General features: G+C 45.8%; 2 long non-coding RNA genes across 4 annotated transcripts; one reads left to right on the plus strand and one right to left on the minus strand.

Moving 5' to 3' along the window:
- Positions 1-25,079: 25,079 nt before the first annotated feature.
- LOC140631773 (uncharacterized) lies at positions 25,080-37,032 on the minus strand. The gene is made up of 3 exons (XR_012029290.1): positions 36,680-37,032; positions 32,794-32,888; positions 25,080-25,641 (listed from the first exon to the last, which is right to left on the minus strand). It is a non-coding gene; the product is annotated as an uncharacterized lncRNA (long non-coding RNA).
- On the plus strand, positions 26,376-53,746 carry LOC140631771 (uncharacterized). 3 transcript variants are annotated; one of them, XR_012029288.1, is made up of 4 exons: positions 26,376-29,162; positions 29,392-29,875; positions 30,400-30,570; positions 31,353-31,668. It is a non-coding gene; the product is annotated as an uncharacterized lncRNA (long non-coding RNA). The 3 variants fall into 3 exon arrangements; XR_012029287.1 differs by lacking the exon at positions 31,353-31,668 and adding an exon at positions 51,663-53,746 and having other exon boundaries at positions 26,376-29,875; XR_012029286.1 differs by having other exon boundaries at positions 26,376-29,875.
- The last annotated feature ends 7,202 nt before the right edge of the window (positions 53,747-60,948 follow it).

Below are 60,948 nucleotides of genomic sequence, written 5' to 3' on the forward strand. Positions count from 1 at the left end.
TGATGCCTACTAACAAAATAAGGGGCAGCACAAGCTCTTGACCTCACCCAGAGAGGCCTTGACTTGTTCAGTGGTGTCAGGGCTGCCCTTGTTGCTCAGGATAGAGGTGGTGGCATGTGGGGAACAGTGGCAAATGAGAAACCCAGGTGCTAGCTCAGAAGAACAGAGCCCTCTTCTTTTAGAGGATTCAGATACATGGTTTGAGACAACTGACATCTACAACTCCCGTCACCCAGGGACAACTGGGGAGGGACAGCTGTGTCTTGCTATCTCTGGAATGTTGGCAACACCAGCCTCCAGAGGCAAGATAAGCTCCCACTCTTTCACTCTCTGCCCGCCCCCTCTGCCCTGTGAACCCACCAGGTCTGTGATCCTCTCTAGCAAGAGACGTCCATGTGTGGCACCGCTCTCCTTGACGTTAATGGCGCTTCTTCTGGTCAGACCTACACAGTGAGTTACAGTGAAAGATGGGTTCTGGTGTCTTTCGTGGAAGAAAGCTAGTTTTCCCTTCATTTATCTCATTGACTGGACATAGCGTGGAGCCTGACTGAAGAGACAGAGAAATACCTGAGAAATGGACCCCAGTTGAGGACCAGGGCTGCAGGAGGACCTTGACCTGTGTGGGAGGAAGAGGGAGAAGGTGGCCCTCCATTTTCCTTGGACTTGCAATCTGATAGATTTAAGGAATCTCACTGGGCTGAGAAATCATAGGGGGAGGTCCACTGTCACTTATGTACTTGCTGGGAAAATGGGGACCTGGGAGATTTAGTGCAGAAGGCTCTGCATTTTGTTCCAAAGCATAAACGTAAAGGGAATGGCCATGCTTTCTCCAGAAGCAGCCCTCACACAGGCCGAGAAGGATCTGGAACTGCTGTAGAGTTGCTTTTTTTGAAGGACTAGGCTGTATTTGGCTCATGTCAGCCAGGGCAGTCTACTTAGACCCCTCTGGAATGGGGTCTCTTTGAGGAGTTGAGTCAGAGGGAATGCCATCTTTCACCTGGAGTGGGGCCAGGATACAAGAGTGGACTTTTCTAAAAATAAGCCATTCATGTTTGGGCACGAGGCTTCTGTCTCCTCAGAGGCCTGGCACTCAGTGCCAAGCCAACTCCTGTGGCATCCTGCTGCAGGCATCGAGGCCAGGGACTGGCTGAGGAGAGAGAAGGCTTCCTGAACTCTCTGTCTGCCCGGTTGGGTGCAATGGAGGTGATACTTGGTGATAAGTTTCACCATCAGAGCCTGGACCTCAGCCAAGTGCTGAGATTATAGTGGGAGGAGGACCCCCAAAGCAGAAGCTGCTTCAGTGAGGTCTTCTCCCCTGGAGCTGTCTCTCCAGGCCTTTTGCTGCCACCCTCTCATAGAAGCCAAGCTGTCCGTCCTCACCCTGACCTGGGCCCTTCAAACCCTGACACTCCTCATTGCCTTTGGGGATAGGAGAATGAGGGATGTGAGCAGCTTAATCCACATGAAAGGAACATATTACTAATTTTTAAACAAAGAGGTGAAGTGTACTCATTATTTTAAAAAAATCAGACATAAAAAGAAAAGTATAAGGAAGAAATTAAGAAATTACCTATTACCTCTCTCCTTCCACAACTTTCTAGAGAAAATAGATGTACTTTTCTACACAAATATGCACACTTAGTTGAATATATTTTCCTGGGGTGCCTGGGTGGCTCAGTCTGTTAAGAATCTGCCTTTGGCTCAGGTCACGATCCCAGGGTCCTGCTCTCTGCTCAGCGGGGAGTTGTTCTCCCTCTCCCTCTGCCTGTGGCTCTGCCTGCTTGTGCTCTCTCTCTGTCAAATAAACAAATAAAACCTTTTTTAAAAAGTGAGTATATTTTCCTTTTATATGAATGGGATTAAGTCAACATTTTCTAACCAAATTTCTTACTTAGTAATATATCATAACAACTTTCTACAGCCAAAATTATAAATTTGCATAATAATTTTAACAGATGCATATAGAGGATTCATAATTTAACCTAGGGGTCGGCAGGCTTTCTGCCAGGACTAGATGATAAATATTTTCAGTTCTGTAGGCCAGATGTCTCTATCGCAACTACTCAATTCTGCAGGTTATAGTTCTAAATGGTCAAAAATAATATGTAAAATATGTAAATGAACAGGTGTGGTTATATTCCAATAAAACTTTATTTACAAAGATAAGTCCTGGACTGGTTTTGACATATGTGTGTGTGAAAATCTTGCCTGTATATGTATATGACTGTGTATGTATATTCACACACATATATAGTCACATAAATACATGCACACAGGATTCTCAACACACACACACAGGATCCAGACACACACATACACGTCCTTGTCTGATGGCACCCGTAGGATGAGTTATAGAATATGTTTTTCTGTAATTTCAGAGGGAGGCTTGCAAACCAACTGTGGATCCTCTTAGCTCTCATGAGCCTCCATCTCTTACTTTTGTATAAATGCATTTTGACCAGGCTTTGACTGAAAAAGTGTGCATTGAAAAAGAGTCTGTTTCAGGTCCCCTGGGCAGGTATTACACTACCATTACAGGACTTCCCTCCAAGAAGGGCTGCCACAGGGAGCTCTGTTTCTGATGGCTGTCAGCGTCTGGGTAACTTCCTAAGAAGAGAAGGAAATGGGGAGAGTTGACTCCCTCCAGGACAGTGCTGTCATGGGGATTTGGGCATGTGCTGGAGCTTGTCCAGGTGTGCACCTGTGTACATGTGCATGCTTATGTGCATGCACGTATGCCTGTGTGCATGTGTATAGCAAAAATGCAGTCCTTTAAATTTATGACCTACTAGCATGGGGCATACATGCCAGTCCTCGGGCATCTTTTGTGCCTGACCCACCTGTGATGACTTGTTACATGGGGACAGGTGCTTGGCAGCCTGGAGCTGAGGCCCAAGAAGTGGGGCGTGGGGCTAATGGGGTCTTTGCACACAGTTCAGTTCTCCCTGGGAGCCACAGGGCCCAGCTTTGAAGGCCTCTGGGGACCATTCCAAATAGAACTCACCGGTTGTTTGCTTTGAAAGTCTGAGAAGCTGCCCTTGAAGGCTTAGATCAGCTTGTGTGATATTTGCCCTTGAGAAGTGGGAAAACAGTGTACTGAGGATCTGGTGATTTACAGTAAATCCTTCACGGAATGAAGGGGGTGGCCAGACCCCAGTGGGACGTGGGGTTCTGCACTCCTGACAATCTCTGCAGGCTTCCTCCTGCACTTGTGTGCTCCTTGTCTCGGAGTTTTGCTGGAAGTGAATGAATTATGTTCCCCCTTGCCAGGCCTTGTCAATTGTTTTGGCTTTCAGCTCTGAAGAGAAAAAATGCCTCCCGAGGCAGTGCATGTTGTCCCTGTTGTGTGGGGACCACCATCTGCATTGCTGCTTGACTAGGTAGTGGGATGCTCTTTGGCAAAGGATACTAGTTTTTAAATGTCACCGAGGACAATTTATTAATGTCCATGTTGTGCCATATTGTAGGACTTCCATCTTTTTAAAGGCTGAATAGCATTGCACTGTATTGTATATGCCATACTTTATCCATTCACCTGTTGGAGAACATTTTGGTTGTTTGCACATCTTGGCAATTGTGAATAATGCTGTAGTGGACATAGGAGTGTGGATGTCTGTTCAGGACCTTAACTTTAGGGCTCCTGGGTGGCTCAGTCAGTTGAGCATCAGGCTCTTGGTTTCAGCTCAGGTCGTAATCTCAGGGTCGTGGAATCAAGCCCTGCATTGGGCTCCACACTCTGCAAGGAGTCTGCTTGAGTTTCTTTCTCTCCCTCTGCCCCTCTACCTACCCCCTCTCTCAAATAAATAAATAAACATTTAAAAAAATATATCTTGATTTCAATTCTTGTATGAATACCCAGAAGTAGAATTGCTGGATTGTATAGTAGTTGTATTTTTTTTAATTTTCTGAGGCAAAGGTGTCCAGGTGTGCACATGTCCATACTGTTTTTCATAATGGCTGCACCAACTTTCCTACCAACAGTGTGGAAGGGTTCCCTTTTCTCTACATCCTGGTTAAATCTTGTCTTTTTAAAATTTTACTTTTTTTATATAATAGTCATCTTGACATATGAAGAAATATCTCATTGTGGTTTTGATTTGCATTTCCCTCATGATGAGTGATGCTGAGCATTTTTTTATGTACCGATGATTAGGTCCATTTTAGATAGAGGGAAACTGAAGTCCACATTAGTTAAGAGGGACCCTTCCCCGGTCTCACTGTCAGTAAGTGATAGATCTGAAATTTGAATGTGACTGGAGAGCCTGGCGACATCACCATCACTCTATACTGTGTGCCCCATCCCAACGCCCCCTGCTGTAGGCTGACGGTTTGTGTCCCCCTCAAATTTGTACATTGAAATCCTAATGCCCTATGTGATGTCATTGGGAGGTGGGGCCTTTGGGAGATGCTTAGGGTGGAGCCCTCGCAAGTGGGGTTAGTGTTCTTGTAAAAGAGATCCCACAGAGCTCCTGAGCCCTTCCATCATGTGAGGATATAGCAAACAGTTGGCAGTCTGCAACCTGGAAGAAGGTTCTCACCAGAACTTGAGCACATTGGCACCCTGGTCTTGGATTTGTAGCCTTCAGAACTGTGAGAAATAAATGTCTGTTGTTTGTAAGCCACCCAGCCTGTATTATTTTTTAATAGCAGCTGGGATGGATTAAAACACCCCTCTGAGTAATTAGGCCAGTCAATTAGCTGGCCCAAGTGGTGGGAGGTGGGAGCCAACACTTAAATTTGGGCTGAGTCTTGAAGAGGGGGTGGGAGTGAGTGGGTGGGAGTGACAAGAGGGGAAGGTGGAGGGAGAGAGGCCGACTGGGATGGCAAGTGGAGTGGGAGATGCTGGTGAGGGTGGTGGGGGATGAGGCTGGAGAGAAGCAGGGCCAATGTTTGGGGGAAGGACACAGTGGGCTTGCGTCCTGGAAAGGCATTAAGTTTGATTGAAGGCACACCTGAGTCCTGGGCTTATGGAGGGGCCATGATGTTGCAGAGACAGGCTGGTGGCACAACACTAAAGGAGCCCTCAGAGTAAGGCAGAAAGACCCAGAGACAGTGGCTCAATCTAGAACCAATCTGAGTCTCCACCAGGCTGCTTGGAGGATCCAGAGGAAGCTGACACAGGGCCAGCTATGTTCTGAAGGGAGGCGGCCCATTGGAGAGCTGGATGCTATGGATACCCTCTTGCTCAGGTCACGGTAGCCATTCACATGATCGGAGGCTGCCGTGTGGGGAGTGAGTACACTGATGTAGTAGAGCTGTTAGGAGGTTCCTTCACTGTTCCAGGGGAGAGATGATGCTGAGGAGGTGGCTGCAATGGTTGCAACAGATGCTGATGATAAAGCCATCCTTGCTGATGTCAGGTGTGAGGAGGCAAGAGGATAGCCAAGAATGACTGGGGTGCTTTGCTCTGAATAAGAGTGTTGTTCACTGAAGTAAGGAATGGGGGCGTATGAGTCTGAAGCTATGGCTGATGTTGAGGCTAGAGACACAAATCTGAGGGTCATCAGGAATAAATGATATTTTAGAGACAGAATGAGAGCACTTGGCCCCAGGGTTTGTCCCCTGGCTCTAGATGACTCTTCTGAGGACTTTTTGCTACAAAGAAAAGCTGAGAAATGAGGAGTGTGCTGGGTTGGATTGTGTCCCCTCAAGGATGTTGAAGTCTTAAACTGCAGAACTCATGGATATAAACTTATTTGGAAATAAAGTCTTTGGAGATGAGATAATTAGGATGGGCCCTAATGCAGTATGACTGGTCTTCTAAAAAGAGGGTTTGGATGTAGAGAGATACCTATGGAGAGAAGATGATGTGAAGAGACACAGGGAGGTGACAGCCATTGACAAACCAAGGAGAGAGTTCTGGAGCAGCTTCTCTCTCCCAATCCTCAGAAGGAACCCACCCTGCTGACACCTTGATCTTGGACTTCTGGCCTCCGGAACTGTGAGACAATAAATTTCTGTGATTCAAGTGGTCCAGTCTGTGGTACTTTGTTACAGCACCCCTAGCAACTACCATGGGAGGTAGCTGAGGCACACATGGAGTTTACTGCAGGCCTTTTAAGAGGGGTGATGGAACAATATGCTTACAGGACAATGGGAGTGATCTGGGGTTGAGGGAAGATGGGGAAGAAGAGGGAAGATGTGGGTGAGCAAAGGGATGGGTCTCTGAAAAGACCAGGTCCTCTGAATCTTGGGCTTTTGCACACATGGCCCCCAGACTGTCCACCTGCCCAGTCCTCACTAGATGGGGCCTGGAACAATCTTTAGGGGGCCTGGAACAATCCCCTCTGCTCCAGACACACGACTTCCCCATCCGTGCACTTGCCACCCACTTCCCAGTACTCTGGGAGGGACCAGGACTCATGATGCTGAGCCTAACAGAGACTCCAGCCATGGGAGGGGCCCTGTGAACACTCTTTCAACGAATGAATGTGTAGTCCTTCTGGAACATTTCAGAACTCATTTTGGAAATTGGTCCTGGTATACTCCTGTCTCTCCAGACCAATGTTGGTTTTGTCCTGTGTTTATTCAATACTTTGGGGGGTTATAAATCTGGAGACAGCTCCACCAGGAACTTTTAACTGGGGCTGACCCTGTGAACTGTGTAACCCAGAGCAAGCTGCTTAACCTCCATGACCCTAGGTTTTTCCATTAGTCAAATGGGGCAAAGAACTACCCTTTCTCTGCCTCACGGATGTGGATGTGGTAGCTCCAGCTAAGTTCTGAAGCAGAAACTTGGTTGTGTGGATTCCTGAGTCTGTATGGGCTCTAAATTAAAGGCACAATCAGTGGGTTTCTCAGAGAAGAGCTGGTATGTATACGTGTAAAGAGGGGGCAGAGTTAGTCACTCAATACTTTTATTTAGAACTCTGAATTCTAAAAGTTTTTAATTAAATAAAATTGAATTGTGGCACAATACACATGACATTGGCCATCCTAACCATTTCTAAGCATACAGTTCAGCGGCTTTAAGTACCTCATATTGTGGTGCCACCATCACCCCCATCCAGAACTTTTTCATCATCCCCAACTGAAACTCTGCCCCCATCAAATAGTAAATCCTCGTTCTTCTACTTCCCCCTCAGCCCCTGGCAACCACCATCCTACTTTCTTTTTTTTTGTTAATATTTTATTTATTTGTTTTAGAGAAAGAGAGAGAGAGAGAGAGAGCAAGCACACAAGCAGGAAGGGAAGAAGGGTGCAGGGAGAGAGAGGGAGAGAGAGGAAGAGGGAAAAAATATCAAGTACATTCCTCGCTGAGTGCAGAGCCCGAAGCCAGGCTCAATCCCAGGACCCCAAGATCATAACCTGAGCCGAAACCAAGAGTCGGATGCTTAACTGACTGAGCCACCCCGGTGCCCCCACCATCCTACTTTCTATCTTTATGAATTTGATTACTCTAGGGATCTTATATGAGTGGACTCATACAGCACTTGTGCTTCTGAGATTGGCTTATTTCACTTAGCATAATGTCTTCAAGGTTCATCTACATTGTAGGCTGGGTCAGAATTTTCCTCCTTTTTAAGGCTGGATAATATTCTATTGTCCATAGCTGGTTTATCCATTCATCCACTGATGGACATTTGGGTGCTTTGATCCCATGGCTAATATGAATAGTGCTGCTTGAATATGAATTAGCCATCAGAAATCTGAATTTTATGTTACAGTTTGACTTACAGGCATCCCTCAAGGATTCTATAATCTAGTAATTTGATTCATCTCAGGGTATGGTAAACCTGCACTCATCTGGGCTGTTACTTCTGCACAGTCTATGCTTTTAACTTTCTTTTTTTTTTGTTTTTTGTTTTTTTTTACATTTCTACGAGGACTTTGAGAGAGTTAAACATTAGATAATTTGAAGTATTATGGTTTTGGAGTTAAGGCCATTTTTGTGTTTGTTTTGTTTTGTTTTGTTTTTGTTTTTGTTTTGGAAGATCATCTGCTTTATCTCGACTTTTTTGAAAAGCTGGAACTGTTCTTTGATTGAACTTGAAGCTTTTTTCTTTGACAGTTATAAAACCAAAGGTGGAAAAGTAAGACCTTTGCTTATTAACAAAATGAATCAATCTCTTTCCCCTATGGGAAATTGAAAACAATGTAGAGAATAGAGTAAACTTCAGATATGAATTTGGTTGACCTTTCCTTGAGGTAAGATTTAAGGGAGACCCAGCTGGGCTTGACAGACAGTGAGGGAGCCAGGTGCCACCAGATTTCTCCCTTGGTTGCCATGCTCTTTCCAACTGAAGGTGCCTAGCTCCCCTCCTTGTCTGCAGAGAGAGCAAAACTGACGCCCAGAGAGGTTCAGTGTATTAGCAAGGGTCACCCAGGGAGCTAGTGACTGAGGGAAAGTCAAGTTCAACCCAGAAGCCCTCGTTAAGTGGCAGTGGACACCTGTTCCCAGTAGTAAATTCTCAGAGGCAGTGGCGGTTTATTGTTTGGTATCTTTCTTCCTTTTTACTTGTATGTGCCAGATGTGTTTGGGGAAATTCCCCATTAGACCAGTGCATAGTTAACACCTCCTTTGTCTGACCGTGTCACATGTTCCCCCTCTGGAGATGGGGGGCCCCGGAGTTTCCAGCCAGCTTGATCTAGAGCCACTGCCTGTGGCTCAGTGTTGGTGGCCAGTGTTGGGGAGCCTGCCGGCCATGCGCCTGTCCGGCATCTGGTACTTGCCTGGGAGTGAGAAGAGAATAAACAAAGCAAAGACACTGTGTTGGAAACAGGACTGCAGAGCTGAGAAGATACTTAGAAGAGTAGCCTTGGGCCAGCTCCTACTCTCTCCAAATATGTCAGGAATTCTGGGCCCAGAGGAAGGGGACAAAGCACTGGAAAGAAGGAAAAAGAACAGTCCATGACTCAGGGCACACTCCTAGCTAGTCTAGTTAACGAAGCAAAAAGACATGCGTTAGCCCAGAATAAAAGTGGATCAGAACTCAAAGGTGATTGTTACTAACATTTGTGTTCCTATTGGACAAACATCTTTAAAAACAAATCTGTTAGTCTTCTCATGGTCTCTGTTTTGGGTGAGGGAGCAACTCAGAGGACCCTTAAGAGAATGAGCTTAAGCTCAAACAGGGAGTGAGCAGGGCTGAGGTGGAAATCTCACTTGTCCCAATTGGGTGCTGAGTGAAACCGTTTGGTGCCAGGAATTAGTTTTCCAGTTTGAGCCCAAGATCAGATTCCAATGGAGGACAGAAGTCAAAGGGTACACCAGAGAGGGAGGAAAACAAAACAAAAACAGGAAGTGGCTGGCTCAGGGGTTTTCCATGAGAAGACTCGGAAACATGTCCGGCTATAAAGAGAAAAAGGAATCGGAATCTTCTGGAATCTCTGGATTCTTCTGAATCTTCTGAAACCTGCTTGAGATGTGGAACCGGGTTCTTAGGAGGAGTCAGCCTCATGGAAGCATTGCTTCTGCTCTCCTTTTAGAAGAAGAGTTTGTCATGTCTTGGGGACCTGGGGGAGGTGTGTTCACCTAATGCTGATGCGTGAAAAGGGGTCTATAACCCAGAAAACCCACTTCTGCGTCAGAGTCCATAAAGGGTATTTCTGATGTATATGGGCATATAGTATTTCCAACTAATGTCACGCAAATGGAAAAACACCTGCCTCTCACTTTTAGGACTCACTGATTCAGTCCTTTTGCTATCAGAATTTGGAAGGGCCAAGGCCAGAGAGGGGGCTGGGCAAAGCCTTGGGAGGCTGTTCTGCTATCTTTCTTCAGCTTCAGTTCTGTCCCTCCCTCCCTGTCCCAATCAAGACAGAGGCAGACTCCCCTAGAGCCCGGCTTTGTCATCTCTTTCCTCCTCTCTACCTTCTCAGGGTGGGTGAGGGTCTGTTGGGCAGGGAGTGATGGTCCCATGTGGAGGTCCAACGGAGGAAAGATTCCTTGTTGTTGTTTGTAAATCTCATCTTTTGTACAAGAGCAGAGGACAAATGCTCCGGATCCTGCGCTCTGCACAGTGGCCACCCCTTGCCTCAGAGGGCCGGACTCGGTGTCTCACTCAACTGTGCTTCTTGATTTGCACTGAGACCTTCTTTGCCAACAGAAGAAGGGGGGAAAAAAATCTCCAGTCCTTTCTGGCCGTGTTCTGTCTTGAGCTCTTGTTTTAGTCCCTAGTGAATCCAGGAATCAGCATTTTATGTAAAAAGAGAAGAATGTGCCAGCACATTTTTCCAACACCCATATATGCAAATGAGCCAGTTAAGTATATCGTAGGCAGCCATCAGAGGTCCAAGGTCACCCTCCCCATTTGACAATTATTTTGCTCAAAATAAACGGTAAGCAGGACTGCAGGAAATGAGTTGCAGCAACCTCAATTCATGTGTGAAAGTTTCCAATTAAGAATTCAAAGAACTTGTTGTTTAATGAAAAAGTGAAACAAATTCCCTTTATGTGTTTCCCCACTTCCTTGGTGGTCCCTGGTTAAGAGCACAGGTCCCTCTTTCAGTTCACCTGACAAAAGGAAGAGCGTGGCAAGTGATTATATGACCCGAAGCCAAACCCGAAGTAAGGGGAAGGTAGTTGATCAGAAGATAGTTTTTGGGTTGGCAAACTACTGCCTGGGCTAAATATGGCCCACAGCCTATTTTTGTCAATAAAGTTTTGTTGGAACACAGCCATGCCCATTTACTCCTGTACAATCTGACTGCTTTCACAGTATAGAGGAGAAGGGAGTTGTATGAGGGAGTCGGAAAAATTGGGACAGAGACTGCATAGCCTGCAAAGTCAAAATATTTGCTTTCTGTACAATTTTCTTACAGGAAGCTTGCCAGCCTGTACTCTATCTAGTTCATTGCTTCTTATTTTTGTTACACAAGGGGATTGTCTGAAAATGTGATGAAAGCTTTATATACGCCTCCACCCCCTTATAGAAAAATATATGATCTCTGGTTAAGAATGCCTACATATAACTCTAACTAGAGCCTTCTACAGAGCCTGGGATCATGGTGGTACATTCTGGACCCCTCAACAGGAGAAGTTTCTGATCTTCTACCCACTGTGCTGGTCCCAGTTGTGATAAAGCAAAAAGAACCCCAGATTGCAGGTCAGCAGACCACAAGTCCTCTTCTGGGCTCTGTTGCCCTTAAGTATGGGACCTTGGGCAAGTCACTTCATATTCTCTGTTCCTTGGTTTCATCATGTGTCACATGAGAGGTCAGAATAGATACTAAAAAAACAAATTTTAAAAAAATTGAGATATAATTGACATACAGCATTGGTTGATATTGGTTGACAACATAATGATTTGATATTTGTATATATTATAAAATCATTACCTCAATAAGTCTAGTTAACAACAGTCACCACCCAAAGCTAATTTTTAGGATTTACTCTCTTGGCAACTTGCAGATGTGCTCTACATTATTGACTAGTGTCACCTTGCTGTACATTGGACCCCATGACTCACACCTTTTTTATAACTAGAAGTTTGTACCTCTTGACCCTCTTCATCAATTCCACCCACGCCTCTGGCAATCACAGTTCCATTCTCTACATTTATGATTTTCATTTTGTGTTGTTTGTTGCCTTGCTTTGTTTGTTTGTTTGTTTTTTGGATTTTACATCCAAGTGGTACCTTACAGTGTGTGTCTTTCTCTGACTTATTTCACTGAATGTAATGCCCTCAAGGTCCATCCATGTTATCACAAATGCTGAAATTTCATTTTTTATGGCTGAGTAATATTCCAGTGTGTATCTATCTATCTATCTATCTATCTATCTATCTATCTATCTATCATCTATCTATCTACCTTATCTATCTTCTTTATCCATCAATGGACACTTAGGTTGTTTCTTTATTTTTTTTTAAATTATTTATTTATTCATGAGAGACACAGAGAGACAGAGACATAGGCAAAGGGAGAAGTAGGCTCCCTGCAGGGATCCTGATACTGGACTCCATCCCAGAACACTGAGATCACAACCTGAGGCAAAGGTAGATGCTTAACCCCTGAGCCACCCAGGTGCCCCCATTTGTACTGTTTCTAGAAGAGATGATCTGCTTAAAAATCCTTCAGCTTTAGATTTCTGCTCTTTAAGGGTCTGGATTTTATTTCAGGAGCTGAGTAGATAGGGCGTTGTGATTCATGTATTTTCAAACCATCTGAAATCTGCTTGGCCACCCAGACAGGTCTGTTAAGTTAGTTAATTTAGTTAATTCTGTGCACTGAAATCTAGGATTTGAATTTGATGACCACACATAACCCTTCATGTGTCCAAGCTTCCACCCAACCCTGGTCAGCCATCCCGATAAATTGAATTGCCACACAGGGGCTGCTTAAAAGAGCACAGATGGGTCCAGTTCAACCCATCAAAACTTAGGAGAAACAATGTAGAACCCAAGGCCTCCTGGTAGAATGGCCTATAATAACACCTTCTAAAGGCATTTGTTTGTTTATTTATGAGAGAGAGAGAGAGCATGCACAAGTGGGGGGAAGGGCAGAGGGAGAGGGAGAGGAAGAGAATCTCAAGCAGACCCCATGCTCAGTGTAAAGTCTGACTCAGGGCTCAATCTCATGACCCTGAGATCATGACCTGAGTGGCTCAAGAGATGAGTGCTCAACTGACTGAGCCACCCAGGCACCCGTCACAATAATACCTTCTACCAGAATGAATACCTGCGACTAATCTTGGACAGATATGGCCTGCCAGGAAAATAGGCTTTGCATTTGTGTTGCTTTTGGTTTTCAAATGAAAATAAATGTATATTTTCATTGATCATAAAAGTACTTCACATTTCTTATAGATACTTTGAAGAAATACAGAAAATATGAGGAAGAAGTTACAAATTACCCTGAAATCTAACTCTACAGAGATGAGTGCTGTTAATAATTAGATAGATAAACCGTCCACGTATCTCTTTTATACACACACACCATCAACACACAGTTATCTAACAGGCATATGCAAGTTTTGTCTCCTACATTTCATTTGTCAAAGTGACCCACACTACTACTATTCTATGGCTTTGGCTGTAGATTTCCAACACTTTTTAATGGTTGCACAGCATTTTACCAAATGTATTTAATTCACTGGCTCAATCATGTCTAGATTGGTTCACTTTTGGTGTGTGTGTATCTATTTACCACACTGTGGTGACTACCTTGTACTTACATTTTGTGCATTTTGTGGCTCATTCGGCTGAGGAGAAATTTTTAGTCTTAAAATTAAGGAGTCAAAGGTTACTTGTTAATAATTGTAATGCACAAGGTCAAACTGCCCCCAGAGAACCTGTAACACTTTACGTCCACCAACGGTATAGGAGAGCGCCCATTCCCACTCTCTGGTCAACCCTGGCTGTTGTCATTGTCCATATTTAGAGTTTTGGTCCATCTGATAGGTTAGAAGTGACGTAATATTGTGGTGTTGATTTGCATTTCCTACATTGTTCTGCTTCTGAATCAATCACTGTCTGTGATTGAGCTGGGGAAAAAAATGACTTCATATCAGGTTCTCAGTACTACGAGAGAACCTAAGCCTGGCATGGAGCTTAGACGATTATCATTCAGAGGAGCCAGAAGCCCAGCATGGAAGAGTTGGACCATCCTTGAGGACCATCATCTTTCACTGATTTATTTACTCAGAGGCTCACTTGCAGCTACTTTTGGGCACTTGTTGAATGGCGTCTAGAAGGCCACATGGTTCCAGTTATACAGGGCTTGAATGACAGAGAGGACATGTGGGCCATTATCTTGAGGCTACGTGCAGGCAGAGATCTGCCTCCCCGTGTTCCTAATGGTGGCTTTGCTCCATGCCACGTCCCCTGATCACATCTCCCTTGGCTTGAACGGTTCTTCCTGTTTCTCTTCTCCTAGGCTTTGAAGCCATCAGCTTCACTTTAGCTAATGCATCCAAGAAATCTGCTGGAAAGCTCCAAAATGCCCAAATGACCCAGTGGATCAGAGAGTGGGGAGCGCAGCCAGCGGGGACGACTGTGGAGAGAAGTTGAGTGCCTGGAGTGGCCACTCTGTCCGGCCGCCTTCCGCTGTGGCCTCAGGCCAGATGACCGGCTGGAGCAGGAGAGGGCTGTGGCAGAGAGTCATTCCTTCTAGGTCTGGCGCTCAGTGGTTTCCTGCCTTGCTGAGGGGCCGTTGCTGGGCGGTGATGATTCATGGCATTTGGACAGTGTGGCTGTGTTCTGAACAGGGAAGTGAAAAATAGCACAGCCAGGGGCAGTGCAGGACAGGACAGGGGCTGTCACAAGATGTGAAGCTTTACTTTGGAAAATGCAGGGGGCGGGGGAGTCACGATGAAGTTGGTCGTGGTTCGGGCCACGTGAGTGTTGGCCCCGCTCACTCTTCTTCGGGGCATCAACTTTTCCAAGTGCTGGTCACTAGGCTGCCCCTTGGAAGTGGCTGCTGGTTTTGGCCCAGCTGCTGGGGGTAGGAGGAAGTGGACAGGTGATTCAGTGAGTGTCAGCTTCCTCTCTGACTCAGGATTGGATCCGTTTCTTAGGGTGGTGCCACCGGGCCCATGTGGCTTTAGCTGGATTCTTTGAAACTGAAGTAAAAATGAAGGCTCTGCCTCTGGTGGTTGCTGGCCCTCCTCTGACCTTTGCAGATGAGTAAGGGGATTAAGCTGGATTCTGTGGCCTCCCCCGAAATTGGGTGAGCTCCTGTGACCCGAGGCCTTCCTGTGGTTCCAGCCCATGAAGACCAGTGAGGTGCAGAGCTGAGGCATCTCCTGGGTCTCTACCCATTTCGGGGGCTGCCTCATATTTGAGGGAGTGGTAGGGTTCTATGGGCCCAGCTCTGGCAGGTATTAGACTGATGGAGGAGGCAGTTGAGTGCCTGGGGATGCCAGCTCTCCCGGGGTCCATTTGTCCGCTTAGCCAGTGGTAGATGGAGAGGGCCAGATGTGCAGCTGCTACCTCCCCCTGAGAATAGTCATGACTGGCCTTTTATTCCGGAGTGCTGAGCTTTCCAAGGATCTGTCATTAGTGTGCTGCCTAAGCGGTCATCCCTGCTCTCACCTGAAACCTGTTCTAAGAAGCACTTCAATTATCCAGATAATTGCCTCTGCCTAAGAGTTCATAATGATAAAAGCACTGACTCGGTAAAGACTTAAAAATTCTCTCAGAGTCGCCACAGGGGTTCTGTATTCCAATGCCCTAAATCACCCTGGGTAATAATCTCTCCTTCCAGTCAGTTCTATCCACTTCTTTCCCCTCCATCCCCTCGTTTCCGTGGTGGGAGCAGAGGTCAGCTGGTCTCACTCAGGCACGATGGCCAGCATCCAATCACAGTGGATCTAATGAGGACTCTATTATTAGTCACACGCAAGAGAAGTGCAACTAAACCCTGTTGGGGCTTCTAAAAAGGAGCTCTGTGTGACAACTGTAGAAGCGGAGGGCGGGGGGGGGGGGGCTCTGAGGACACCTGCAGCTGCGACCTGACCCTGCCAGGCGCTCTCTCTTTTCTCTCACATCATCTTCCAGCAAATATTGATTCTCATCTCTTTGATAAGCTTTCTCCTCGTGGTAGGGAATGTACACGATGGCAGGTTTGCTTATCACACCTCACAGCATCACTGCCGCAGAGGGGCTGAGAATTCCAAAGTCCCAGAGAGAGGCCTCGATGGCCTTCACTGGAGTCAGGTGACCGTCACCCGCTCAATCTCCATAGCCAGGGAAAGATCTCTGAGCAGAATGCTGTTCACATTTGGACCCCATGATGAGTGCAGGGGAAGGAGTATTTTCCAGAGGGGGCTCCTGCCCTAGGCAGACGAACAGTGGGCCCGCTACTTCTGGTTGCTGAAGGCTCTTTCTGATGACCGGGCTGAGCACTAGGCCCTCTCTGCCTCCCCTCTGCCTCTTCTGGGCCAGGGAGTGAGGGACACAGCCCAGGGGAGGTGCCTTCTCTGTTCTCAGAGCTCACTGTTTTATTGTTTGAAAGTCTGCAATAGCTGGGTTTTTTTTCAGCTATGTTTCTGGGGGGGATACATGTCTAGGGCAGCAGCTGTATGACTTTCTGAGGAGATTGCCTTGAAGGATCTAAGCAATGAGTGAAGGCAGAACAAAGGAACCATTCTCAGAAGCCTGGCAAAAATGAAACCAAATAAAAACCCCATAAAAATCCCTACTGGGGCAGAGGAAATACCAACTTGATGCTTTTGAGCTGCATAGTCAGTAATAAAGGAAAGATTCAAGGATAGACCATTCTGACGTGATTCTGTTTAGGCTTGAGGGAGAATGTGCTGGAAGACAATGAAAGGGAGTCATCCAAGCAAGGGAGGTCTGTTGGTGGTGTGTTGTTGCAAAGCAGGAACTGACCGATGACCAGGGTCATGGGGAGTCTGAAAGAGACACCCGTCAGACACAGGTTCAAAGTTTGTACCCAGCCCAGGAGATCAGATGACAGGCAGCTGGCCTGCCCCCTGCTGGCTCCCATTGATGTGAGAGGGGCTCTGACCCCTATCTGGTCACTGAAATACCCGTTTGGAAATCTCTTTGAAGATTGATTAAGTAAATGCTCACAGCACAGGCCATAATAATTGAGTGACGTAGTCGAAGTATTTGTAGTAAGTGGAAGAATGGCTGATTCTAGAGCTGACAGGCATCTTGCCTTTCTGTTCCTCTAATTTGGCTTCCTTGCTTCTGGTCGCAGTTTCGGGCAGAGAGTGTCTGAAGAGGATAGAGTTGAGGATGTGGGGACTCTCACTCTCGTTTCATGGGTGTGACAGTATCCTAGGGACAGAGCATCATCCTGTCACCACACTGCAGCTGGCTGCGGCCAGGGGCGGGCAGTCCTCCTGGCACAGCTAACCTTTGATGTTGCCCATGGGGTCTTTCCATCTGGTTTGTGGCCTCGGCCTGCTGTGACCCCCAGCAGGGGTGTCTCTCCAGGTCTCCAGGGCGCGGCAGGGTGAGCGTGAAGGAAAAGTCTGGTTTTCATCTGGGAGCGCTGAGCCTCTCTGCATGATGGCTCTGCTCTCCGTTCTGCCAACTGGACAAGAGCTGCTGGCTCCTCTGGGCAGGGAGCAGGGTGGATTGGGGGGCTGTGGCCACTTTACTTCACTCATTATTTCTGGGACCCCACTGTCGATGGAGGTGGGGGTAGGCTCAGCTCTGGACTCTGGCTCTGTCCACTTCTGTCCTCAGCAGCTTGACGTTTGCTCGCTGCATTCATTCCTCATTGATCCATCCACTTACCCATTCCCTGGGGCCATCATCCAGTCCCTCAGCCACTATGAGACCAGGTCTTCTTATCATTCATCTTTACTGCCTGGCACAGTGCCAAGCTCGTAGGGATTCTGCACATGCCTGCTGACTTCTCTTCCTGCTTCACTTTTGTTATGGTTGAAGTTCTGTGTCAAAGTCCGTATTGTTGAAGCCCGAAACTGCCAGGACCTCAGAAAGGGACTGGGTTTGGGGATAGGGTCTTTAAAGGGGTAATTAAGTCAACATGAGGTCATTTTAGGTTGAAATGAGGCTCTACACCAATCCTTATAAGAAGAGGAGTTTAAGACACAGGCACACACAAGGGGCAGATGATGTGAAGGCACAGGGAGAAGACTGCCATCCACAAGCTGAGGAGAGAGGCCTGGGACAGATCCTTCACTCAAAAAGGAGCCAACCCTGCCGACACCTTGATCTTGGACTTCTGGCCTCCAGGGCCAGGAGGAACTGCATTTCTGGTGTTGAAGCCGTCCAGCCTGTGGTGCTCTTTGCTGTGGCTGCCCTGACAGACCAATAGGGCCTTTCAACGGTTTTGCTGAGCACGTAGCCAAGGGCAAGATGCTGTAGGAGGTCCAGAGACAAAGTTGAGAAGTATGGGAAAGAGGCACAGTGAGTGGCCCATCTCTATTCACCTTTTCTCCCCACAAACCCCTCTCTCCTCAGCCTCTCCTTACCTCTGCCCCACTAGAAGGGGAAATAGGATGAAATGAAACAGAGGGCTCCATCAGAGGCCACCCTATAGAAGGTCTGGAATAGAATGAAAACTCTTTCATATAGAGTCAGAAACACCGTTTTTTTTAACTTGCCCCCCTCCCCCCCGGCTGCCTCTCTTCTTCCCACAAGTTCTTATTAAGCACATGTGTGTGTGTGCACATGGCCAGAATCCACACATGGTCCAACAGATCAGCTGTGTGTGCACTGAGGAAGACTGGAAAGATTATCCACAGCTTTTGGGGACACGTGTGATTGTAGGGCTGGCAGCACATTCACCCGGGTTTCCTAGTGCTGGCTTTATGGTACATGGTAGCTGGGAAGGGCCACGATTAACTCTCTCTCTGGACCATGACCTATATCCTTTGCTATCCTTTGGGACTAAAGATGATGCCAATGTTGTGTTTCCATACAACTGTTACTGGGAGATTGTCCTATGAATGATGTCCTTTGAATTATGGCCCCTGGACAGTGGCCATGGGCTGTGATCTCTGCAGGAATTACGAGGTCATTTCCTCTTGGAGGAATCTTGGGATCTCTGGGAACACCTCTGAGCCTTCCAATCTGTGGGGTTTTAGGTCTTCTTAATAAAGAAGCCAGGTCCCTTTGAAAATTTGCCCAGTGTGCAAGCCTCGATATTTTTTGTGTTTCTATGGAGTCCACCAATTTTACGTCAAAGATACTTTCCACCACACAGTTCAGGAGTAATCCTGTCCCCTTTTGGGGTCCTTGTGCAATCCTCACTTAGCTCACTGATTTTAAGGAGAACTTGGATTCCAGGAGCTTACATTGGCCAACTGGTCCCAGTTTGCACAGTACTGGGTCCCTGAAGGACTCTGGTAAAGCTATCACTGCCAGCGTGGTTGCAATCAGCTTCTGTGTACATACTGGGGAATGAAGTTTGCACATCCACATGGCATATTTTCATTGAATGTTGGCATTAAAACAAGTTTCCAACTTTGCTACATACAGACAAGTGAACGTGTTCTGGGGATGGTCTGAGGTCTGGCCCAGCAAGAAAGTTACAAAGCCACCGTGTGCTGGGCCACTCCCTGCCCCATTTCCTCCTGCAACACCTTCCTTGGGTGGCCCTTTATTCCTTTCCTCATCCCTACTAGATAAGACTGGAGGTGTGCCCATCGCTGGAGGTTATCTGCATTTTAAATGAATGACTCCTGAACAAAGAAGCTTTCCAAAACCAAGGAAATTGCCTTCCAATGCTTGAATGAAACCGAGAGTTTCTACCTGGACTGGGTCTACTTTGCTTACTCACATGACCGAGACAGCTCTAAGTCCGGCAAGTATTCCCCCTCCCTTGATGCATTTGGCTTATCCATGTGGCGTCAAGGTCACAGTGTGACTCAAGGGGGGTTACTATGTGCCTGCAAGTGGAGACTGAGTTGGGCTCTTGGTACTATCTCTTGGCCACTTCCCCCTAGTCCTAGAGCTATATTTACTATCTGGCAGATAAAAATAAAAGACAGCTCTATATGCTTTCAAACCCATGCCCTCTCCTCCGAGGCTTCAATTTCATAAATGTTGGTTCCTCCAGAGAAATGACTAGAGCCTGCAATCCTGCATGGGCTTTTCAATAACCTGATGACTTCCAGAGTGCTCCAGCCAATGAGGATGGAGCAGTGACCTTAGATAAAAGGCTTCATTTGGCATGACTCATCATTGGAGACATCCAGCCTGCTTGGCCTGTGTTGTTAAGGGCCTGGTTCTGTAAATATTGACAGTTAGAAACCATCCCAGCCAGGAACTACCAAGCAGTGATCTGGAAGGTGATGTATATGAGTATGACCAGTGATTAGGCAATGCTTGTCATTTGCTAAGCTTCAGCCCACTGATAAATATCACCCCATTACCTCTCTTCCTAATAGTGGCTCATTTGCTGTGGGTGACTCATAGGTGATAAGACTTATAGGGTTTGATTCAGCAAGGAAAGTCTGGTCTGCCACAACAGAGAATGACATCCAAGGCCACCTCAGTTTTTAGGATACTGGCTTCTTAACAAGCGTTGACTTTGCCAAGAAGGAAAGGTTCCAAAGGAGTCCCCATCACTAAAAAACTGAAGGGAGTAAGGAGAAACAAGGAGTAAAGCACCGCTTTTCACTGTTCAGAGCTGATGTGATTCAAACCTACTTACCCATGTAGGCACACTTCCACATTCACCCGTGGATGCCCATGGCTCTGTGAGAAGCAGTCTCTCTCTATTCAACACTTTCAGGCTTGTTGGGACTGCTCTCAGAGGAGGGACAGGGCTAAGGCTTTGCTCACGCAAAAACTGGTTTTATCTCATGCCCTCCCTTTCTCACTCCTTGAGATATATTTAACATCCCCTGAATGTCTATCAATGGTTTCTGATGGGCTTGGCCGTTTGGTGTATTGAACTTTGTCACCTTGCAGGAGCTCCCAATTTGAAGCACAGTCCTCTTGAATGTCCCTTGTTTATTTTCTGTGTTTGCTCCAGGATGAGGGCCCATCCTGCCAAATCAGGGATGAACTTTTCTATAGGTGGGCTTTGAACATGGGCCTTTGGCAGACTGGTATGCCAGCTAAACGTGTGCCTCTTGGCCAAAGGCAGGCATGTGTGCACACAAGTACATGCACACATGGAGCTGTGGCCCTCTGCACAATTGTGTAGTATTTACTGTGCTCTCCTGCAATGAGACCTGAGCTCCACTTGCACTGACTGCATCAAGAGACAGCACAAGGAAGCATGCATCAGGCCAGCAGCCATTGAAGGATGCATTATGTTGCTGTAGGCCATCTCTTGGCCACTATCTGGCTGTATGACTTTGAGCAAGTTACTTAACTGCTCTGAGCCTCAGATCTTGGAAAAATGAGAGTAATAATGCCCACCTTTCAGGGCTAATGGTGGGGGTCAAGATAATGTATTTAGCATCTATGGATGATAAAAATAGTAGCTGTTATGGTCTTTAGTCCCAAGCCACTGTGAAAATTGTTGCTACCAACAATTTTGGGGTGTTAGAGATTCAACTGTTAAAGATCCACTATAGGTCTGATATTTTATATGCATTGTATCAGCCCCTCCAGGAGGGATTGTTGTCATCATTTTACAGAGGAGGAGCCCAAGGCTCAGGAGTCCAGCTGGCCTGGTTCAGAACTGGGCATCTCTCGCTATGGAGAGCATGCACTGGCCATCACGTGTGCTGCCTCTCAGGGACATTAGAGGTCATGATTGGGTGTCTGTTTAGCAGAGGTTGGCAACTTGCTTTGTCAGGAGGACACTAGGGCATCTGTTTCATCTTTGCCCCCATCACACGAGCACACGGTTGTGTGCCGTTGGCCAAACAGCTTCACAAAGCCCTTGCTTAACCACCTGGCAGTGGCTGAGTGTTCTGTCCCTTTGTTCAGGTAGATTACACACCTGCCGAGCTGCAGAGCAGTGTTCCGGAACCTGCTGATAGTCCATACTTTTAATGGAATGTTGATTGGGGGGGGGGGCGGTGATAGCGTTGGTGACAGAGTCCAATCTGCTGGCATGAGGGCGGGGTGCGGGCAGGGGCGGGAGGTCTGGGATGCCGGAATAGCGGGAAGGAAGTTCAGGTTGACAACCAGAGTTCCACTCTGTCCTGGTGATCAGCAGGAAACAAACTGTTCAAGCAGGAGCTACTCCTCCAGCCGCCCCAACCTACTGCTCCCAGGGAAATGTTTTACATGAGGCATGAAGATTTAAAATTATGCCCTTGCAGGACTGCATTATTAAATGCGTATCTGTGGCATCAGGGCGATCTGCTAGAAAGAAACGGAGAGGATCCTTGCCACGACTTTGGAAGGAGAGCATGTTTACATTTAGCAAATGAGAGGGTCCAGGCACAGACACTTCAACTAGGTGAAGACCACGCTCCCTGTTTCTCCCTCAAGGGTGAGAGAGGCCCCTGGAGACCCACTGAGGAAAGGCCCCTTGGCATCACTTTCACTAACTTGAGTTCCTGAATGTCCCAGGAGGTTGGATTGGGCTTCCCTGAGGGCCCAGAGATTACCCGGCAAGGCTGGGACCAGGGGTGTTTCCAGAGGGAGCACAGGCAAGGCCCACCAGGGCTTCCCTGAAGCATCTGGTGTTTCTGAGGCAGAGCAGAGGCAGGTAGATCAGCTTTTGCTCCCTGGAGATGGGACTTTGTTATTCCCTTAGGGGTCTTTGCCCCATAAGTCAGAAGGAGTCCAAGTGTCCCCTCTCCTCTGTGATCAATGGAGGCAGAAGCTACAGTGGAGGCAGGATAGCAAAAGGACCCACTTTGACCAACTTTGAGGAAATGTGTGGGTTGCTCTCAATTGGATACGTCTGCTTTAAGGTGTCCTAAATCCTTCAGATCCAGAATTCTCTTCCCTGGTGCCCCAAAGAATCCATGTACTCTCAAGCTCCTTCCTACCTCCCCAGAGTGGCCATGGACAACGAAATAAGATGGTTTTGTGCAAGACACGTGAGGCATCCAGCACATGGAGTGTGTTTAATACATGTCCCCTAACGTCGTTATTGTCACTTATCATTACGTCAGACTCCTGGTTTGTGTTTGCACTTCGGAGGTCTGTTCTCCTTCAAACCAAATGTTTTTTTCCAGCAGCCAGGCCCCCACCTCATCCTTCCCCTCCCAGAAAGTTTGGTCTCCTTTTCATTTTGTGTTCTGAACAGATTAATTCCTCTTACTCGTTCAGTGGCATATTCGTCCATCCTTCTAACACTTATGCTAAAGATTTAGCTTGAGCTCTTGCCCAAGTGCTGTTATCTGCCTATGGCACTCCCATACACCACACCCCTCGTCGCCGCCCCCCACCCCCCCCCCCCGCCCCCCATACTAATGCAATGCTCTTTTTCAGGTTCCAGGTCGAATTACGGAATAGATTTGTGTGATCTCACTTGCTTTTCTTATATGTGCATTTTTTCATTACCAGTGTGTTGTGTTTTTCAAGGGACCTTCATGCCTGCACAGAGCATTTGGAGGCTCTGGTTTAGAAAATGTGAACTGTTCTAAGGTCCTCCGAGGCCCTTGCTGTCCAGATCAGAGCAGAGAGGAAGGAGGGAGGAGCCACCACGTGCCCAAGGGAGAAAATCAGGCCCATATGTACCCCGGGGCCTGCTCCCTACCCTACACTACTTGGAACCACTTTCCATCATGCAAGGTCTGGGACAGATTTCTCTTTTCAAAGGGATGCCTGTGTAAAATGACAGAGTCGGGTCATTTGGGAAACCAAGTTGTCTTGCTGAAGCTATATGGTAATGAGGAGCCACACAGAGATCTGCCCACTCCACCCAGCACTCCCTACGTGGCCACCCACAGGATTCCTGCCACGGTGCGGCCAGGCTGCCTTTGTGCAAACAATGAGGTGGAGAAAATTTATTTATTTATTTACTTATGACACAGGGAGAGAGGCAGAGACATAGGTAGAGGGAGAAGCAGTCTTCCTGCGGGGAGCCAATGCAGGACTTGATTCCAGGATCCCGGGATCATGACTTGATCCAAAGGCAGACGCTCAACCACTGAGCCATCCAGGTGCCCCCCAAAATTTTTAAAAGGGGAAACAAAGATATTGCAGGGTCAGGCTACAGATGTTAGCCCTGGAACCCTTGTTCTAGATAGTTCTGTGTTGACATGAGGGCAGCTGTTGCTGTCTTTAATGAGTAGAGAAAGAGGTCTAGGGGAGCGAGGAGAAAGCGCACAGCGGCCCAGGCTGAGGCCCCTGGATCTACAGCACATGCTCTCCGGGATTCTATTTCAGGCTGCCTGGAGACAAAATTGTGTTCTTCGCCACAGGAAGAATGCTCCCTGGGACACAATTGCTAATAGGGCAAGATGAGGGCTGTGGAATGCAGAGCCAGTGGTGGTTACTGTTAGCTTTCCAGCAGGCTTTTTCTCTTTTCTTTCACTGAGTCACATGTATTTTGGTCGATAATTTAGAAGGTGGTTGAACGGCCCCCTCCCCCATAGCCTTCATTTTTGAAAATGTGGGAATCACTGGAGCCTGGGAGCTATCTCGCACATCCACTAGTAATTTTCCAGAGCTCCCCTATGTCATCTGTCTCCCTGACATAGAGAGGGAAGGCGGGAGGAAGAAGAGGAGGGTGTGGACAAGGAAAGGAGAGAGGAGGCAAAGAGGAGGGAAGGGGGAGAGAAACATCTTGCTGACGTCAAAGACCACACTGTACAGGATAACATTACTCGGTACCTCAACCACCCACTCCCTCTAATTTACTAGAAACCAAACGGATTGTTTTGAAACCTGTAGCCTGCAGTCTGTTATTTTGTTTTGTTTAGTTTCTTTTTTTCCTTTTTTTTTTTTTTTTTGGTATTCTCTCTGGACCAAAAGGACCATTAATTGTTGGGAGTTGGAAAGCTACCTGATTCCCTGAAACAGAGGGGATTTCCATGAGCAATAATTCAGCCCGTGCTTGTGTTGGGCGCTGCAGCTAGCGTAAATTGATCCAGCTGCTTGCAAGCTGATGGAAAAGGGCCCGGGGGAGAGCGCGGCATCTGCAGCTGGGGCGGCCGCGGGCTCCGTGCCGTCGCCCCGCCCCAGGCCCCGCCCCGCCCCGCCCCAGGCCCCGCTCCCAGCCCCGCCCCGTGCGCGCCCCCGGGTCCCCGCGCCCCCGCGCCCCGCAGCCCCTCCGGCCGCGCTGGCCGCCCTCCCTTCCATCGCAGGCGCCGCGACGTGGTTCTTGGGAACTGCGGGACCCGGAGGGCGGTGGGGGGAGGTGGGGGGCGGCCCTACTGCCTAAGCGCCCTTTCGAGAGTCGCGCATTTGGTGCGTTGGCCGGTTTGCTTGTGCTTCCCAGAAGCCTCCCCTGGTTCTGTTGTCCGGACACCCAGGGCCTATTTACAAATAAAATCGGAGCTGGCAGCGGTGACCTGTACGTAACCGGACGCTAAAGAGATACTGATTCCACTACCCAGATGGTAGAGTTCAATCTGTTTTCTGGCCAAGGCCGCGCAGTTAATTTTTATCCTAGTAAAAAATAATAAACACGGCATTAGCAACTAAATGTTTATCAATTTGCAGTTCATTTCCAGCCAGATCATTTCACTCCTGCCTGTTTTTACTGCTAGCTGATGCACTGGAGTGCTTTTCCTGAAACCATATGTGACTATTTAAGTCTCAGCCTCCGTAGCATTTATATGGTGCTTTTCACCTTAATTGGATAATATTATTTGGCTATTTCAGGCATGGTCCTCAAATATTGCATTTTAATGATGAAGAAACTGCAGTGAAGGTTGAATGAGTGGCTGGAGATCGCCCCACAGTTCTTGTTTTGCTTTTACATCCAGCACAAACCTGCGTGTGCTGGACTGTGTGCCCGAGCAGGGCTGCCTTGGTGGCGTTTCTTTTCCTCGTCTTACAGGGGAGTGAATACCAGAAGAGGTGGCAGAGAAGAATTAACACAGGGGGTTAGGAACTCCGAATAGGATGATGTCCTGTCATGAGAGATGAACAACAATAAGAGTGCACTGAAGCTCGAGTGCACCCAGCTGCCCAGGCAGCCAACCCGGTCTGCAAACGCTTTGGCTCATTTTGTCATCCTAGTGGACTTACACCATTTGGTTGTGTCATCTACTGTTCATCACCAGACTGTTAGAGCCAGAAACGATTCAGTGATCACAAAATGAAGGCATGGCTATACTGTGAATCATGCAGGCGCTCAACCCTCTTCTCGGCTTCCTGGTTCTCCTTCGTTTGAGGGTGTCATAGAAATCTTGACGTCGCTACATGCTTCAGGGTGGATCCGCGGTGACTGCTTGGGCAAAGGGAGAGAGAAAAGAACTTGCAGACTCAGCAGTGTCAATCAGAATAAGTGCCATATCCATTCTGTCTCTATCTCCCCAGGGAAATAACTCATTTTTCTCGAAGCCTCAGATTTTCCCCCTGTAAAACGGAGAGGACAGTAGGTCTTCTCTCTGCGGGCCGGCATACAAATAAGGGGCATATGTACTCAAGGCTTGGCATAGTGCTTGGGATGGAGGAGACACTCAAGAAATGCTGCTGATAAGAAGGGGTAGGCTTGACAGGGGCTGGTGGCAAGGGGTTGAAGTTCCTTTATTTGGAACTCCAAATATGAGGCTGTGTCCCATTTCCCAATGAGCAGGTTACAAGTCTTGTGCGTGTCTGTGTGTTTTCTTGCTTAGATTGAATATATATTCTTTTAATGATGCGAGTGAAATAGTCAAATTTCTAGTTATAAAATTTATTGAATTAATTATGTGCAGATATAAAATGATACTCATAAATATACTTATTTAAAAATGTTGCCTTTAAAAAAAAACTTATTATTCAGACCCTTTGTCATCATCTGTCTTTATCATAGCTGGAGCCCCTTTTAAAGTGATCTCTCTCAGTCTTCCAGAATACACCATCCCGCTGCCACCCATATATCTTTGGGATTTAGTACTATTGAGTGTATGTATTGTGGTCACTGGAAATGTTATCTCAAGTGATCTCCATAAAGGTAACTTCTTGTACTGCTTTTATATTTATTTATTTATTTATTTATTTATTTATTTATTTATTTATTTATTTTTACTGCTTTTAAATGTGATTTTAATGAGGTTGGGGCTACATAAGGAAATGTGCACACATTTTTAACGACGCATACTAACATACGAAGGAATGAAATGACACGAGGTCTGGGATTTTCTTTAAGATAGTTCAGCAAAGAGGGGGTACCTGGCTGGCTCCATTGGTGGACCATATGACTCTTGATCTTGGGGTTGTATGTTCGAGCCCCACACTGGGGGTAGAGATGACTTAAAAATAAAATCGTAAAAAAGAATAGTTCAGCAAAGAGGAAAAGGAAAAAGGCAAAAGAGGAACAAGTGAAGCAAATTTGGAAAAATCTGGGTTGTTATTCATCTATATGAAGGGCATAAGGAACTTCATTTTGCTATATGCTCTTCCGATATGTTTGAAGATTTTCATAATAAAACTTTTTTTTTCCCCAATGAGCTTTAAAAGACGTACTTACAATATCTAATACTTGCAGGAATAACTACAATAACTTTGAAATATTTTTTTTTAAAAACCAAAACCAAAACCAAAACTAAATCAGTCTTCCAGGCAACCTCTGTGATCATACCAGACTAGCACTGGTGGAATTTCTTTCGGGGTATTTTGTTATTTAAAATAATGGAATTGAGTGAGCACTTGACAATATGAAGAACTTTAACAGCCACAAATATATGGTGACATCTCATATTTGCCCACATGTGTTATTTTCCTCTGTGCTTTGTTGGGCTCAATGGATGGGGTTGGTAATGGCCCCAAATGGAGAACTTCTGTAAGGGATGGGAAGACTTGCTGCAGGATCCTTTGTCAAAAGTACTTATTACCTAGTGCCCTTGTTGGCATCTGAGCTGGAAGGCACAGGATCACAGGGAACATGCAGTCCTGGAAGCGGGCCTGGTGGCACAGGCCTGGGGATGGGGTGTCAGTGATGGTGTAAAAGGGGAGAGGCAACATTTTCTTCATTGGGCAATGCTTTTCCTCTGGAGAAAGTGCATAGAACTGTGGTCTACACAGCCAGAATGAGAGAGTGGTTGGGTAACTGTCCAGTAAACTCAGCTGAAGTCAGGCAAGAAAGTTTGGGCCTAAGAGTCCTAAATATTCACAGTCCGAAGGGATCAGAAAACTCTTCAAAATTTAGGTTAGTTTTGGGGGCACCTGGGTGGCTCAGTTGGTTAAGCGTCCGACTCTTGATTTTGGCTCAGGTCATGGTCTCAGGGTTGTGAGTTGGAGCCCCGAGTTGGGCTTGGTGCTAGGCATGGAGGCTGCTTAAGTTTCTCACTCTCCCTCTGCCTCTGCTTCTCCCCCACCTCTAAAAATTATTAGTTTTGTAGTTATGGCTTTTCCAAAGGAGGAAAGAAAATTTATTATTTTTAGACATTTTTGAAGAATAGGATTCTTTCCATACAAGCATAGTAGATTATTTGCCAGCAAGTATTAAAATTAAAAATACCTACCCAGCTGTGTGGGAAGTCTGGAATTCTCTGGAATTCTTTTTTTTTTTTTTTTTTTAATTGCATTGTCCCCCATGAATGCACTATGTTATGCCACAGGCCAGTCACCATCTTTGAGAGAGTTACTTCTAACACTTTGGTGTGTCACCTCATTCACACTTACCATATCATAAGAGAGTCTTTAATATTTTGCAAGAACCTTCCCCCAATCATAAAAATCACAGCATGATGGCCTTATAGTGACTATCTCAACACTGCAGTGCTAGCAGATTGCTCGGAATGCAGAAAAGCAAAACAAGATAAACAAAATACCAGTATCCACAAACAGAAAGCAGGTTCTTTTGGGGCGGTGCATGTCTTTTTGATGAGCTAAGTGTTGATTCTAACCCCAAAAGACAGAAAAGTGTGAGGTTAGATAAGTGTCTGCTAGATTCATGATTGCCATGTGGATTCTGTGAAGTCAGCTTCGAGGTCACCAGCGCTCGTTGCAGAGTAAAGGTCACCAATTGTTCATCCTTGCTCCGATTGGGCAGCTCCTGAAAGCAGAACGTGCACCACCTTCTGGAAGCCCTCTGCTAACTTCAGCTCAGCAACTGTGAAGGTGGATGCTTCTAGCAAGGGAGCTCAGGATGGATTCTGCAGGCATTGCTTGAGCAACGCCAAGTGGCCACTGGCCAGGGTCAAAGTTAAACCAGGAGATGGCTATCAAATGCAGTTGTTGGGTTTGGCACATCTCTCTTGAGCTGCTGCGGAGCAGGAAAGAGAGACGTTTGTTTGTGGCTTCAGTTCATCAGTTCTCCAGTGCACTCTTTAATCTGAGCCTTTTTATTTGCTCAAGGGAAAAACAAGTCTGCCTCCGCCCACCACGGAGGATTTAAATCGGACGGTCCCATAGAGTCCTCAGCCCACGCCTTTTTACATTTATTTTCCAGCAACCTTATTAGTTGGTTTGGGATGCCTTCTGCTTGTGTGAAAACATTTTCCAATAGGTTTGCTGCTGCACATCCTATGATAAATCTAATTGTTTCCCCCTGAATCGTGCTGATCTGGGACACTGCATTTGCACTCGCATGTACGCGCTTGCACAAAGGATAGCGGGGCTGGATTAAGGCACGCAGGTCTGGCTGCACAGCCGCTCCCGTTGGGTTTTCTACGCTGTGGTTATCCTGCCTTCTGGTCGGTGAATAAATACTGTTTGGACGGGGCCTGGCACAGATGCTTTAACCGTAAAGCTTAATGTATAACTAGTGTGTTTTTCTTCTGTGTCAGCAGTTGGCACCACGACACTGTAAATGCGGATTCGGTGAGTCGACGGGCGCGCGTGTCCGGGAGGGGAGGGCTGCCGTAAGCAGTTTTGAAATTCATGCCAGGGGTTGCTCTAAGCGATAAGGTAATTTGAGTAACCTGTACGGACTGTGGACTCGCAGGTTGCAAAAACAGGAAAGTCTCTTGTTTAAAACCCCTCTAAAGCAACATGCGGGCTTCGAAAAGAAGCAGGCTCGCGGTTAGGGATCGTACTTCCTTGTTGATAGGCTGCCGGTGACGCAAGGCCTCCTGGGATTGCAGCGCGGTGACCGCAGGCCCGACAGTTGCCCTGACCGGCCTCTGAAACAGGCCCGGGGCTTTCTGGACGGATGAGAAGTCTAAAAATTTCCCTTTTCATTTCCTCTCTTGTGTGACTTTGTCATTTTTTTTTTCTTTTCTCTAAACCGGTGATTGAAAAGGGAATTTTGCCCGTGCTCTGAAGGAGTTCATCTTGACTTAGTAGCTTCCCTCCCACTCCTCAAAAATCCCACCCTGAAAACCCCAAGCTAAAAAAATAAAAAATAAAAAAATAAAAAAAAAAAAAGCATCCATCCTGGCACATTTTTCAGTGAGCCTGTGTCTGATGAATCTGCTTGTGAAGCTGGATTCATAATGAGAAGCTCTTTAGAAACTGTATGATTTTTTTTTTTTTTTTTTTAAACCCTCTGGAATGTCTCTGTGTCCTCCGCCTTCTGGGAGTGTAAGGCCCAGGTAAATGCTGTGTCCTTCTGGAAACCCAACTGTCTCACGGCCAACTGGGAGGCTTGCTTGGGGTGGTCTCCGGGGAAGCTCCCAGTATACATGCTTCTGTTCGGAAACATGAAAACAGATGCCATTCCGGGGGGACCCTGCTAACTGACCACAGCACAGAAAGCTCCATTGGCTAGATGTGTGGGCTGTCCTAGGCCTTGGAAACACTCTGTGTTACAAGAAACTTCAGAAAGGGGTTCTCCTGTCTGCCCTGGAGGGGATTCAGTGGGGACAGCTTGGTGGGCTGGACATGCTTTTAAGTGGCCGGTGCTCCTGCTCTCTGTCAAGGGGAGACAGAGGCAAACAGGTAGAAGCCATTTCCACACCCAAATTCCTCCCAAAATCCTTGTGGCTGTATTTTTTGTTACACATCATAAGCACATAGGCATATCCATATGTGTGCATGCATCTATGTACGTATGTACGCACACTCACGTGTTATCTATGCTATTTGGCCCAGCCCACGAGTTCCTTTCGTTTTTCAGTGAATTCAAAGAAGATAACATAAGGAAGAAGTGTGTATTTTACTGTTCCAGTAAATTACCAGTGTCACATGCCGAGTCTCACCAAACGAACCCATCTTTACTGATTCCCTTGTCTGGGCCCCGATGATCTACCTGGGATGTTTGCATGTCAGGCTGCTCTCTCTTTCTTTGGTAAGCCCAATATATCTGCCCCAATCATGTCATTGGGGCCACAAGGAAATGTAATCCTGCCAAGTGTGGGAGCTAATAACTGCCCAAATGTTAAGGTGATGCTGAAAGCAAGAGCTACTTCCTGGGTTATGCATAGGTGTTGTGGTGTGTGTGCATGGGTGCTGTGTGTGTGAATGAATGCTGTGTGCATGGGTACTATGTGTTTGCCTGGGTGCTGTATGTGTGCATGTGTACCATGTGTATGTGTATTGTGTGTGTGCATGAGTACTGTGTGTGTGTATGAGCTCTGTGTGTGTGCATGAGTGCTGTGTGTGTGCGTGACTACCGTGTGTGTGCATGAATGCTGTGTGCGTGCATGGGTACTGCACATGTGCATGTCTACTGTATGCTGCATGTACTGTGTGTGTATATGAGTCCCGTGTGTGTAACTGTGTATGTACATGAGCGCTGGGCATGTGTATGTGTGCATGTGTATCATCTGTGTGTGTATGAGTGCACATGTGCATGTCTACTGTGCTTTTGGTGCACGGGATGTCACAGGGCCATGGCGGGCAGTGATGGGGAAGTTGCTGGCATGGGGGTTGGGGGCCTGCTTGGGAACAGGTCCTTCACTTCAGGAGTTTTCTTCTGTTTTTTTTTTTTGGTCTTCTGTTTCTCTGTCTTTTCCCCTTTAATCAATATGCATGGACATTATAGAAACCTTAAAGACAGGTCAAGTGTGTTATTACATTTCTCCTTTCTGCCTGCGTCTCCCATGAGTTCTAAGTATCTTTTTGCTTCAGCCTCAGGACAAAGGAGAGAGCTTTGGGACTGAGATGATGGAGCAAGGATTCAACACCACACTGTTCTTTTCACTCTGCGCGCGTGTGCTTCTTGTGTGTCCAAAAGCCAGAAAGGAGAAGCCGTAAAGGGAAAATAGGCAATCAGATTGGAAGGAGAGTATAAGTTGGTATTTGTAAAATAAAACTTTATTCCTCTCCCCAGGACTCTGCCCCAATTTCCGGTCACTAACCTCAGTATCGGCACTGACCCACTTCTGGCTATTTTTATTTGTTCCTTGAAAATGCCCGCTGTGTGATTAAAGTTTACTCTTGTCAACTTTGTTCCTATCCTCCCTGCCATCTGAGTCCAAAAGTGCAGCCCTTCCCACCTCACTCCCAATAATTACGGGTAAGAGCCAGAGAACAGCAGGGTTTTATTGGCGATGTGACACATAGCGACCCTTTCCCCAGCCATGAGAGACATGAGGACAAGCAGCTGCTGCATGCATGTAGAGCCCTCGGCCTGTGTCTTCACCTTGTGTCTGGGTTCCCCCTCCAAAGCACCACACTCCCCTGGAGATAGCATCTCTGGGTCTCAGTACCTTGGGTGGGAGGGGCAGGTGTCACTGATGCCAGGGCTCTGGCCTCAGCCATGAATGCACAGGTACTTATCTGGGATTACACCCTAAGTCAACAGTGGAACCGGGAAGTGGACTCGGGGTCCGGCATCCTATGGAAAGTTGGATGTATTTGCTTTCCTCTTAAAGCAAACTTTGATTTACTCTTTAATAAGTTACCATGAAGGATATAGTTCTAGAAAATCTAAGTCACATGTTGATAAAAGAGGAGAGGGAAACGGTGAGTCTTTGCATTCTTCCAGCTTTATCATTAACCCCAGGTTTGGAAATTAATTTGCTTTGGAAGGATCGGTTTCCAAGTTTTCAAGAAGGGGATCGTTCCCTATTGACCAGGTGGTTTTGACACCCTTTGCTGAAGGGCATTCCAAACAGGGTAACCCACAGCCAGTAGGACCCCTCGGAGGAGCTCTGTGATCCAGTAAAGAGGGACCTTCGCTTCAGCCGGGTTAATGCCTAGGCTTTCTCACTGCCTGTACCACTTGGGCAAACCTTTTCCTTCTTTGGCCTCAATTTCCTTATCTGTAAAATGGGGATAAAAAGTTATTTCCCTCCCGAAGGTTATTACTTAAGGACGTGTGTGTGAAGGGCCAGAAGGGAGAGTGAAATGTAGTATATGCTTTGTATACAAGCTGTTGGGAGTACGTATGACTTAAGTCATTTTGACTGTTGGAATACCTCTTCTGCGTTTGCTTTCCAGAAGTGTCTCTAGGAAGTCACCTGCCCCAGGTACAAAATGTGATTTCGTCCTCTGTGCTTCTCCTGCTTGTTTCCACAGGAGTGGATGGAGCTGCCCTGGAAGGACTAGAATAAAAGAATGTTCTTACCTCACTGGTGATGGGGACGCAGGGCTGGGGAGTGGTCGGGGCTGAAGGCTTCCTCTCCTTTGTGTGGTCAGCACTTCCTCATTAAACTCTGTGATCTGCAGACAAGGAAAAAAACACACAAGTAGAAAAAGGAGGCGCCCAGGACCCGTCTCATACATCTGTGATGATCTCTGGAGATGAGTGGTTTCTTTGCTTTCCCAAAGGGCCCAAGCATAACTTTGAGGGAGAAGGAAAACACACTTTTATGAGTTCTAACAAGCCTCTCTTCCAACTGCTCCCATAACAAAGAAGTGAACAAGGGTGCAGATCACATCCTGTGATAAAAACATCAGGAGCAAAAGGAGATGGGGGATCACACCAGAGGTGAGGGGTTCAGGGGTGGCTATGCCTTGGTGTGGCCATGAGAAGTGCACTGTCTCTAAAGAGTTTACTTCTTTTTAAATTTCTAATTGCCACACATCAGTAACTCTACAGAATATCAGTGATAAAATCCTCCTTTCATGGGGCAGCCACTCCTCCTGTGCCCTCTTGGTGTACACTGGGTGAGCGGGCTGGAAGGGAGACAGTGTGGCCCAACATTAAAGGAACCTACAGTATTTCTTTCCTCCAAAAGAGGCTGGGGAGCCAAGTGTTCAGGCAGAAATTCCTTGGGGGTCAAAAGAGTGACGAGACAGGGAGAGAGATGTGTCCATAGGTAATGTAGTGAGATGGGCCCGGCTGGCTCTGCTTGTGTCCCCCTGGAGCCCGTGAGGTGGGCCTGGGAGTGGAGCTGCCATGGGGCTGTGCTGTACTGAGCTGGACTGGGCTGGGGGGTCATATGTTGGAGACAAGCTAGTAAGTGGGCCTTAGAGCAAAGCTGGAGGCTGACAGTGTGACAGAGGCTGTAGCATTTCTGTATGTCAAGGCTCCTTCCCATTCCATCCTGACCTGGAGGTGGGTGCTCCTGCCCTGCTATTCTTCTAGTTTTGGGGCAAATAGGTCTGGAGACACCTGCTTCCTAATGGTGTGCTTCATTTAACCCTTGCAGCTACCTGGGGAAATGCACAGAGTCATGCTCCTTTCACAGATTAGGAAATTGAAGCTCAACACAGGGCAGGAGCCTCCTCCCCACATCACCCAGCAGGGAAGTGATGGGTCTGGGAACTGTCCTGAGTCTGCCACCCCCAGGGCCTCCCTGCAGAAGTGATCATTCCTTGCCAGTGCTTTGCACTGTGTGCGAGATCGTTGGGGGGGCGGGCGGGGGGGAATACATGGAGCTGCCCTTAGGCTCACGAGGCCTGCTTATTATGATTCAGCACAGCCAAAGGCAACACCTTTGGGTTCTTGATGGGCACAGTGCCAGATAAAGAGACTGTCACCAGAGCAGGGGCTGCTTCCCGTGCATGGCAGGACTCTACAGAGCGGCAGAACAGATGTTCAGGGAGCAGTTTGCTCTGGGGTGGCCCTGCAGGAAAGTGTTCTTTATTGGTTTCCTGGAATCCTCGCTCAGAGACAGGCCTGGCCATGGGGCTCTGCCGGTGGAAGCTCCTAGTTGTGAGCACGTTTTGGCTCTGGAAATTTTTTTTTCCCAAAGATTTTATTTATTGATTCATGAGAGACACACAGAGAGGCAGAGACACAGGCAGAGGGAGAAGCAGGCTCCCTGTGGGGAGTCCGATGCGGGACTCGAACCCAGGACCCTGGGGTCATGACCTGAGCCGAAGGCAGATGCTTGACCACTGAGCAACCCAGGCGCCCTTTGGCTCTGGAAAATTTGAGAGAGACTCTCAGCACTGTCTCTATGCTTGGGATTTGCTCGTCCCTTCCTCCCTACTTCTCCAGCACAGAGGAAGCCTCAGGAAATGAGGGAAATGTCTTAAGAGGGAGTCCACCCAAGGTGGCAGAGTCTGGTGTGATGCAAGGCCCCTGGTTTGGATTCATCACGGCCCTTCTACGGGGTTCCTTGGAGGCGGGTGCCTGAGCAATGAGCCAGCCCCTGCCTCCTGGTCCAGGGCCCCACAGGGTGGGGGAGCTCCAGAACCTGGCCTCACGTGACCTTGGGGTCACATGCCAGGGTCTGCCCTTGGGCCCTGCCCCCCTCAGAGCAGAGCAATCTACCTTGGAGAAGGAAGACCTGGCCTGTCCGGGTTATTTATGTGTCTTCTGGCCTGCCTTTGTTCTGCAGAGTGGTGTGCATGAAAGGCTGGTGGGGCAGGGGAGAAGTGCCCATCAGTGACTCACACAGGAAATTGGAAATCGGACACCAAGGGTCTACCCCCAATCCGCCTCGGACTCACAGCCTCTGGCTTAAACAAACCCAACACCGGCCCTGACCTTTGCTCCCCCTCCATCTGTGGCTGGCCCGGCCTGCCAGCAGCCCGCTCTCCCTGCCAGGACAAAGCTTGCACAAGTCCAGCCTGGGAGAGATTCCTTCAGGTGTCCAAAGGAAGGCTGTGGATGCAGCCTATGATTTTTCTTTTCTGTTTCTTTCTTTTTTTTTGGTCTCCAACAAAGTGAATCCTTAAATTTTTTCTCTTTAAATTTTCATCCATTATATTCATCAACGCAAAGAGATGGAACATTTGGCAAAATTATTTTAAGTAGCACTCCAACCTGTGATCGTAATTTCAAATCAAGGAATTTGCTGAGCAGCTGTGGGAAGAACAAAGGGCCTGGGGGAGGGGAGCCTGCGTGGCCAGAGCAGAAGCAGCTGGGGAGGCAGGTTGTGCATACATGGAGGGGGAGCTGGTCTTCTCGGGCAGGCAGTCCATCTATGCGGGGCGGGGTGGCACTGCAGTTTCCATCTGCTGAACACACCACAGGCTCCCCTTGAAAATATATACATGGAGCAGAGGATTCGGAGTCAATTCAATAAGACGGCTGAGAGCTTTAGCTCAGGAGTGGGACAGACCCGGCCTTGAATCCTCAAGCTGCGCAGCTCACCAGCCTCTCCTGAGTCATCTATGAAATGGGAACAGTCATAGCAACCACATCGTAGAGACCATTATGATCTATATTCCTTTATCTGGCCTAGTTACTAGCACGTGGTAAGGGTTCACAATGCTATTACTATCGCCGGCCCGCCGAAGTGGACAATTTATGTGCTTCATCTTTGCAAATGATTCATTCAGCCAACATCTGTGGAGTGCCTATTACGCTCCAGCTGCAAGGCTGGGTGTTGTAGGGGTACAAACATGTAAAGCATAGGAATTAATATGCTGTTAAATAAATAAGAATACTCCTATTGAGTTGAGGAATAATGCCTCCCAAGACCATTTAATTCATTCACAAAGAACTTTTCTGAATAGATGGTCTAGCACAAACGATTTGAAAAATATACGAGTTAAAAAAAAAGGAAAGCCGTCTCATTTCCACTTGTTTTTGAACTCACTGCTTTTCAATAAAACTATTATCCAAATTAACTTAAATTCTTAAAATAAGCCCGGCTTCATACCTAAGAACTTCAATCAGCTAATTTGCAGATAATCAGACCTATTTGCAAACAATCTGATTTGTCTAAGCACCGAAGAGTGACACGTGTGTACTTAGAAAGGCTTTCACTTGTCAGGATTATCCAATTGTGCTAAATTACGGCTCTGAGAATCAGACGTTATCTAGACCAACCTCTCCTCCTCTGAACAGTATTCGTGACAGATAATAGGTAAGCTTCTGCTCCAACTCTACTAGGAAAGGAGAGCTCACTACTTTAGAAGGTAGTGAGGTTGAACAGCTCTAAAGGTGCAAGATGGAACAGTTCATGGGAGATTAATTTAAATTTGTACAACACGTGGAAAGGATGAAAAGCCTTTTTGTTGTTTCTGCTTTCATCCTGCTCCCCATTTCTGTAGCCTGGTCTTGCTTTGACTGCCTGTCTATCTTTCCCCTTTCACCCTGAGCCACCGCCTACCTTCTGCCCCGAGAGAAGCAGCGCTAGCCCTGGTCACTGTTGGGTGGCCAAGCGTACGGCGCTTTGGAAGCTGAGAGCCAACATGCAGTTTATCACTCCTTGCCCTGTTCTCTGGGGGTGGTTCAGCCAGGCTCTGCTTTCTTGGAAAACAACAGTGAACTTTGTTCAGCCAAAGGCTTATTTCCTAAATTCTGATATTTGCTCACTGGCCCTCCTCTCTCCAGCTGTTCCCAACTGCTGACCACTTCTTAGGCATGCGGCTAGCTGCTTCTGCTACTCCAGCACTTTTTGGAAGGCAGCCACGAGGGGCCAAGGCAGATGAGGCACAAGGACTGTTGCTCGTGGCCTTGGCTTTGTGGTCTGAATCCATGATTGCGTCACTTGGAAGGTGTGCGTGGGACTTACCTTTGAAACCAATGGGCTAAGAGCAGAGCTTTTAATGAGCACAACAGTAGCTCCACGAAAATCTGTAGTTGCTTCATTTGCTTCACACGTCTGGTTGCCTGTAGAATTGTTATAATAATAATAATAATAATAATAATAATAATAATAATAAATAAAAGCAAATCAAGAGCAGCTAAAGTAAGAAGAGAAAAGGCAAAGGTTTATTTTTGGAGTTCTTGAATTCGGAAACTCCTTCTGGCTTCCTCATTTCTCCTAACTCAGCTTTCATTTCATGCGGGCTTTGGGGCTCTGGTCTTTGCCTGGATCCTAAGTCCCAGAGGCCCTTCTGGCTCTCCAGATCTTGGAGTGAGGTTTCATCCAGCCTTTCCCACCCCACCTGATGGTTGTCCACTGGCTGGCCCCTGGGAGTTGCTGGAGAAACTCAGACCCTGGGTTGAATTGGTTCCAGGCTGAATTCTGAGAGGCTCACCCAGTGGTCTCCAAATCCCCTAGGCCGCATCTGTACTGTAAGATGGGCTTTGTTTAGCCTGAGTGGCATTTAACATAATTTGGTTTGGTTATCAACATTTTAGAAACAGGAGATCACAAGAAATCCAGATTTTTAGCTCAACTCGAAAAATTGGAGATGGGGCAGGATTGTATCTTTGGTCTCTCTGGACCCGAGTGGTAGCTGCCCCTCTGACAGGTGGCACACACTCTCCACTTGGCCACCATCTCTGCAACAACAGAGAGTGTCTTTCTGGACCCAGAGCCAGAGTATTAGATGCTAGTGATCCATGGGCTTCCCCCCTCCCACCACCAGCCTCCCCACATGACCTCATTCATAAAGGGCCTGCCTGATTCTTCTGCACATTTGAGTTTGCTGTGTCCATGCTCAGTGGAGTGTGTTTAGCAAGAGGATTGCTGAAGACACTCCACTCCTTATCTGTATTAGACTCCAGGCCCACCACATTCTTCTTGCTTTCCTTCTTCCTTGCTTCCCTCCCTTCCTCCTTCCTCCTTTCTCTTTATCTTTTATCCCCTCTTAAACAGAAAAATAAAACATACCTATGGAAAAGTACTCACAGCAGAGATCTATAGCTCAATGATTTATCACTAAGTCCACACCAGTGCCATTACCAGGTCCACAGACAGGACTGTGCAGCATTCTAGAAGCATTCTTTCCCTCCTTTATTCCTTCCCCACCACTGGTAACCACTATCCTGACTTCCATGGTAAAATATCCTTGATTTTCTGTATAGTTTTACCAGCAAAATATGTGTTAAATGCTAGTTTTGCCTGTTTTTACGACCTCATGCAACTGTGACTCTACAATATGTATTCTTTCATGCGTGGCTTCTTTCACTCAACCTTGTACCTATAAAATTCACCCCTGTTGTGTATAGATGTAGTCTATAAATTTTCATCACTGGATAGTATTACCTTTTATAAATGTGACACGATTTTGTCTTTTTATTCTACTCTTGATGGTCATTTGGGTTTTTCCCAGTTTAGGGCTAGTATAGACAGGGCTGCAAAGGGCATTCTTGTGCTTCCATACTGGTGCATGTATGCTTTTCTGAGAGTATTACCTCCGAACTTGGGATTTTTCCCATGGAAAGGTTTTAAATTATGGATTTATTTGTTGAAGAGTTATTTGACTAAGATTCATATTTTTCTTGTGTCCATTTTGATAAATTACATCTTTTAGGAACTTAGTATTTATCTAAATTTTCAAATGTAATGGCATAACATTGTTTATAATATCTTCTTAACAATTTTTAATGATGATGGGCTCTGTTGTGATGTCTCCTTGTCATGCTTGACAGTGATTATGTTTATCTTCTCTTTCTTTTCCCCCTTGCTCAATGTTGCTAAGGTTTTGGGGTTTTTCTAAATCAGTTTAAAAAAATACTTTATTTATTCATGAGAAATACAGAGAGAGAGAGAAAGAGAGAGAAGACAGAGAGAGGCAGAGACACAGACAGAGGGAGAAGCAGGTTCCATGCAGGGAGCCCGACGTGGGACTTGATTCCCGGTCTCCAGAATCAGGCCCTGGGCCGAAGGCGGCACTAAACCGCTGGGCCACTGGGCTGCCCTCTAAATCAGTTTTATTACTCTTTCCAAAGAATCCAATTTTTGGTTTTGTTGATATTTCCTATTGTATATTTGTTTTCTAGTTCATGAAATTCTGCATTCATCTTTCTTTTCTTTTTCCTTTGGGTGTAATTTTCTGTACTTTTTCTAATTTTTTAAAAAGATTTTATTTATTTATTCACGAGAGACACAGAGAGGCAGAAGACACAGGCAGAGGGGGAAGCAGGCTCCATGCAGGGAGCCTGATATGTGACTCGATCCTGGGACTCCAGGAGCTTGCCCTGGGCCAAAGGCAGATGGTAAACTGCTGAGCCACCCAGGGATCCCCTTTTCCTAATTTCTTGAGTTGAGGGTTTAGTTTATTGATTTTAAGATGTTCTTATAATCTAACATATGCCAGTAAGATTATATGTATAATTATTTATTTTTTAATTAGTGTGGGGAGGGGCAGAGAGAGAGGGAGAGAGAGAATATTAAGCAGGCTCCATGCCCAGTGGGGCTTGATCTCACAATCCTGAGATCATGACCAGAGCTGAAATCAAAAGTTGGATGGTTAACTGACTGAGACACCAAGGTACCCCCACCAAGTAAAATTATAAATGATAATCTAAACATAGCTTTAACTTTATCCTATGAGTTTCAATATGCAACATTTTGTATATTTTGTACAAATTCAGTCATTTGACATTTGTTAAGATTTGCTTTATGGTTCAGCATACAGTTGATTTTTGAAACTCCCTTGTGTTCTTGAAAAGAAAGCGTATGGTTAGTAGTTGTGAGCTCAGTGTTCTGTTTGTATCTATTAGGTTATAGCTGCTGACTGTGTTGTTTGAATAGTCTGTTCTTACTGACTTGTCTATTTGTTCTGTTAGATATTCAGAGAGATGTGTTAAATTCTCCCATTATTATTGTGAAGAGTATTTATGAATATTTGTTGGTATTTGCTTTATATATTTTGAGGCATTGGGTATATGTAATTTTCAAATGCTATAACTTCCTGGAGAATTGAAATTCTTACCACTAAGAGTTGAAATTCTTACCACTTCTTTATCTCTAGTAATACATTTCACTTTAAATTCTATTTTGTCAAATAAATAAAATAGGTACTCCTATTTTCTTTGGATTAATGTTTACATTGGATATATCTTTCTATCCCTTTACTTTTATCTGTTCTGCATCCTTAAGTGTTAATAAACTTCTCTTGTAAACATCATATAATTAAACAATTAATCTAGTCTGACAATTTTTGTCTTTTAATTGGTGCCTTTAGTCTGTTTATATTTACTAATACAATTTAATTAACATTAAATTTAGTGTAATTTCTGATATATTTGGAATTAAATCTACCATACTATTAAGTGCTTTCTATTTGTTCCACCTATATACTATCTTTATCTTTCTCTCATTTTATTGCTTCTGTTGGATTATTTTTTATTATTTTTTATTATTTTTTTTAATTTTTATTTATTTATTATAGTCACAGAGAGAGAGAGAGAGGCAGAGACACAGGCAGAGGGAGAAGCAGGCTCCATGCACCGGGAGCCCGACGTGGGATTCGATCCCGGGTCTCCAGGATCGCGCCCTGGGCCAAAGGCAGGCGCCAAACCGCTGCGCCACCCAGGGATCCCTGGATTATTTTTTAATAATTCCATTTCCTTCCTCTATTACTTTGGAAATTGTATATTTTTGTGCTATTCTTTTGGAGATTGGCCCCAGGATTACAGCATAAACTATTGTGTTGTTAGGGTCTAATATTAATTGATGGTTTTATATTCTCAGGCGTTTCAAGGACTCTGGAACACTACTCCATTTGCCCCCTCCCAAATTATTTTATATTATTGGTTTTAATTTATTTTTATTTCATTTTATTTTTATCTTTTAAAATATTTTATTTATTTATTCATGAGAGACATAGAGAGAGAGAGGCAGAAACACAGGCAGAGGGAGAAGCAGGCTCCTTGCAGGGAGCCCAATGCGGGACTCAGTCCTCAGACCCTGGGATCATGCTCTGAGCCGAAGACAGATGCTCAACTGCTCAGCCGCCCTGGCATCCCTATTATTGTTTTTTAAAAAATATTTATTTATTTATTTGAGAGAGAGAGAGAGAGAGAGAGAGAACAGCAGGGGGAGGGGCAGAGAGAGAATCCTGAAACAGACCACTTGCTGAGTAGGGAGCCAAATGTCTGGCTCTGCCTCAGGACCCTGAGATCATAACTTGAGCTGAAATCAAGAGTCAGTCACTTAGCCAACTGTGCCACCCCAGGTGCCCCTATACTATTGTCATGTATTTCAAGTGATACATATTTTAAATCTAACAGTTTTTAAGTTATTTTATATAACCACTATCCATTTATATTTACCTATATGCTTGCTATTTTCTATGCATTTCTTTCCTTCCTGCATTTCTGACTTTCCACCTGAGACTATTTCTCTTGGACCCAAAGAACCGTCTTTAATATTTCCTTTAGTGTGAGTGACAGATACTCTTACTTTTGGTTTATAACTATCTTTAGTTGATGCTCTTGGATATTTTGGTTGAGTATAAAGTTCTATGTTGACAGTTCTCTACTTGCAGCCTGTTAAAACTAGTTTTCATTGTTCCCATTGAGAAGTCTGCTGTAAATCTCATTGTTGCTCCTTTGACAGTAATCTGTTTCTTATTCTCTGACTTCTTGTAATATGTCCTCTTTGTTTTAGTTTTCAACAGTTTTATTATATATAATTCATTTAGGTGTGAATTTCTTTATTTCTCATGGTCGGGGTTTTTAAGGGCTTCTTAAATCTATAGCTTTATGTATTTAATTGGTTTTGGAAAAATCTCAGTCATTACCTCTTCAAACATTGCTTTTTTCCCCCATTTTCTCTTGTCTTCTTTTTAGGATTTCAAGTACTTTTTTGCTCATATTATTTCTCTCTTACCCTCTCTTTTGTCTTTTCCCTCCTTTAATCCTTTATGTTTCATTTTGTATATATTCTTCTGATCTAACATCCAGTTCACTTCATCTCTGTCTGGTATGCTATGAAACCCATCCACGACTTCTTAAATTTGGAGATTATATTTTTTAGGCCTGGAGTTTCTGTTCATTTCCTTTTCATGACTTCTAATTATTTTCCAAAATTCTCAATTTTGTCTTTTATCTCCTTGAATATAATAAGCAGACTTATTTTAAAGTCTGTCTGATAACATGAATATCTGGAGACCCTTTTTTTTAAAAAAAAGATTTTATTTATTCATGAGACACACACACACACACACACACACACACACACACACACACACAGAGGCAGAGACACAGGCAGAGGGAGAAGCAGACTCCATGCAGGGAGCCTGACGTGGGACTCAATCCCAGGTCTCCAGGATCATGCCCTGAGCCAAAGGCAGCGCTAAACTGCTGATCCACCCAGGCTGCCCTCTGGAGACCCTTTGAGTTTATTTCTATTGTTCACTGTTCTGCTGATTTTTATTCTTGTTATTTTTGCTTCTTAAATAGTTATTTTTGCTTTTTATAGCAGATGTATTTGCAAAACTAATTGTGGAAATGATTTGAGGCCTATGATGATACCTTCCTCTAGGGAGGATTTACTTTACTTTTTCAGGAGCCTGGGAGCACTAGCACCTTGGATTAATTTAACCCAATTTTAAGAACTGAAAATGATTTGAAAGTGAGCTACATTATCTGCAAAGGCCTAGCTATTTCTGGTTAATATTTTCTCCTATGGTACAATCCTTCAGTGTCCTATCCTAAAGATAAGGATTTTCCTGGGACATCCAACTAGGCAAACTCTGGACTCCAATTCTTGATTCTTTAGCTGTATGATACTGTCAGAAGGGCTATTCAGGCCCTTAGCCTCTCTGCTGCCTAGTCTGGAGTTGGCTAACAGTCCAGAGGAAGAGAAGCTTCTGGCGTTGGATCTAACTTCTGGACCTCCATTTCTTCCAGTTCCTAGCTTGGTAATTCTTCACTCACTCTTGTGTCAACTATCTGATGCCTCCAGACAGATGATTTTTACATTTTATGTAACTTGTATGTTTGTCCTCACTGGGAAGATTGAGGCAAATTACCTAGTCTCCCATGGTGCTCCTCTAATTTCTCCTCATTGTCAGACTTTTTTCTTTTTCTTTTTTTTCTTTCACACCTCAGGGGGGAAAAATATCTCTTCTTCTTTCTAAAGCAAGCCCTTACTTGTGTGACTTGGTCTTCTTTCTCTCCATACTTGTCTAGAATCATAAAGCATCTTCAGTCTCTCCCTTCACACTGGACCTTCCAGTGCAACTATCCTCTATACACAAAAAATAAAGCCATGCTAAACCTAAACCTAAACTCTGCAGTTCTAGCCAATCACCAGACCATGTGGTGCTATTTTTGATGACAGTTTTTGCTAGAACAGTGTCTCAGTTCCTTTTTTTTCCAGAATAATGTTGACAAGTCTGCTCAAATTAGTGTTCCCATCTTGATTGATTCACTTGGCCGGAATAAATTTACAAATCAGTGGAGAATAGTGGAGGAGGGATGGAAAAAAGAAGAGATGGAAGAGGAAATTATGCAGTCCAGCATGTAATTTTTTTTTCTATAAAGGTTTTCTCTCTCTTGCTCCTACTATTTCCCTCTCCTCCCTTTTAGTGTCAGAGTTTTAAAAAGGGTAATCTATTCTTGCTGTTTCTGAAACATACATTCTTATTTAAAGGTCACCAAAACATCCCGGCTACCTACCCTGTGACCTTTTCTTGGTCCAAATTCTTCTTGATCTTTTTGCAGAATTTGTCATGGTTTCCACCTCTTTCTTTTAAATTCTCTCCTCCTGCAGGTTCTGGGATTCTTGACTATCTGAGCTCTGCTGACTAGTCATTTCCATTTCACCCTTCATTCTTTTTTTCTACTTCCCAAAGGTAGAATTTCCTGAAGGTTCTTGGCCCTCTTCATTTCGTTCCTCTTCTCACTTCTTCTCATTATAGACTCGGCCTTCATAAATTTATACACACCTTTTTGTACAAGGACACCCAGATCTAAATATGTGGCCCAAGCTTCTCTGCAGGCTTTCACTTTTGCATTTCTGAATGACTGTCAACGTCTTCTATCTGAATGTTCTAGAGGTCCCACCAAATTTTTTGTTTTCATTGAGCTCATATGGGGTTCCTGGGTGGCTTAGTCAGTTAAGCGTCTGACTCTTGATTTCAGCTCAGGTTATAATCTCAGGGTTGTGCGACTGAGCCTTGAGTTGGGCTCTGTGTTCAGTGTGGAATCTGCTTGAGATTCTCTCTCTCCCTCTGCAGTCCCCACACCCCTCCCACTTGCACTCTCTCTCTCTAAAATAAATACATCTTTAAAAAATTGAGCTCATAATTTCTAACTGTAAACTTCCTCTTCCTTCTAATTCCCTGTTCATCATTTGTGTACTACATCCCTATGTCCACTTTTCCCTCTACATTAAGTGCTCTTCCCTTCACCTCAACTTGTTCACATCCCATATAGTTTCGTAGGACCAGTTCAATGCTCCCTCCTTCAAGAAATCATCAAGTAATGTGAAAAAAGTCTGGATTTCAGCAGTGAGAGATATGGTTTAAATCCAGGCTCTGTTGTCTTCTTTTGTCACAAATTTTTCTCACCCATAAAAATGGGAATAAGAGTGACTAATTCACAGGTTATTGAACAGATTAGATGAGTTATTTACGAATATATTCCATTTCTTTTACTTACTCCTTAGCAGTAAGGTTCATTTTTGATTCACGTGGCTCAAGTACTTATTAAATAGTTACCAAATGAATGGATTAATACTACACAGTTTGCCAAACAACCTGGTGCTGATGTCAGCATTTTATTCACCAGTTAAAAAAGTCAAACCCATTTTATCTTGTTCACTTAAACATTACTTGAGGATATGCAGTCACTACTTTGATATTTTTATTTCTATCTAATTTAATGGCTTGATTTAATGTCACATAGCTGCTAAGATAGGTGATGCAATCAGGCCTTTTAGAGCCACCATAGCCTCCATCTGTTGTTGCCTTCACAAGGGAAGTTTGGATTATTGTCTAGTGGGTTGAATGGTATAGATAACTGGCGTTGGCTGGAAAGGTTCGCAAATCCCATCACCTCTTTTTATTCTTGTTTAATTTATCCAGATAATTGCTTCAACTCTTCACTTGTCCTGATCTTTGTCAAATAGCCTATTGGGTCCAGGCAGCCATCTGTTCATATTCCCCTAGTCTCGTGTCTCTTTTGACCTTCTTTCCTCCTCCTTAAAGGTGGGTGAAGCTGGCTTTGGAAAACCATCCCTCAGCTGGGAAGTGGCCCTTTTCCAAGAGTTCATCAGGCGCAATACACCTGTCTGCCGGGGTGGACATGCCAAGCACTCATCTCCCTCCTGGCCTATCATATACAGCTGAATACGTTTGGCTGAAGCCCTAGCAATTTGGTTATTCATTTTCTGCTCTCAGCTGAGTGCAGACCACCTGGTCAGAGCTTGGCTCACCCACCTCTTAGTTCCCTTGGCTGATAGTGTCTGGCAGCCGCAGTATCTTAGCTCCTTTCTGCCTTCCCCACTCTTCATCATTAGGCAAGTCCTTTAAGGAAAGGATAAATGAAGGTGAGGTGAGGTATGAGCACACATGGTGGAATTGCCATAGAATAACTGGGAAGTTCCTTAGAACAAAGTTTTCTGGTCATGGGCAGTCTAACAGGCTGAATAATGGCCCTAAAGATATCAAGATATCAGGCCCTAATCCTGTAACCTGTAAATGTTACCTTATCTTGAAAAAAGTACTTTGCAGATATGATTAGGTTAAGGATCTTTCAGATGGAGAGAGTCTGGATTATCAAGGTGATCCCTAAATGCCATTGCTGGTGTTCTTATAAAAGAAACATAGAGGGACCTTTCACACACACACACACACACACACACACACACACACACACGAAGGCAATGTAAAATTGGAGGCAAAAGTTGGAGCGTTGTAGCTATAAACCAATGCCAACAGCCAACAGAAACTGGAAGAGAGGAGGAACAAATATTCCCCTAGAGCCTCCCCAGGAGGCAGGATCCTGTTTACACCTTGACTTTGGCCCAGCATTACTGATTTTGGACTTTTGGACTCCAGAACAGTGAGAGAGTAACTTTAATGGTTTTATGCTAACAAGTGTGTGGTGATTTGTTACAGTTGCCCCAGGAACCCAGAGCAGCCAGTGATGACGAGGCAGAGGCAATCACTGCAATATCCTTTCTAGGCTAGAAGCCCCCATCCAGCAAACCCATGCCTGGGGTGCTCCAAATGCCATGTCATAGTAAGTCTGCAAATAATTACCAAACAACACTTTGATCAGTGTTCAGCTGCAGTGCATAGGAGCCACCCTAGTTAGCATAAGCAGAAAGAAATTCTTTGTAAGGCATTCAAAGGCTAGCAGAAGGGCTGAGGAGACTCTAGGCCGAGCTTTCAGGGTTGAGTCCATTAGGAGATGCTATTCTTGCCATCACCAGGTAGCTGGCTGCTCAGCTGCTCAGTGGCTGCCCTATAGCCACTATAATCTGTGCCTCCAAAGTGGATGCCTTATGCCACACTTCTCTCCCCACTGAACCCAGTTTCAAATTCAAGTCTTGTATGGCTTCCTGTTACTTGAGGAATTTAAATTACAATTGGGACTTTAGCTCCAGGGGAGTCTGAGGAATGTGATTTTTAGCTTTATAGTTTCTGTATTATAGGCAGGCAACTTCCCGTGGTGATGGATTTTGCAATCCCGATGCCATGGGCACTGAGTAAGCCAATCTGCAGTTTCTAACACAAGCACTTACTATGTGCTGAGCACTGCTCTAAGCCAACATGACAGTCTCTGTGCTTAAGGAGCTTATTTTCTCATGGGTGTAGTATTTTCTCATGGGGGTGATGATAAGTTCATCAACAGACACAATGATGTCACAGACAGGCAAACCTTTGAGTCCAGATCTCTGCAATAAAGTGAATATCATAATCAAGACAATCAAATGAAGTTTTTGGTTTCCCAGTACATACAAAAGTTATGTTTACATTACACTGTAGTCTATTAAGAGTGCAATAGCATTAGTTCTAAAAATATATATACCTTTATTAAAAAATACTTTATTGCTAAAAATGCTAACCATCACCTGAGTTTTCAGTGAGTTGTAATTACTGATCACTATAACAAACATAGCAATAAAGAAAAAATTTGAAATGTTTCTAGAATTGCCAAAATATGATGCAGAAACACAAAGTGGGAAAGTACTGCTGGAAAAAATGGTGCCAAAAGACTTGCTTGATGCAGAGTGGCCACAGACCTTCAGTTAGTAATAAAAAAGCAGTATCTGCAAAGCACAATAAAGCAAAGTGCAATAAAACAAGTTATGTCTGTGCTGGTAAGTGCTATAAAGAAGATAAAGCAGAGTAATGATCTGATGGCCAGGTGGGGAGTATTGGTTGCTTTAGTTAGAATGATCAGAAAGGATCTCTCTCTCTCTCTCTCTCTCTTTTTAAAGAATTATTTATTTACTAGAGAGAGAGAGAGAGAGAGAGAGAGAGATAGAGAGAACATGTGGGGAGAGGGGCAAAGGGAGAGGGAGAGAGAGAGAATAGCCAACAGACTTCTTGCTGACTGTGGAGCCTGATGTGAGGCTCCATCCCAGGACCCTGAGATCATGACCTGAGCCAAAACCAAGAGTCAGATGCTTAACTGACTGGGCCATCTGGTACCCCAGAAAGGGTCTCTTGATATGACATTTTTGTTAAGTTCTAAACAATGAAGAGGCAACTGTGCAGAAGTCTGGGAGAAGTGGTGTTTCAAGAGGAAGGGCAGCAAGAGCAAAGACCTGGAGGGAGGAATAACTTGGTATGTTTAATGGAAGGAGAGAAGGAATGTGGTAGATGGATGGACAGAGGAGGGACATAAGGTCAAGGGGCTATACAGGTACTAGATCCTGGCTTATGGGTGTTTGGATTTTATTCTGGTTAGAACAGGCAGTCCCCAAGGTGTTAAGCAGAGAAATTGTCTTACACTGAGTGATGCTCTCCAAAATTCATGTTCACTACGAACCTCAGAATGTGACCTTATTTGAAAATAGGGTCTTGGAATATGTAGTTAAGGTAAGGATGAAGATGAGATCATCTTGGATTAAGGTGGGCCCTAAGTCCCATGAAGAGTGTCCTTGTGAGGGCACACAGGGGGATGCTCAGAAAAGGCGATGTGGAGATGAATGCAGAAATTGGAATAATGTGTCTATAAGCCAAAAATTTGGGGGATTGCTAGAGAGCTAGGAGAGAGGCATGGGTTGGTTTCTCCTTCAGCGCTTCTAGATGAACCAACTCAGTTGACATCTTGGTTTTGGACTTCTGGCCTCCTAAACTATGGGAGAATAAATTTCTATTGTTTTAAGCCCTCCAGTTAATTTTTTTTTTCAGCCACAAGAAAGTAATACAAGAGTGATGTGATCTAATTAGTGCTGTAGAAGATCATCAGTCTGACAGCTGTCTAGAGATGAGTTCTAGGAGTCTGAGGTCAATGGCAACAGTGAGGCCCATTTGGACTGGCTGTTGTTTCCATCCAGGTGAGAGATGATGGAGTTTGGACAAGGGTAGTGTCAGGGTAAAAGATGAGGAGATTTCAGGTTCAGGATATACTAGGAAGGCCCTATGGGCTTCTTGGGTTGCATGTAGGGGAGGGCTGGACAATGAGAAAGAAGAGTTAATGGGTACTCTTAGGTGTGTGGCCTGCATAACTGGTATGATTTATTGAGGTGGGGAGGCTTGGGGAACTGAGTGGGGATTGAGACTTATGCTTTGGTCATGCAAAGTTTGAGATGTCTAAGTACAGATGCTGAACTAGCCAACTAGACTTTATCAGTCTAGGGATTTAGGGAGAAATTGGTACAGGGATAGAATCTGACAGTCATCAGCATATAGGTGATGTTCAAAGTCTTGGGACTAGATGAGGTGGTACATATGGAAGAGAGAAGAGCTGATGTTCAAACTTTGGAGCATTCAAATACTATTTAGAGTTCTGGGAGAGACAGAGGGTTCTGGAAAAGCACAGGGAATGGGGTAGGGAAAATACCAGACATAGGTGAGATTGTAGAAGTCATCTAAGAAAGGATTTCTAGAGGGGAGAGAGCATTACTATGGGCTTCACATAGGTCTTTGGGGGCCTATTTCAGGAAAGAGGTGGAGCAAGGGCTTGGTTGGAAGAGAGGATGGGAGTGTGAGGAGGTAGCGGTGGCAAGTTTGTACGACTCTTTGGAGAAGTTCCTCTCTGAAAGGAAGTGTAGGAATGGGTCAGTTGCTGGAGGGGATGTGGGATCAAGGAGAAAAAGTGTAATGGCAGAAGTGTCCTTGAGGAGATAGGGGTAAGATTCAGAGGATGAGTGGTGGTATTGGCGTTGGTCAGCTCAGGGGAACTGTTCTGTTTCTTAAGGTAGGGCAGAGTGTGTGCATGGGCTGCTGCTGGCTGATGGAAGGAGCTCATGGCTGGTCTGGGTCGGGGGTAGGAGAACTTGAGTTCAAACCCAATGGTGAGGGCTGCAGCTCCTGCTCCAGGACTCTTGCCAGGAGGCATCCCAATCTCAGAGGGGGTTTGTTCAACTCACATCAGCAACATCCAGGTGGTAGAAGCCCTGGATTCTGTGTCAAAAAATATTTTTAAAAAGATACACCCTCCTCCTTGAAGATCTGGAAGCACTGCTTTCCTTTCTTCTGTACCCCCAGTCCCCTTCCCGGACCCTTTCAGGAATTCTATAGGGGTCAGAGGGCTTTTTTGTTAAACCCTTTAAGTACCAAGGGTCTGATTATATTCCCTGTATCTAGAATAATCTTGCTTCTCCTTTAAAAAATAAAGCTAATAAAGTAATTCCTCTTTGGCTCTCTTTGAAAGTATGGAAAGCTCTGTTCACATGTCCCCTTTTTGATAGGGCTGTCTCAAACATCCTTAGGGCTCCTAGCTCATTCCCTTTTGTCTTGCCACAGCCCTCTTATAGGGCTTCTCTCATGGAGCTAGGCTCCTGACACTTTAATTTTTCCCTAAGAAAGAAGGAAAGCCTCCATAAATTTAACTTTAGCTAACTAATAATATGGTTTGGTTTACTGTTCTTTCATCTTCTAGGGCAGTTTTTCTTTTTTTTTTTTTAATTTAGTTTAAATTCAATTTAGGTAACCTATAGTGTATTATTGGTTTCAGGGGTAGAATTTAGTGATTCATCAGTTGCATATAACACCCAGTGCTCATTACATCAAGTGCCCTCCTTAATGCCCATCACCCAATTACCCCATCCCCTTCTTCCTCCCCCTTCAGCAAACCTCAGTTTGTTTCCTAGAGTTAAGAGTCTCTTATGGTTTGCTTCCTTCTCTGTTTTTATCTTATTTTATTTTTCCTTCCCTTCCCCTATGTTCTTTCCCCTGTTTTGTTTCTGAAATTCCACACATGAGTGAAATCATATGATAATTGTTTTTCTCTAACTGACTTGTTTTGCTTAGTTCCATCTATGTCATTGCAAATGGCAAGACTTCATTCTTTCTGATGGCTGAGTAATATTCCATTGTGTATATACACCACAGCTTCTTTATCCATTCTTCTGTTGATGAACATCTGGGCTCTTTCCATAGTTTGGCTATTGAGGACATTGCTGCTATAAACGTTGGGGTGCATGTGCCCCTTCAAATTGCTATGTTTGTATCCTTTGGATAAATACCTAGTAGTGCAATTGCTGGGTTGTAGGGAGTTCTATTTTTAGCTTTTTGAAGAACCTCCATACTGTTTTTCAGAGTGGCTTCACCAGTTTAGGGAAGATTTTTTTTTTAATTCTCTTCTATAGACTACTAGTCCCATGGAAATATTCTGGCCCCTCCCCCAAGGAATTTTGTGGTCAGACCAATTTTGGATCTTACATGTTAAAGGTCCAGAGAAGTCCTGCAGTTAAAAACTCACTTGACTCTGTTTCATCTGTCATTTCTCCAGTACATCAGACCATGAGATGCATGGTCTGCACAGCCCTCAGCATACTGGGAAAAATATCCTGCTTACCATCTGTATCCAACAAAATCTTTAAAAATTATTCTTTTTCTAGTCATTGTACAAATAATTTGTAAAAGAGTGAAAGGAGAGTGAAAAATGACCCTGCTAAAAATTTAGAAATGAGAATTGAACATAAAATGTCCAATTTTTGCTCCATATTTTCCTGATTTTGAATATGTAAACACTGGAAGGGAGGAACACCTTTGAATGGAACCAACTGCCCATAGGCTATCATGCATGACGCTCTCTGGACCATCTGTCTTGTAAGTTTTGACTCAGGCTTCATACATAATCTCTAACAGGTTCTAGCTTATCATTGCTTCTGCTTCTCCTTCTTGCATTTTCACTGTCAAAATAGGAGAAAAAAATTTGAAGCCTTTGACAGCATGTAATTATGATAAAGAGATGGCCATCTTCTTCACTTCAGAATTGCGAGGAATTTTTTTTTTTTCGGTTTAAGATGATCAATCTTAACAAGTTTCTCTTTTTCCTTTTAGTCACCTCTGTTTGTACAACCTGCCTTCAACATTTATCCCCTCAAGTGTATTCCCAGGTCACAGATGTCATAGAAGATGAAAGCACACTGCCAATACCCTGTGAGCAAACAAAATGGTCCAAGATCTTGGGATAAAATATTGCAAGATGAAGTCTTCCTGGGGAGATGACTGGCTGAACAAGAACACTACACATTCTTTTGGTCCATGGCAATATATTATTTACCCATCAGCTTTTGAGTTTGAGAACATTTTGTTGAACATCTTGTTCTCTGAAGACTTACGGCCTGAGATGTCGCGTTTATGATCAATGTCATCATTGTCATTAGAGTCTAGAGCCTACTGTCTTTGCTTTCATCTTCTGATTCATCTAAGAATTGCGAACAGCTTTCCTTTTTTTTTTTCCTCTTTGCCATTATCGACAGAAAGCAAAAAATCCTGAATTTTCAATAGTGTTCAATGCAAGCTACAAAGATGATATCTCTGGTGTTCTTTTATACGCTCTTGAAGATGATGCTGTACATTTGCCAATTGGTCAGGACAGTTAAGAAGGATGCAGTTGTGGTGATTTATCTCACTGTTGCATCATCCTGCTAATCCAGGTCACTGTATTCTTCTTGTTCAGAAGAATATTGATGAAATAGCAAACATGTTTCAAAATATAGGAAAATTAAGAACCCAAAGGTCACAAAATGTAACTTAGATGTATAAAATGGTCCAATGGATGCATAGGGAGTAATTGGGAGATAGAATGAATCGTATTCTTTTAAGAAAAAAATTACTTTTTTTTTTCTTTGGAAGACCTCTAATAAAGAAAAAAAGTCAAGCAATATCAATCCTTACAAATAGATGCAACAGCTCAAAAAATAAACTTAAAAATTAAAATTGGATCTAAGAGATCCTGATGAGAGTTTTCGCCCATATTCTGACTCATAGACAATCTCTTAAAACTTTCTGTGAGTGGAAACATGTTTTTTTCCTTTTGAGTAGTATTTGATAAGGAAGTGATTTGGAATAAAATATCTTTTATAGGTTAGTGTATTCATAGTTTTTGCATTGAAAGTTTATTTTTATGTAATCTTTAAAATGATACTCATGATATGTGTCCTTTTTTCACTTTGTGGCATATACCAGTTGTTTATGTGAGAAAAAATGTGAATTACAGTGAATAGGAAAAGGTATGTTATGATTTGATTTTAGTTCCTCTCTCTATATATATGATATATGATATATTTTACAACATTATAACAGGAAATAGGCAATGCTTAATTTTGCACTTAAATTGGTATATAAGGACCCCTGGGTGGCTCAGTGGTTGAGCATCTGCCTTCGGCTCAGGGCGTGATCCTGGAGTCCTGGGATCGAGTCCCACGTTGGGCTCCCTGCATGGAGCCTGCTTCTCCCTCTGCCTGTGTCTCTGCCTCTGCCTCTCTCTCTCTCTGTCTCTCATGAATAAATAAATAAAATCATAAAAAAAATAAACTGGTATATATTTCTAATTTTTGAAATTTTATTTCTAACTGACAAGATAAGACACAAGACTTAAGCTGTTCTGAAATATTATTTTTTCCCCCTCACCAATAAATAAAAAGCCAGGGGCACCTGGGTGGCTCAGTTGGTTGGGCATCTGACTCTTGGTTTTGGCTCAGGTCATGGTCTTGAGATTGTGGAGTCAAGTTCCACATTGGGTTCCCTGCTGGGTGTGAGGCTGCTTGGGATTCTCTCTCTCTGGCCCTCCCCCTCCCTCTCTAAAAACAAAACCCACCAAATTGGGTATAATTATATATGTGTGTGTATATAATTTTTTCTAATTATATATATATAATTTTTTCTTTAAAATTTTATTTATTTATTTGAGAGAGAGAGAGAACACAGAGAGAGAGGGAGAAGCAGGCTCGTTGTTAAGCAGAGAGCCCGACATGGGGCTTGGATCCAAGCTGAAGGCAGTCGCTTAACTGACTAAGCCACCCAGGTACACTTTCTTTTCAACTTTTATTTTTGAAGTACTAGAAATCTGGATTTGGTGAAAATAATCAGGAGATAAATTTGCAAAATTATTACCATTTTGTGCTGTTTGCTAATATGCTCCTTGTAATTCATCATCAGTGTTTGTCATGCTTCTTGTCTACTGGTAGTGCTCCACTGTGGGTAGAAAATAAACAATATATGACAAGGAACAAAAGCAATTAGAGATGGCACATGGTTAAATCAGCTGAGGGCCAGTGGGAGTGAAGGGTTGAGGCAAAAGCAGATTCATCTGTCGCTTAATAGATTTGTCTCAAAGAGGGAAGTATAAAATAATGAATTTGTTGACTTGAAAAACTAAAAAATGGACACAAATGCTGTTGGCTTTTAAAAATGATTCAACCCCCTGGGTCACTTTTGAGAGACCTTTGCAAATCTGCAGGTGGGCTGTGTGGGCCTCGCTCAGCCTGGCCTGTGAGTGCTGGTCTGCACTCACTGGGTGTGTGGGAGATGCCCTGGCTCATTCTTCCCTCTATGGTTACTTTGCTCCTTGCAAACCATGCACTTTTCATTCGCCATTGTCCAAAACAGATTTCTTTTTCTAAGATTGTAACTCAGCTTACACAAACATATACTTAGTGTGGGATAGTCTCAAGTGGTCAGCAGCATACTTTGGGGAAATTGCTTAGAATGTCTGCCCTGAGAGGCTAATGTTCTGACACTACTGTTAATTCTTATTGGCTTTGAATCCAGGGGTGAACATCTTCATTCTTCATCAATGGGATCCAGAAGGCGTGTCCTCTAGGGGCACTGTATCCTCCTGGGTCCTGAGTTCCTGACAGTGGGGTGAGAGTTGGAGTGCTCCTAGGGGACGGCCATTGATTGTCACAGCCTCTGGGCTGCTTTGGAGAAAGCATGGTGGAAGGTGCTGATGCACAATGGGCATCCTTTCTCATTAGGGTTTGCTCTTCGGGTGGGTCAGCCAGGTCTGGGGGGCCATGTCCCAGCTCTTTTTCTTTGGAGCTGTGGGATACGCCCATGGATGGTGCCAACGGGGCCTTCTGCTGGGCACCTGGCTGCAGCGAGAGGGCATCTCCCAAACTCCCTTGCCCTTGGAAACTGTCTCAGACATGGACATGCTTTGCCAGGGTCAGGAGCTTCTTTCCCATGCTTTCTGGAGCCTTAAGAGTATGCAGGGGATTCCAGAGGATGGGAGAAAGAAAATGAGGAAACAGAACAGGGGAATAAAAAAGAGAAAATCAAGATGACTGAGTTGTGGAGGAAGCTAAGAGAAGAAAAACCACATCTGGAGGGGTTAGTGCTGTGCGGTGGGAGTGGCTTCTCATTGGGGGTCATCATCTCCCAGGCTGGACTCCACCTCTGTGTATCCCGAATAATAAATGTCAGGCAGAATGTGAACTGGAGAATCAGGAGAGAGCATGCTGGTCTGGCACGCTCTGGGCACCCATGGCCAGACAGAGCAAGGCGACTGGGAGTGCAAGCTCTGAAAAGGCGGATATTGGGAGCTGGTGTTTCATTCCTGGATCCCGAATGCACAGGAATAGTGCCCCGCATGTCACAGGCATGTTCTCTTCTGCGCAGAGCTAGGGCAGTGCTGAAGGAATGCAGTTGGGTGTACAGTGGCCCCTGCCTTCTGGTGGCTCCGGAGGAGAGGAGTCCCTTCTTCCTCGGGGCTGCATGGTTAGGGGTTACCTGTAGCTGCGGGACAGTCCTCCCCAGTGAGAGTACCCCCCCTGGGGCTGCCGGGAGGAGCAGCCTCACCGGTGGGCTGACCAGTCCTAAGCCTCACCGGTGACAGCCGTCCTGGCCAGCACACCCTCACACACTTCCTGAGCCTTGTGGAGAGGGGTGATGGGCTAACATGCAAAGTGACCTAAGCAAATAGTCACATGACTGAGGCTCTGCGGTAGCTACCTCTGAGCAAGAACGCAGATGGATGGAGAGCTCTGCCCCTGTGCTGGCTGAGGGGGCTCCTTCAGGTGGGAGCCTTAGTGAGGCTGGGGAGGGGGCAGGAGCAGCAAGAGGGCTCCCCCGAGAGCTCCCCTAAGGGAGCACTTCTGCTCTTTCCTGCCCTCAAGTGTGCTGGGGGAGGGCTATTGTTGGAGCTTCTGGCTAAAGCTGGGTGGGCAGGAGTCTCAGGATCTCTAGGAAGCAATGACAGTGGTCCGGCTATTTGGTCTGGGGTTGGGGGTTCCAGAATGCTTGATTCACTCTTTAAAGTCCAGTCAGTGAAAACTCATATTGAAATAGGCTACTTATTTGGCATTTATAAGCCAAATGGTTTGGGAAGCCACAGTATGTCTCTTTACTGCATGGATTCAACTTAATGACCTGTTCTGAACACTCTCGATGTTCAGGGATGCCATGTACACATGTGCAGTTTGTGCATTGAATAAAGGTTCTTGGCTCAGCCAAGGGTGTGAAGTATGGGAGGTGGAATGTGAATGAGCACTGAAATCCTGATTGTGATTTCCTGCTGGATGTGCTAGAGGGCTGCCTCCGCCTGAAAAGAGGGGCACCTTTTTCTTTGCACAAGGGCATTTTTCTGCAGCGCAGTCATATAGGCTAGTAGGCCCTCTAAAGGCTTGGGCTCTTTTCCCCAGGCTGTGCTAAGATGTTGGGGTACAACAGTGAGGAAGATGGAACCCCTTCCCTCCAATTGCATAGAGATTTCTAGAAAGATTGAGGCATATAAACCAGCCATTGCGATCCGACCACTTTTTTTTTTTTTTTCCTTCCTCTCATATTCCTTTCTGGGTTTTTGGAATGGTATCCCACTGTTAGTGATATTGGAAAGGCTAATGTGCCCGTAGGAAGACCCCACAGTCTGTGTGGGGGAACTTGGTCTGACCAACTTTACTGTTGGTAGGAATGGTCCATGCAAGCCCAGCTGGGAGACTGAGTCAGGGTCCTTTCTATAAACCTGTTGGTCCTATGACAGCTGAGGAGCAGAACCCACGTTTCCTAGGATTTGGGGGCCTGACTCCCCAAGGCAGCTGCAGGGGACACTAGAGTTGCTTGGTAGGCCAGACACTGAGGGAAAATTCCCAGCTAAGCTGATGAGCCAGGCTAGACCTCCTCAAGCCAACTCTTCATCCCAGTGATGGCTGGCTTTTGGTATGTTGTATAGACCTTCGTGAGGGAACAAAAATCCAACCAAATCCAACACCCGATGGTTAGGCATCCAGAGAAGCCAAACACAGCATGTGTCATCATCCCGGAAACTTGTCCCCTGATGATGTGAAAGTCACCCCAAATAAGAGCAGGTGAGCTGGGATGCCCGTAGCCCCTGACCTTGCTGTTGTAAACATCTTAACTCTGAGGACAGGTGACACTGGAAGCTCTCAGCCTATGATGGAGCCCTGGCAGTGGAACCTGATTAAACAGAGGCACATTGTGGGGGCATGGGGTAAGCAGGCTGCTGCAGGCCCTGGGTCACTCCTTTGTGGGCCTCCACCCCATGGATGTGGAGGGTGTGAGCTGGGACATCCCTGGGGTTGCACCTGAGCACTGTGTGTTTGCACAGGAGGCTGCAGAGGGGCCAGGGCGGGCCCAGGGGTTGCAGCACCATCCCAAGACCACAGGGCAGAGTGGCTGCATTGAACCATGTGGATGGATGCTCATCGATGGGGGTGGGGTGGGAGCCCAAGACTATGGAGAGGGATCACCTCCTGGGGTCCTGAGGGTCTGTAGGGGCCCCTGCCCCTGCCCCCGAGGAGCAGGGCTGTCAGATTTAGTCCTAGAGGTCTCCTAGGCTTTCATGTTCCCCAGCCCCTCTCAAAGAGAACGAGAAAGGGAGCCAACCCTTCATCTGATCTTCGCGACCATTGCAAGAGGGAGGCAGCATTGTTCTCCTATGTTGTGGGTGAAGAAGCTGGCTGAGAGGTGAAATCACCTTTCATGGGTCAGACAGCCAACCCAGGTAGGCCCCATGCTCCTCCTGGGGAGCACGTGGTGAGCTCAGAGGGCTGGACCAAGTTGTCTTTAACGAGGAGTGAGAGTGAGCTGGGCCCCTGCCTGCTGTGGGTGCTGTAGGCTGGATGCTGGGGAGGAGGCCCTGGCCACTCCTGTTGGGACTCCTCTCTCTCCGTTCCCTTGGGTACGGGAAGGTGGAGGATGATCGAACACCACACTCTCCTCACTCTTCCACAAAGCCATCCCGACCCTCTGGCTCCAAGGAGCTGCTCGCTCCCTGAGCTCCTGTGAATCATGGCAGCCCCTCCTGTTCTGCCTCCCACACCAAAGACTAAGTCAGCGGTCTCCTGAACCCCAAGGCCATGGGACAGCCCCTGGCCCTGTTAGGAGCCCACACGTGTGAGTGTGGAGGTCTCGCACACAGGCTACAGGGCTGTGAGGTCTATGCACACAAGGGCCTCCATCTTGCCCCACAGAGCCGACTTATGAATTAGTCAGGGAGACACAGCCCCATGAGAGAAAACTGCGTAATATGGTGCATGATATTTGGAGATACTAACTCTTCTTGTTCCTTCCAAACTCATCTGAGGTTTTGGACGTTTCCCACTGCTTGGCCCTGTTGGTGTGGCCTGAGTGGAGAGGTCCTGCAGAGGCTTAGCACGTCCAGCTACTTCCCAAGTGTCTAAGCCGTGTTTTTGTGGATGCCTCTCTTTTTGCCTCCTGTTAACCCAGAACTTCCTCTCGGGTAGGTAAAGGGCTGATGGTCTGTCACCACCCTCCACCATCTGTCCCCTCCCCACCTGCATGTTCTCACAGAAGCCCACACCCTGCAGCACTCAGCTCTTGATGTGTGAAGCCATCCTCTGGAATTCTAACAGGCATCTAGTTCCTAAGACAGCCTGGAGTCCGCGAATCAGAAGAGCTTTGGCTTTCAGACTGTTGCTCCAGCTAGAGGTAGACCAAGCCTTCCTGAGAGCCAGAAGAATGAGAACTTGGGTTTGGAATGCCCAGGATGTGGGAAGTTCCCACCACTGGAAGCTGGGGGGTGAGGGAGGGTGGATGAAAACCCCAGTCTTCATCAACGGCTTGTGTCCACCGTGACAATCATCTGAGAGACAGCATTTTGAGGAAAGGGAACTTGTGCTGAATTCTAAAGTGAGCTGGCGGGAGCCTTATGGGACCCGGGAAGTAAAGGAATGGCCGTCTCTTCGTGAGACAGTATGGTCCCACAGGAACAGGGCCAGGTGAGAGATGGTGCAGACAATACACACGAGGGGATTTCAGGAAGAGGGGAGGTCACTCTTCTCCCATCTGGGAGGGTGACAGCAGGGAGTCTGACCTGTAAAGACCTGGGCTTTGAGGAGGGGTGGAGCGGGTAGATGAGGTGCAGAGAAATGTCCGGGTGGGGTTATGATGGGCATGAGGGGATGGTCACAGAGCGTGTGGGGACAGCAACGATGTCTCCTCCGGTGGCAGCAGAGCCTGTGCCAGAGAACACAGAGCAGAGGACTGGCAGGGTGGTCTGGGTGGGTTGGGTATCCTCAAGGCCTGGCTGGAGAGGAAGTCCAGTGGGAGGCTTGCTGGGGAGGAGGACAGCCTGCAGAAGGAGGCCCTTCTGGGATAAGGCCCACGTCGACACTGCGCCTGGCACGGGGCTGGCAGGGAGAGTGACAGGGAGAAAGTCTCGGCTGGGAGCCACCCAGAGGGGAGCCGACAGGCTTTCTGCTGTGGGAGGCAGGGGGCTGGAAGCTGATCAGTCAGCAATGGGAATGGAGAGGCCCGAGGGGAGTCCAGAGGACTTCAGGGTGGTGGTGTCTAGTGGGCAGCCGGTGGCAGGTATCTGGGGGACAGCAGAAAGGTCAGGGCTGTGGGTGCTTACCCAGAGGCCATAAGCACAGAGGCAACCCTGGCCCAGGTGAGCCCTTGAGAGGCAGCCCCTCTGGCCGGGGGAGGCACCTAGCCAGAAAAACAGGAGCAGCTTGCGGAGGCCCATGGTAGGAGGTCACTTCTAAAAAATACTTGATACTTGAAGTGGTCATACGCAGCACTCCAACTTTGTGCAATGGGCTGGTGATTTCTCATTGTTCTGTGACTTTGGTTTTGGTTTTGTAATGAGTGTTCTTGAAGCGCAGCACAATGAAACCCCAAAGCCCTCTTGAAGTAGCAGAATGGAAAATAAGACACTTAAGAGGCAGCTATCTTTACATCTGGAGGGCCCAGTATTTCTCTCAGGGTTGTAGACTGACCTTGACCTTGGGGTGTCTCCCCCACCTGCACCTGGGCCTTCCTGACACCCGGGAGGGAGCCACACCTGGGTGGAGATGTTCCATGAAGATCTGGTAATTTCCATTTCTGTGATCACAGACTTTTTAACAAGCGCTCTGGGGATGGTGATTTTGGGGGTAGCCCCTGGCAACGATTGTGTTTTGGGGCTGGTGATTCAAGATGACTGGACAGGTGAGCAGGACAGGTGGGGGACGATATGATGTCCTTTTGTGTGTGTGTGTGTGGGGGGGGGCTACTTTTAAAAAATGCTGCAGCAGGAGAAATGCAAGCACATGTTTTTGCTCCAAGGACCACAGTTCTTGTGCATCCCCACCACCACTTTTAGACACAGCACAGTCCCCACCCCGCTGTGGTCCCCACTACCAACTCACCCCCTGGCGCTAATTGGGAGAACAATGAGAGGCATTAGCTGAGGACTCAGCACACTTCCTCCCCTGAACACTTCCGACAGCCAGCAGAAATCAATAAATTAGAATAGAGAAAATGACATTTGGCTTTGTCAGGGCTGAGCTGTCAGAGATCTACTGCCGTTTTGGTGTTGAATAGAGATTCTGTTTCCTTCTCTGATTTTAAACTCAAAGGCCGCTTCTGGCTTTCCTGTTGGTACCCACTTTCATCCGGACAATTCTGACACTTTGACTTACTGATGAACATATTTTATTTTTTAAAAAAGATTTATTTATTTATTTGAGAGAGAGTGCAAGCATGAGTGGGGAGAGGCGCTTAGGGGGAGGGAGAAGCAGACTCCCCGCTGAGCAAGGAACTTCATGTAAGGCTCCATCCCAGGAGCCTGAGATCATGACCTGAGCCCTAAGACAGACACTTAACCAACTGAGCCACCCAGGTGCCCTATTTTTTTTTTAAACCACCATTTTTAAAAAGTTAAGTGCATACACACACACACACACACACACACACACACACTTATAGGGAAAACTATAAAAATCAGCAAGCCCTGTGTAAGAGCTGACTGAGCTCCGTTTTAGAGAAAAGCCAACCACAGGGTTGCAGGGAAGAGGAGTCAGGTGGCCCAGGCCCTGGCTTGCTGGTGTGGCTTTGGAAAGGCGTGTGTGCATCTCCACTACTGGACTGGTCGGTGGGG

The sequence above is a fragment of the Canis lupus genome, chromosome 4 (assembly GCF_048164855.1).
Source record: "Canis lupus baileyi chromosome 4, mCanLup2.hap1, whole genome shotgun sequence".
Classification (NCBI taxonomy): Eukaryota; Metazoa; Chordata; class Mammalia; order Carnivora; family Canidae; genus Canis; species Canis lupus.